Source organism: Rhamphochromis sp. 'chilingali' (assembly GCF_963969265.1).
Source record: "Rhamphochromis sp. 'chilingali' genome assembly, chromosome: 5".
NCBI classification, from domain to species: domain Eukaryota; kingdom Metazoa; phylum Chordata; class Actinopteri; order Cichliformes; family Cichlidae; genus Rhamphochromis; species Rhamphochromis sp. 'chilingali'.
Window position 1 is genome coordinate 27516776 of NC_137932.1, and position 72089 is coordinate 27588864.

General features: G+C 43.2%; 2 protein-coding genes across 2 annotated transcripts; both read left to right on the forward strand.

Moving 5' to 3' along the window:
- The first annotated feature begins 997 nt into the window (after positions 1–997).
- On the forward strand, positions 998–38018 carry LOC308397592 (uncharacterized protein). The gene is made up of 25 exons (XM_080883565.1): positions 998–1053; positions 8531–8708; positions 10399–10501; positions 12830–12943; positions 13111–13168; positions 13404–13632; positions 15422–17201; positions 17278–17451; positions 21925–22098; positions 24259–24305; positions 24525–25061; positions 28310–28367; positions 28441–28560; positions 28779–28892; positions 29160–29276; positions 29572–29682; positions 30990–31106; positions 31567–31615; positions 31713–31926; positions 33001–34795; positions 35173–35340; positions 35580–35753; positions 35883–36056; positions 36418–36464; positions 36570–38018. Exons 3-25 carry the CDS (start codon positions 10413–10415, stop codon positions 37130–37132), a joined length of 7023 nt encoding a protein of 2340 aa, XP_080739691.1. The 5' UTR covers positions 998–1053; positions 8531–8708; positions 10399–10412; the 3' UTR covers positions 37133–38018.
- Positions 38019–42400: 4382 nt separating this feature from the next.
- allc (allantoicase) lies at positions 42401–50913 on the forward strand. Its single transcript, XM_080883392.1, has 11 exons — positions 42401–42496; positions 43044–43094; positions 44904–44991; positions 45322–45441; positions 45543–45622; positions 47777–47909; positions 48024–48179; positions 48304–48377; positions 48970–49078; positions 49155–49273; positions 49346–50913. Exons 1-11 carry the CDS (start codon positions 42407–42409, stop codon positions 49523–49525), a joined length of 1200 nt encoding a protein of 399 aa, XP_080739518.1. The 5' UTR covers positions 42401–42406; the 3' UTR covers positions 49526–50913.
- The last annotated feature ends 21176 nt before the right edge of the window (positions 50914–72089 follow it).

Genomic DNA, 72089 nt, shown 5'->3' on the forward strand with positions numbered 1-72089 from the left:
TCAAGCACCTCCATAATTCCACCTTTATTCTGTCTGAGGTTGGAGAGCAGCCATATTTGGCACATGTGACGTCTACTTATATATTCATAAATAATATGATCATAAAGGGTGGTGCAGTGTGTCCTTTTCTAAAGAAGGCAATAAAGGAAGCATTGACGCTCTTTTCCTTAGGATTCAGAGAACTGGGACAGCTCAGGTTGCCTGGCAGATTTTTCCAGACCACTGGAATACAAGCATCACATCTCCGCCACAAATTAAACTCAAACCTTACAGTTCAGGTAAAACTGAATCCTGTTGCGATTATGTGATTTTACATATTTTTTCTCTAAGGCTGTTATATGCAGGCATGTCTGATGTACAGTGAATTTTTATCATCGTGATTTTACCTAAATGCGTGTGACTTTCTATGAAGTGTGATATATTTCTCTTTAAACTTGCTGTGAGGAGGGATCTATTCAAACCGTCAGGACTCACAGAAACGTTTGTATGTTTAAATGAGACGAGCGGTCTCTTTCAGCCTTTATTTGGGGCGATCGTGGCTCAAGAGTTGGGAGTTTGCCTTGTAATCGGAAGGTTGCCGGTTCGAGCCCCGGCTTGGACAGTCTCGGTTGTTGTGTCCTTGGGCAAGACACTTCACCCGTTGCCTACTGGTGGTGGTCAGAGGGCCCGGTGGCGCCAGTGTCCGGCAGCCTCGCCTCTGTCAGTGCTCCCCAGGGTGGCTGTGGCTACAATGTAGCTTGCCATCACCAGTGTGTGGATGACTGGATATGTAAAGCGCTTTGGGGTCCTTAGGGACTAGTAAAGCGCTATATAAATACAGGCCATTTACCATTTATTTTGATACATCGGTGAGGAGAATGACTCCATGTTTGATCTGTTAGGTTTCAGATTAAACCGAGTCACAGTGAATACTGTAGCAGACCGTGCTGTCTCCAGCTGTTTAAATGTGACGTTGTAGAAGGGAACCCTCCCTCTTCTCCCTCTACTTCCTGCTCGGTTTACTTTCACTTTGTCCGGCTGCTGTTCCGCGGAGCGTCTTTCCTATCTGTGTAGGTGAGTGAGGTCCGCGTGCCGGTGTTTGTCTCCGAGGTTCTGCTCGTGCTGTCAGATTACTGCTGTAACCGTGTTACCATAGAAACGTCAGAAATCGAGACCCTTTGAGTATCTGTTAAGATCAAACAGGTCGGTGTGTGTCCGCCGCGGCGTCAGTGACTGCAGTCATTTATGTGACGTCAGTGTGGACCCGAAGTCCACGCAGTGCCGAATAAATCCAGCATTTTATTTCTTAAACTAACATAACATTATTATGAACGTTTTTATGTTTAATATTTTATCGACAAATGTTTAAGTAGCTGCATCTCAGGGTCTGTTTGGTCACGTGAGATGTGCTGTGAGGCATTTTGTCCTCCAAACGTGGACAATAAAGTTGTTTTGATTGTTGAAGTAGAAGTAGGTCGAGGCCGGAGCATTTCTATGTTTTTCTTCATAATTCACAATGCTTGAAATCCAGCATTTACATTTAGATGTAAGACATATGTGCAGCTACCAGTCTGATATAGCCTATGCACTAACAACACAAAGTGTAACCCTGAAAAAATTTAGTCATATTACTGTTCATCTAATAAATCAGATTACTGCTGTACATGTGACTTTTGTTTAGCTTTTTTTGTATATGTTTAAAAATGTTTTGGATATCAGCTGTCATATCAGAGAGCTGTTCTACCTTTTAAGACACCAGGCTGCTGTAAATCAGCTCTGACAGAACACAGATAACAGATTTTATAGATGAGCTGCTTTTAGAACAACACGTTTAATAACCCCTTTGAAAATGTAATTGTGCTGATTTTCTGATTGTCAGCAAACTCAGAGTGCTTATGATCCTGCAGCCATGAATACATCTTGTATTCTATTGCAGCGGTCCCCAACCCACGGCCCTCGGACCGGTTCCCATCCGTGAGTTGTTTGGCACCGGGCCGCGAGAGTTTAGGCTTAGGTGTGAAATGTATAGTTTTCAGGGTTTTTATCGGTTTTCAGCGTTATTTTGTTATCGTTTTTATCGTTTACTCAGTTTTCCTTGGTCTTTTCACGTGTGTTATGAATAAATTTTCTTTTTTTCAGTACCGGTACTAGTTTTATTTTGTTGTATTTATCCGCGACACCTTAAAGGCCGGTCCATGAAAATATTGTCGGGCATAAACCAGCCCGTGGCGCAAAAAAGGTTGGGGACCGCTGTTCTATTGAGCAAAGGCAATATATGTGTACACACACACACACCTACCCATCTATAAATAATGAAAAAGTTTTTTAATTTAGTTTTTAAAAAAACTTCTGCTACGCTGAGATGATCCTGCTCTTTTTCCACACAGAGAGAATCCTACTGAGCATGTGCAGATCAAATTTCAGCCCTCTAGCTTGTTTATCTGAAACAGCCATTAAAAAAGTGTTTTTGAAGGGGCGTGGTTAGCAAGCAATGGCGTAGGACATTTTTTGGAAGAGCTCCGCACCAGCCTGTAATTTTCTGTTTATACCCATCTGTTTTTTTGACACCTTTCTGTTGATTTCTGACGTTTGGATATATCTTATAACAATGACGAAGCCTAAGGCTCCAAAAGTCCGTGAAAAGACTGAGAAAATTGGAGAAGATGGAGGTGAACCAGCTAGTGTAGCTAACGGGCACGCGCTAGCTGGGGAGCCGAGTGCAATTAGCCCCGTAACTTCCCAAGTGGCTAACCCGACGTCCGCCGACATAATGAGTGCAATCACTAGATTGGAGGCTTCGGTTGATAGCAAATTGACTGCTATCTCAACCACGATGAATGCTGTGGAGGCCGCTCTTTCCGCGGTAACTGGGAGGATACATGATGTTGAGGAAGCTGTAAATGGGCATGACGAGAGGATTGCCGTCTTAGAGGCGCTCTGCGACTCGCTCCAGAAAGGCTACGATTTACATCACAAAAAATTGGATGACCTCGAGTCCCGGTCCAGACGACAGAATATCAGGATCCTTGGAGTCGCGGAGGGAACAGAGAAAGGGAACCCGCTGGACTTTGTTTCTGAGCTTATTCCTAAGCTCCTGGGGAGTGAGAATTTTCCGGGCAGGGTCGTGGTGGATAGAGCACACCGTGCCCTGGGCCCCAAGCCAGCTGACGGGGACCGGCCTCGTCCTTTAATTGTAAGGCTGCACTACTACCAAACCCGCGAGCGTATCTTGAGGATGGCAGCACAAAAAGCTCCGCTGCAGTACAATGGGGCTAAAGTTTTTATCTTTCCGGATTTGACCGCGGAGGTGCTGACACGGCGCAAGAAGTTTGAAGAAATCCGCAAACGATGCAGGGCGGCCAATCTACGCTACGGCTTTATTCATCCGGCTCGGTTTCGGGTGACGATGGACGGGGTCACACAGACTTTCGATAAGCCGGAGGCAGCCAAAAAATTCCTGGACCAGAAACTGGCCGCGGGGTCGGATGAGTAGGGCTCTCCAACACAACGGTTTACGTCCTCGATTATATGTTTTCTCTGTATAAGCCTTATTATTGCTGTTCTTCTGGGCGTGTTGCTGTGGACTCATATAGCTTGGGTCAGTATTGTTGCTGATATTGCTCCCTACAATGTGGACAATATATGCCCTCAGGGTCCTTGTTTATTCTTTGATTTGCTGTATGGGAGCCTAGTAATGCTCGCACATATATGGTTTATATGGCTCTCGTATTTTAATTTATCTGAATTTTCGCCTTTTTTTTTTTTCTTTCTTATAAAGTGTCTTATAAATCTCTCTTTGCTGGTGTGGGGCTGCGGGATGGGTTACGGGAAGGATTGTAGCTACTACTATGTTCCTACTGGGTATGTTGGGTGGAGACGGGCTTCGATGGGGGGGCCCCCTCATTTTTGGTGGGACTGTTTTTTGTGTTTTATGTTTGGATGTTCTTGTTCTATGGTGGTACAAGCTTAAACGTGGTAATTTCAGAGTGTATGACTACTGGTTAGCTAGTCGAATTGGGATAAGTAGCATTTATGTTAAATACACTCAATAAGTCTACACTGAGGTTGATTAGTTGGAATGTGAAAGGCCTGGGTAATCCTGTAAAAAGGGCTAAAGTTCTTGCACACCTTAAACGATTGCAACCTGACATAATTTTTCTACAGGAGACGCATGCTAAACGCAAGGTTCAGTCAGTGCTCCGTGCCAATTGGTTGGGTCAGGCATACAATGCTAATTTTGGAGCTAAAGCAAGAGGGGTTGCAATTTTGTTCAGGAAGAATATTCCCTTCTGTCAAAGCACAGTTACTGCGGATCCAGGGGGAAGGTACCTCATTCTTACAGGTCTCTTGAACTCCTTACCTGTCACCTTTGTAAACGTATACGGTCCTAACTTTGATTGCCCTGAGTTTTTTCAAAGGACTTTTAAGCTGCTGCCAAATGTGGATAATTCTCATATTGTAATAGCTGGGGATATGAATCTGGTACTGGACACCCGCTTGGATAAAAGTGCATCGGCCCATACCCAACAGTCTAAATCCAGTCATGCAGATAGGGGGCAGGGTTTAATAAGAATATTTTCTTCTTCCTGCTCCTTTTCACACATGGTTGTTGTGTTTTGTTGATAGAAGATGTGGTTGTTTTGTTTGATTTGTAGTACCAAGTGTGAAATAAATAAAAATGAAATGAAATGAAATGAAATGCTGTGAAGAGTGCGTTGAAAAACATGAACATGGTGGATACTTGGAGATTACTCTACCCCACAGGCAGGGCTTACTCCTTTTTCTCTTCCGTTCATGGGTCGTACTCCCGTATTGATTATATCTTTCTGGACTCTAAACTTGTTCATATTATGAGGGATGTTACCTACCATCCCATTTTGATTTCTGACCATGGCCCTGTGTCCATTAATCTGGATTTTGCAGGTTTAGCTACCTTACAGAGACGGGATTGGCGCTTTGACCCAACTCTGCTTAAAGATGAGACCTTTCATAAGAAATTAGAGGAGCACATTTTGGATTTTCTTAATGATAATGATAAAGGCGATGTTGACGATGCAATTCTCTGGGAGAGTATGAAGGCAGTAATTCGAGGCCACATTATTTCGTTCTCTGCAGCTAAACGTAAATCCCAGGAAATGGCTTTGAAGGATCTTGAGTTAAATTTACTGCAGCTAGAACAAACTTATCAGTCCTCTCCCAATATAGAATTACTGGGCAAAATTACTAAATTGAAGTGCGAGTATAGTTCTCTGCTCAGCAAACAAGTTTGCCTTCAAATCACTAAGTGTAAGCAAACATTCTTTGAACTAGGCGATAAGCCTCATAGGTTGCTTGCAAGATTACTTAGAAAAACACAAGCATCGCAAACAATACTGTCAATCAATGACGAGCATGGGCAGACCACTAGAAACCCCCAAGAAATAAACAAGTGTTTTGAAGACTTCTATCGTGATCTCTATAGCTCTAAGAGTTCTGCGAGTCAGTCGTCAATTGAGGACTTTCTGGAAAAGTGTGATCTCCCGAAATTGGATGATGAGGCAGTTGCAGATTTGGAGGCGGACTTTACATTAGATGAGATTAAGACAGCTATTCAACAGATGTCAAATAATAAGGCCCCTGGACCGGATGGTTTTGGAGCAGAGTTCTATAAAGCTTACTCCTCATTGCTAGCTCCTCTGATTTTGCGTATGTTTAACTACTCAAAATTGTCTGGCTCTTTGCCAAGTTCATTATATCATGGGGTAATTTCGTTGATTCTTAAAAAAGATCGTGATCCTATGTCTGTCTCGTCCTATCGACCTATATCTCTCCTTTCTGTTGAGACCAAGATATTAACGAAAGTTTTATCAAACCGCCTTAAGGATCATATTGCTAAACTTATCCACCCGGATCAAACAGGGTTTATCCCTAACCGCTACATTTATTTTAACTTGCGTAGATTGTTTAATCTCATATATAGTTCTGCTAGGTGTTCGGATGATTCTGTGGTAATAGCTTTGGATGCTGAAAAGGCTTTTGATCAGGTCGAGTGGCCGTATATGTTTACTGTATTATCCAAATTTGGATTTGGTGATTCTTTTATTAATTGGATTAGAATTCTGTACAAAGGACCTATGGCCTCGGTGAGGACTAATAATGATGTATCGGTTCCTTTTCGATTGCACAGGGGCACGCGTCAGGGAGATCCCATCTCTCCTTTTATTTTTGCCCTGGCCCTAGAACCTTTAGCAGCCCGTATACGGCTCAGTTCTGATATACAACCGATTATGCATCAGGGTATTCCTCATAAGTTCTCCGCTTATGCTGATGACGTTGTCTTATTCGTGTCGAAACCCAAGACCTCGATCGGTCCACTATTGCAACTTATTAACGAATTTGGCTCTCTCTCGGGGTATAAGATAAACTGGACAAAGAGTGAACTCATGCCTCTGTCGGACGGGGTGGACATGACTTACTTACATAGTACTCCATTTAGAATAGCGCTGGATATGTTTGAATGTCTCGGTATCACAGTCACGCGTAAGGTGTCACAGCTTTTAAAGAAAAATTGGGATAGAAAAGTTAAACAATTGGAGAAGAATATTGAGTTTTGGGTCACATTGCCAATTTCCATGGTGGGGCGGATTAATGCCATCAAAATGGTAGTTTTGCCCAGATTTTTGTACATCTTTCAGTCAATTCCAGTGTGCGTTCCCCAGTCATATTTTAAGAAGTTGGAATCTATTGTATCCTCTTTTGTTTGGTCGGGTAAGGTTCCTAGAATTTCCAGAAAACATCTTGTTAAACATAAGACTTGTGGTGGCCTTGGACTCCCAAACTTTAGGTTATATTATATGGCTGCACACTTAAATGTTTTTTCTTTTTGGCGAAGGTGTGCTCCAGGTGCTAGTTTGGAAGGACAACCCGCATGGTTGATGATGGAACACCTATCTTGTAGACAAACTTGTCTCCCGGCCCTGCTTAATAGCCCGATAAAAGTGAAGAATACACTATATGGCAGAAATCCTGTGGTTCAAAATTCAATTAAGGTTTGGAACCAACTATTGGACACAGTAAAGGCTCCTAAAATGTATTTGGATGCTCCGCTATGTAACAACCATGCCTTCAGGCCTGGGCTGGAGGACAGCACGTTTGTGTCATGGCAGGGAAGAGGGATTTGTTCTCTCAAAGATATTTACATTAATGGATATTTTCCATCTTTTCAACAACTGAGGGTGAAATTTAATCTTCCTAATTCACATTTTTTCAGATTTTTACAGTTAAGACATTTCATCAAAGCATCTGTTCCACGATACGGTCTGATTCCTCGAAGCCCAGTGCTTGACAGCTTCATGTCGGTTGAGCCCTATACTAGAGGTGCTGTGTCCCGCTTTTACAGGGCCTTACTGGATATGTGCAGTCCTTCCTCTGATACTTTTAGGGAGCAGTGGCAGGAAGAACTGGGGGTGGATGTTCCTGATGATCTTTGGCAAGAGTGCATTAAGAATGTATATTGTAGTTCTGTAAATGCTAGACACTGTTTGATCCAATTTAAGGTTGTGCATAGGTTGCACTTCTCTCCCACTAAACTGGAAAAGATATATAAGAACGTCTCAGCCCTCTGTGTTAAGTGTTCAAGTGGTCGAGGAACTTTATCTCACCTTTTCTTTCAATGCCAAAGGCTGCGGCCTTTTTGGAATCATCTGTTTGATTTTTTGTCCAAAGCCATTGGCAGGGTGGTCCCATGTACCCCCTTTGCAGCGTTGTTCGGGGTGTGTGAACTGGGATGGGCAAGGGACAAGACGGAGATGCAGGTTGTGTCAATGACCACACTTGTGGCTAGAAAGCTGATACTTCTCTGCTGGAAGTCTGATAAACCCCCTACCTTCGAAATGTGGTTGAGAGCATTTGGAAATGTACTCCATCTGGAAAAAATCAGGTTTACCCTGTCTAACCGAGAGAGTGTGTTTGATAAGATTTGGCAACCGGTCGTTAGCCTGATGGACAACCTTAATTGAAGTATACTCTGTCTTGACATTTATGTATGATGTATCACCACATTGTTGACTTGCCGTTCACCTTCTATTGTGTTCCTTTTGAAGGTGATTGTTGTATGCTACTCAATTATAAAATCAATAAAAATATATATAAAAAAAAAAAAAGTGTTTTTGAGAGTAAAGGAGAGATGTCCTCGTATCTCCTTATGTTCCCTTCTGCTCCCCCTACGGTGTTGGTGTTTAGGACATGGAAATGGTTTTCCAATTTTCTATTGTGTGCTCTTCTGCTGCTGTAGCTCATCTGCTGTAAGGTAGTGTGTGTTCAGGCATGCTCTTCTGCATACCTTGGTTGTAGTGTGTGGTTATTTTACTTACTGTTGCCTACTGTTGCCTTCCTGTCAGCTCACAGCTGTCTGCCCATTCTCTTCTGACCTCTGACAGGCTTTGTGTTAGGGAGAACTGCTGCTTGCTGTATGTACTCAGTGCATTTAGGAATGTAGACATGGTCAAGATCATGTCTAAGTCCATAATCCCCTATGTGTTTTCTCTGACACTGACTGGGTTTCTTTCCACAGGTGAGGCTGGTCGGATGTCTTTGGGGTTGTTTTTTTTTATCTGTTGTTGTGAGCTTGTGACGGAGTCCTTAGATCGATTGCTCAGACACCAGGACTGACGAAGAGACTGAGCAGCTTCTTTTCTCAAAATATTTCTTCCACACATGAAGGTGGAAAGGGTGTGAAGTGAGCTCAGCAGGTGAGTCTTTCCAGAGAAGGCTGTTTCATGATGCTGATTGGCTGTTTGCTGTTTGTTGGTATAAAACATGAAGAGAAAAAAGAATTTCTCTCTGAGTTTAGGAACAATAACTTTACAGTGATTCATTTACTTTTAAGTGTTCAAACCATCAGGTAACACTGAAGACCAGTGTTGGGAAGGTTACTTTTAAAATGTATTCCACTACAGATTACAGAGTACATGCCCCAAAATGTATTTTGTAACATATTCCGTTACGTTACTCAAAGCGAGTAACGTATTCTGGATACATTGGATTACTTAATATATTATCATGCCTTTTTACAACTACATGAATGTACTATTGCTGTGTGATTTATTACTATTACTGAAGGCTACTCACCATACCAATACCAACTAGAGTCTTAAATCTTAATATAAAATGAGTAACAGTAGGGTGGACATTAGGTAAGGTTGTATAGAAAACTATTCCGCGTGTATATAAAACAGGTCCGCGGCTCCGAAGCGTAGTAAAGGGACCTCTGGCTAATACGTCTGGTTCCATGTAGGGCTCGTAACCGAAAACTTGCTTTACTTTGTTGTCTGTGTCAACTTTGGTAGCGAGAGACAGAGAGAGGGGTTGAAAGGCTGCTCCAACTGAACTCATTGTTTCTGAGGAAAACACGAAAAAAGTGTAGAGCCGAGTCTTAATAGCTTACTTACAACTGGGCTCGTCAGGCACTCTTTTTGGCTGCAGTGGTTATTATTATATTTACATGCTTCCAGCTCCCGTTTCTGCTCGGTGAGAACTCGTGCTTTTTGACTCTCCTTTTTCTCCCTCCCTCGCTCACAGACACACAGCGGGTATTGCAGTCCATTCTCCCTGCAGCACGGACTACACTGCCCATGAGGCTAGGGCAGGGGTGGGCAATCTCAGGCCACGAGGGCTGGTGTCCCTGCAGGTTTTAGATCTCACCTTGGGTCAACACACCTGAATCACATGATTAGTTCGTCACCAGGCCTCTGGAGAACTTCAGGACATGTTGAGGAGCTAATTTAGCCATTTAAATCAGCTGGGTTGGTTCGAGGACACATCTAAAACCTGCAGGGACACCGGCCCTCGTGGAGTGAGATTGCCCACCCCTGGGCTAGGGCAATGCCTGTAACACTCTGTCTATTGCCTTCATATTAAATAAATAAAAATATTTCTTCACGTCATTATGAGACGCTAGATTGAGACACAGCCATTTGAGCCTCTTAATGCGTGTTTTGTTTGGGTTTCCACCGGCGTGGAATTACCATAAATAGAGAGGGCATAGCCTAACATATGAAACAGGAAAAGATCTTTTCCTGTTCCTGACCGCCGTGTAATCCCTTTATTTCAACAAAGTAACTGTATTCTGAATACCACCTTTTTAAACTGTAATGTAACGGAATACAGTTACTCATATTTTGTATTTTAAATACGTAACGGCGGTACATGAATTCCGTTACTCCCCAATACTGCTGAAGACCGACTGAAGGCACACAGGAGAAGATGTTTGGATTCTGTTTTCAGACAAAATATTATAGATGTTTAAATCCTTGTGTGTGTGTGTGTGTGTGTGTGTGTGTGTGTGTGTGTGTGTGTGTGTGTGTGTGTGTGTGTGTGTGTGTGTGTGTGTGTGTGAACTAATATATGTTGTGATATTAATGTTGCTGTGTCTGTGTAAAGGTGTGGCTTCTGCTATGGATCAGTGTGAGCACAGAGAGGAGGGAGTCCCTCCCTCTAAATCCACTCTGTGTGGGGAACATGACAGCAAGACCAAAGCTCAGAGGTGAGAGGACTGTCTCTAGCTGTCAGGACCCTTCTCCAGGTCCTGGTCAGAGACACAGAAATCAAACGAACCAACTGTTTAACTCTCTGACATGTGAACTCTCTGCAGTCACTACATTGTGTGGTCATCACCTTTTCTTAATGCAACAACCTCAGTTAAAAAAACAAAAATAAGTCAGAGTTTTAAAACTTGAGAGAGACAAACATCAAATTGCTGCCAGTACACAAACTTATTTCTGCTGCTGTGTTCCTGTGTTTAGTCTCACAAAACAGCACAATCTGTTTTTTACCGTGTCATCTACTTACACACCAGGTAGAAAATACACAATGGATTGGTTGCTATAAATTTTGGTTCTACAGTTTTGGTTTTTTTTTTGTGTTTTTCAGTTGGTTACTGGAAATTGTTGCAGATGCTTTGAATCCAAACTCACTGTGCTACTGTGCTCACTATGTAGTCCCTGTTTTTTTTCTATCAGTTTCTATCAGAAAACACAAGCCCCTCCTTCATCCACCGGTGTGTCCTTCAAGAGTAATCGATCTATGATTCAACCCATTATATTCAAAGATGAAGACAAACACGCACATTCTTCACTTACAAAATTTTAATTGATTTTTGTTCTGTGATGACAATAAATAACACGTTAAAGAAAATCATTACAGTTATTCAGAGGCTCAATGAGGCTCCACGAATTTTAACAAGAGATTTAAACAGAGCGAGTGATTTAGTGAGTCTGCAAATCATTCTAGAGTTTAAACCCTGTGATAATAAGACAAGGTTGTCTTGATGTTACATGTGATTGATGCACAAACCCTTTTAGACCCTCTTCACTCTGTTAATGTTGGAAAGAAGCAGCTGTTCCATAACATATGACAGACGGTACCATCAACCAAACAGGAGACAGAAGCAGACACTTTTGCGGAATTTTGTTGTTGAGTATTGTTGGAAAGTTGTTTTTGTGCATTGCACCAGAAAAACTGCAAAAAACTGGCTGCCAGAGTTTATCCAGACTCCCAGTGCAGCTTCACACCAAAAAGATCAGCTGATATGATTTTCTCATTGTGACAACGTCAAGACAAATGCAGAGTAACAGTTTACTTATAGCATTTATTGACAGACCCTTGTCCAACCCCCTTGCCTTGGTGTCAAAGAAGGATGTGTGCATGTCCCAACATTTTTCAACATTTTTCTTTTCCTTACTTTTAAATCATGTGTTTAAAGACAGCACTGAAGGAATCTGCTTAGTTTGAAGGAAAGACCAAAGTTCTATGTTTGGCATACCATGGAAAGACAAGGTCACCAACACAGAGATACTTGCAACAACAGGACTACCAGCCATCTACACCATCCTCAAACAAAGACGAATGTGCTGAGTTGGCCATGCCATAAGAGCGGATTATGGACACATCCCAAAGACCTTTTGTACGGAGAACTGAAAATTGCTCTGTGTGTAAAAGAAACATGAAGAACACTGGCATGGAAGGCCAAAGGTGAACAAGTTATTTAACAAAATGAGGAGACATGTGACAAAGACCTAAAGGGGTGATTGGGAGGAATGGACTTCCTGATATGAAAAATAATTAAATGATCATTCCTGCAGCCACATAAGTTAAATACTCAGGTGAGGAGAGAAACAGCTGTCACCTGAGCTGGATTAGGTGGTGGGGTAGGATCCTGGACAGAGCTGGTATAGCCAAACATACAGAGTGCACAGGGATGTTCAGTTCCCACCTCTGGCAGAAATTCAGTACTATTCCAATTTTCTGACTGAGTGGACCATGTTCTGCACCTCCAATACAAAGGAGCTTTTCCAGTTCAATTCAGTGCCAAACACGCACAACAAGATATGAGGTAAAAATTCTACAACACAGAAAAAACACCAGTATTAAGGGAGCCCCAATGAGCAAGCACTTGGTGACAGTGGGATGGAAAAACTCCCTTTGAAAAGGAAGAAACCTCTAGCAGAATCAGGCTCAGGGAGGGATGGCCATCTGAGGAAGACGGGAGTAAAATCTATTTGAGCTTACAGTGGAAATCAGTTGGGGACCTATTCTTAGGTACTGAACCTTAATGTTCCCCCAAATATCAAACCCCACTCCGAATCATAGTTTGTAGCTATGAACAGCTTAATCGATAAAGTTTTAAAATCATTCTATAAAACAAATAGTCTCGGAGAACCAAAGATTTTGTGCTAACGAGAGTCGAGTGAATTATTTTTAATTCTTAACAGACCTGTACACATGCAATCTTATCTGTTTCATTAGAATACCAACGTTTGCTGTGAATACCTTAAATAACACACGTGTGATATTCTTTATTTTCTCATTTCAGAATCAATAAGGAGACACCGTTGTCTACTTCACTGAGCTGTGTGTCAATGAAGAGTGACCGATCTATGATTCAACCAATAACCTTTTCAAACAGAGAGCGGTCTTTTGATACAGGGTGAGAACTGAAACTGTTGATTGTGTTTCTTCTTTAAAAACGTCATGTCCAACAGCAAGACCAGCACTTGCATTAGTGATCACTTTGTGTTCATACCAAGACTCATCATTACAGAGAGCAACACCTTTAACAAACTGCACATATGCTAACGTTGAGCGTTTTTGCAGTGTTTTGCAGAGCTCAGAGACTCTCAGTGGTCAGTCTGATCTGGACTCCATATTTATGGTGAGAAGATTCAAGAGTCAACAGTTTAATATCACATCAATGAGGAAAAAGTAATTTAGTTTCCATCTCTCCTTAAACATGAGACTCAGTGAGAGAATTACTAGATTCATTTAGTTAAAAACATTATGAAGGTTATAATGTGGAATATATGGTCCTAATTCTGTCAAAACCTTAATAGATGAAACTGAAAATGACTGAAAATAAGTTTAAAGTTCTAAATGTATCCCTTTTCCAGACGCTGGAGGACAACATGTTCAGTTTTTTAAAGAATGAGCTGAAGAAGATGAGGAAGGTCGTGCTTTCAGACTATCCAGAATGGTTAGAGTGTCAGAGGGAGGATGAGGAGGTGCTGAAGGCTGAGGATGAAGAACAGAGGAGGAGCAGTAGAGAGTCATTTTTGAAGATCACGCTGCAATTCCTTAGGAAAATGAAGCAGGAGAAGCTGGCTGAGTGTCTGCAGAGCAGTAAGAGGATTTGAACACATGCACAGCATTTCCTCAAGTTTGTCTACAACCCCAGCTGTTCTATGCCCCACAGTCTGAGAAACACTCTGTTGGATCTATAAATTTTTCTTTATTGAAACATAAATGATGTGCACCATGATTAACACAACACCCTGGTGCATGACAGAGACATAAACATTTATGCATCTTTTGTTTTTATGTTTCTATTTGTTTATCTATAACTTTTGTGGTCAGACATACTACATTATAGATGGTTGATTACATCAGGAAAGCCCATAAATCAATGGCTAAAGTACACTGAACAAAAATATAAACGCAACACTTTTGTTTTTGCTCCCATTCCCCATGGGATGGACGTAGAGACCTAAAATTCATTCCAGATACACAATATAACCATCCCTCCCAAACAGTGGTCACAAATCAGTCCAAATGTGTGGTAGTGGGCACATCTGCTATATTGAGATAATCCATCCCACCTCACAGGTGTGCCACATCAGGATGCTGATCTGACATCATGAGTAGTGCACAGGTGTACCTCAGACTGCCCACAACAAAAGGCCACCCTGGAATGTGCAGTTTTTTGCGCTATTGGGGGTCTGGGGACCCAGAACCGGTCAGTATCTGGTGTGACCACCATTTGCCTCATGCAGTGCAACACATCGTCGCATGGAGTCTATCAGATTGTCAATTGTGGCCTGTGGAATGTTGGTCCACTCCACTTCAATGGCTGTGCGAGGTTGTTGGATATTCGTGGGAACTGGTACACGCTGTCGTATACGCTGGTCAAGCACATCCCGAACATGCTCAATGGGTGACATGTCCGGTGAGTATGCTGGCCATGCAAGAACTGGGACATTCTCAGCTGCCATCTGCCCTGAACAATGTGAACCATGATTCATCCGTGAAGCGCACACCTCTCCAACGTGCCAGACGCCATCGAATGTGAGCATTTGCCCACACAAGTCTGTTACGGCGACGAGCTGGAGTCAGGTCAAGACCCCGATGAGGACGACGGGCATGCAGTTGAGCGTCCCTGAGACGGTTTCTGACAGTTTGTGCAGAAATTGTTTGGTTGTGCAAACCAATTGTTCCAGCAGCTGTCTGGGTGGCTGGTCTCAGACGATCTTGGAGGTGAACCTGCTGGATGTGGAGGTCCTGGGCTGGTGTGGTTACACGAGGTCTGCGGTTGTGAGGCCGGTTGGATGTGCTGCCATATTCTCTGAAACGCCTGTGGAGACGGCTTATGGTTGAGAAATGAACATTCAATGCACGGGCGACAGATCTGGTTGACATTCCTGCTGTCAGCATGCCAATTGCACGCTCCCTCATTGCTTGTGGCATCTGTGGCATTTTGCTGTGAGACAAAACTGCACATTCCAGGGTGGCCTTTTGTTGTGGGCAGTCTGAGGTACACCTGTGCACTACTCATGATGTCAGATCAGCATCCTGATGTGGCACACCTGTGAGGTGGGATGGATTATCTCAATATAGCAGATGTGCCCACTACCACACATTTGGACTGATTTGTGACCACTGTTTGGGAGGGATGGTTATATTGTGTATCTGGAATGAATTTTAGGTCTCTACGTCCATCCCATGGGGAATGGGAGCAGTAACAAAGGTGTTGCGTTTATATTTTTGTTCAGTGTAGGTGATAGGCAGAGGGTAGGTGAATTACAGAGAGCTGAGGGAATCCAAGGTAATCCTGTCAGTTCTTAAATAAAGGAAACACCACGGCAAATATTCTAATCAATTCTAATGTTTGTTTGTTTTTTAATTATTAATTTAGGAACTCGTGCTGCAAAGTGCCAAAAAAACCTGAAGTCTAATCTGAAAAAGAAGTTCAAGTGTGTGTTTGAGGGGATTGCTAAAGCTGGAAGCTCAACCCTTCTGAATCAGATCTACACAGAGCTCTACATCACAGAGGGAGGGACTGCAGGGGTCAATGATGAACATGAGATCAGACAGATTGAAACCGTATCCAGGAAATTGAACAGACCAGAAACTGCAATCAGACAAGAAGACATCTTTAAAGCCTCACCTGTTAAAGACAAGCCAATCAGAACAGTGCTGACAAAGGGAGTGGCTGGCATTGGGAAAACAGTCCTAACACAGAAGTTCACTCTGGACTGGGCTGAAGACAAAGCCAACCAGGACATCCAGTTCATGTTTCCATTCACTTTCAGAGAGCTGAATGTGCTGAAAGAGAAAAAGTTCAGCTTGGTGGAACTTGTTCATTACTTCTTTACTGAAACCAAAGAAGCAGGAATCTGGAGCTTTGAAGACTTCCAGGTTGTGTTCATCTTTGATGGTCTGGATGAGTGTCGACTTCCTCTGGACTTCCACAAAACTAAAATCATCACTGACCCTAGAAAGTCCACCTCAGTGGATGTGCTACTGACAAATCTCATCAGGGGAAAGCTGCTTCCTTCTGCTCGCCTCTGGATAACCACAAGACCTGCAGCAGCCAATCAGATTCTTTCCCAGTGTGTTCACAGGGTGACAGAGGTAAGAGGGTTCACTGACCCACAGAAGGAGGAGTACTTCAGAAAGAGATTCAAAGAAAAGGAGCAGACCAACAGGATTATCTCCCACATCAAGAAATCACGAAGCCTCCACATCATGTGCCACATCCCAGTCTTCTGCTGGATCACTGCTACAGTTCTGGAAGATGTGCTGAAAACTAGAGAGGGGGGACAGCTGCCCAAGACCCTGACTGAGATGTACATTCACTTCCTGGTGGTTCAGGCCAAAATGAAGAAGGTCAAGTATGATGAGGGAACTGAAACCGATCAGCACTGGAGTCCAGAGAGCAGGAAGATGATCGAGTGTCTGGGAAAACTGGCTTTTGATCAGCTGCAGAAAGGAAACCTGATCTTCTATGAATCAGACCTGACAGATTTTGAAGTAATTATCAAGGATGCCTCAGTGTACTCAGGAGTGTTCACACAGATCTTTAAAGAGGAGAGAGGACTGTACCAGAACAAGGTGTTCTGCTTCATCCATCTGAGTATTCAGGAGTTTATGGCTGCTCTTCATGTCCATCTGACCTTCATCAACTCTGAAGTCAACCTGCTGGAGAAACGGCAAAAAAAAGATCAGTATTCTTTAAAACATCTCCACCAGAGTGCCGTGGACAAGGCCTTAGAGAGTTCAAATGGTCATCTGGACTTGTTCCTCCGCTTCCTCCTTGGGCTTTCACTGCAGTCTAATCAGACTCTCCTAAAAGGTCTACTGACACAGACAGGAAGTAGTTCAAATACTGATGTGGAAACAGTCCAGTACATCAAGAAGAAGATCAGTGATAATCAGTCTGCAGAGAAAAGCATCAATCTGTTTCACTGTCTGAATGAACTGAATGATCGTTCTCTAGTGGAGGAGATCCAACAGTCTCTGACTTCGGGAAGTCTCTCTACAGATAAACTGTCTCCTGCTCAGTGGTCAGCTCTGGTCTTCATCTTATTGTCATCAAAGGAAGATCTTGATTCATTTGAACTGAAGAAATACTCTGCTTCTGAGGATGCTCTTCTGAGGCTTCTGCCAGTGGTCAAAGCCTCCAAGAAAGCTCTGTAAGTCGATTTATGAACCATTATAAATGTTTTTACATTCTTGATTGTTATCTTCATTAATAATTCTTTCTCTCAGGCTGAGCTGTTGTAACTTGTCGTGGAGAAGCTGCAAAGCTCTTTCATCAGTTCTCAGCTCCGAGTCTTCTAGTTTGAGAGAGCTGGACCTGAGTAACAATGACCTGCAAGATTCTGGCGTGAAGCTGCTGTCTGGTGGACTAAAAAGTGTACACTGTAAACTTGAAACTCTAAGGTAGTATTTAGTATTTAGTATTTATTTATTTATTGTCATTGTCAAGAACAATGAAATTGCGTTTGGGGCTTCCATACAACCCAAAAAAAAAAAAAAGAAGAAAATAATAAATACCCCTTAAAACCCAAGTGTACATATTTAACCCAGTGTGACTCCAATGCAATAAGACAATCCTTAGCAATAATGTTCGTAGAAATTCAGACAAAGACCTGAGAAACATGACAAAATACAACAATGCAACCCATTCAATATTATTGTACTGTGAGATATGATATCAGATATGATAGTTATCTATTTAAGAAAGAGGGGGGGGGGGGGCAGGAGGGGGAAGAGAATAAAGATATGATGCACCAATGCAGACCAGTTCATTGCTATTAAGAAGTTGGATATGGTTATTGTCCGTGAGAGGGGGGCAGAGAGTTCAGGAGCCTCACAGCCTGTGGATACAGGCTGTTGGCCAGTCTGGATGTTCTGGCCTGTATAGACCTGTACCTTCTCCCTGAGGGCAGCAGATGGAAAAGGTGGCGCGCAGGGTGATGTTGGTCCCGCAGGATACTGTGCACCCTCCTCAGACAGCGAGTGGGGAAGATATTACTGATCTCTGGCAGACTTGTTCCAATAATTCTGCCAGCTTCTTTCACCACCCGCTGGAGTGCTTGCTGATCGGCCTTGGTGCAGCTGGGGAACCACACTAGAAATCCATACGTCAGAACGCTGCTGATGGCACAGTTGTAGAAGTTCAACATCAGAGATCTGGGAATGTGTGCGCTCCGCAGTCTCCTCAGGTAGTAGAGGCGCTGTTGGGCCTTCCGTACAACTGAGGTGATATGGTTACCCCAGGACAGGTCCTCGGTCACAGTTACCCCCAAGAATTTAAAACTGCTCACCCTCTCCACCGCCTCACTGCCAATGAAGAGAGGCAGATGGTTGTTATGACCCCTCTTCCAGAAATCTACAATGATCTCCTTGGTCTTTTTGGTGTTTAAGACCAAGTTATTGTCGTGGCACCATGACTCTAGTTGTTGCACCTCTGTCCTATAGTTTGTCTCATCATTGTTGGATATAAGTCCGAGCACTGTGGTGTCATCTGCAAACTTAACAATGAGATTGGACGCGCAGGAGGAAATACAGTCATGGGTGGAGAGAGTGTATAGCAGAGGGCTCAGAACACACCCCTGAGGGGCACCGGTGTTGACCACAAGGGTGGAAGAGGTGTTCTTACCCACTCTGACACTCTGTCTACGGTTAGTGAGGAAGTCCACAATCCAGTTGCACAGAGAGGAGTTAAGTCCCAGTTGGTGGAGTTTGGGACGGAGTTTGTATGGCCGGATGGTATTAAAAGCCGAGCTGTAGTCTACAAAGAGGAGCCGTGCATAGGTGTTCCTGTGTTCCAAGTGCTTCAGTAATGTGTGCAGCACTGTGGCGATCGCATCCTCGGTTGACCGGTTCTCCCTGTATGCAAACTGGTGCGAGTCCAGGGATGGTGGAAAAGCAGCTCTGATGTGTTTAATGACCAGTCTCTCCAGGCATTTGGCGGGAATGGGGGTGAGTGCCACAGGTCTGAAATCGTTCAGACATGTGACATTTGACTGTTTTGGGATGGGAACGATGGTTGCTGCTTTGAAACAGGATGGTACCAGTGAACAGGACAGCGAGGTGTTATGATTCAGTGTGTGTGTGTGTGTGTGTGTGTGTGTGTGTGTGTGTGTGTGTGTGTGTGTGTGTGTGTGTGTGTGTGTGTGTGTGTGTGTGTGTGTGTGTGAGAGAGAGAGAGAGAGAGGGAGAGAGAGAGAGAGAGATTTACGTGTTATTTTAAATTGCAGAATCAGAATCAGAATCAGAAAGGGGTTTATTGCCAAATGTTGAGCAGGTTTACAACATTAGGAAATTGCTGCGGTGCTTCAGTGCAAACATAGTGTCATAAATAGCACTTAAATAGACATGAAAAAATAAAAGTAGAATAAGAATTAAAGTGCTACGTAGAAAGATATGTGCATGAGATATACATGAGATATATACATGAGAATAAGAATTAAGAGTGCTACGTAGAAAGATATGCGTGCAGGTGGTGATCAGTGCCAAACATGGAATGATGCAGTGACACAGCGTAGGGTCATGTGTTAGTGGCGGGGACAGTCATATGGTTATTGTTCATGTGTCCAACAGCAGAGGGGAAGAAACTGTTCTTATGGCGAGAGGTTCTGGTGCGGATGGACCGGAGCCTCCTGCCTGAGGGGAGCAGGTCAAACAGACTGTGTCCAGGGTGAGAAGGGTCAGCTGAGATCCGAGTTGCACGCCGCAATGTCCTGGAGGTGTACAGGTCCTGCAGAGATGGGAGTCTGCAGCCAATCACCTTCTCAGCAGAGCGCACAACACGCTGCAGTCTCTGTTTGTCCCTGATAGTGGCTCCAGCGTACCACACGGTGATGGAGGAGGTGAGGATGGACTCGATGATTGCAGTGTAGAATTGCATCATCGTCCGTGTTGGCAGGTTGAATTTCTTCAGCTGCCTCAGGAAGTACATCCTCTGCTGGGCCTTCTTGATGACGGAGGTGATGGTGGGCTCCCACTTCAGGTCCTGGGTGATGGTGGTACCCAGGAAGCAGAATGAGTCCACAGAGGTGATGGGGGTGTCAGTCAGGATGATGGGGGGGAGTGGGGCTGTGTGCTTCCTGAAGTCCACAATAATCTCCACTGTCTTCTGGGCATTCAGCACCAGGTTGTTGTGGCTGCACCAGGACACCAGACGTTCAACCTCCCTCCTGTAGGCAGACTCATCCCCGTCCGAGATGAGCCCAATAACGGTGGTGTCATCTGCAAACTTGATTAGCTTGACAGACTGGTGGGTGGAGGTGCAGCAGTTGGTGTACAGGGAGAAGAGCAGAGGAGAAAGAACACAGCCCTGAGGGGAGCCGGTGCTGATGGTCCGGGAGTCCGAGACATTCTTTCTCAGCCTCACATGCTGCTTCCTGTCCGTCAGGAAGTCAGTGATCCACCGACAGATGGGATCAGGCACATTCATCTGGGAAAGCTTGCCTCGGAGATGGTCTGGAAGGATGGTGTTGAAGGCAGAGCTGAAGTCCACAAACAGGATCCTGGCGTAGGTTCCTGGGGAGTCCAGATGCTGCAGGATGAAGTGTAGGGCCATGTTGATGGCGTCGTCTACAGACCTGTTGGCTCTATATGCAAACTGCAGGGGGTCCAGGAGGGGGGCCGTGAGGGTCTTGAGATGGGAGAGAACTAGGCGCTCAAATGACTTCATGACCACAGATGTCAGAGCCACGGGTCTGTAGTCATTTAGTCCAGTGATCCTAGGTTTCTTGGGGACAGGGATTATGGTAGAGGACTTGAAGCAGGCAGGCACATGACATGCCTGCAGTGAGGAGTTGAAAATGCCAGAAAACACTGGGGCCAGCTTGTTTGCACAGTGTCTGAGGGTGGCAGGAGACACGCCGTCTGGGCCGGGAGCTTTCCGAGCATTCAGGTTCTTAAACTGCTTCCTCACATCTGCTTCATGAATATGAAGAGTTGTGGTGGGAGGAGGTGGTGTGAAATCCTCTTTTGTGTGGGGTGAGGAGGGGGGTGTTGTAGGTGAACAGTTTGAAGGTGGTGATGGCTCTATGGAGGGGGGAGAGGTGGGGGAATTTGTGTCCAAAGTGCCTCTATTGTTGGGGCCGTTGGAGGTGTGAAGGCTGCCCGATGGCTCGTCAAAACGGCAGTAAAAGTCGTTAAGGGTGTTGGCTAAGAGCAAGTCATCAGTGGAGTGGGGGGTTTTAGGCTTGTAGTTTGTGATATTCCTAAAACCTTTCCACACAGAGGCCGAATCATTCTCTGAGATCTGCTGCTGCATCTTCTCAGAGTGCTGATGTTTAGCAATGTCCACTTCTTTAGTGAACCTGTACTTGGCCTCTCTGTAGCAGTCCCTGTCTCCGCTTCTGAACGCCTTTCTCTTTTCCAGCCACAGCTTTTTGAGTTTAGGAGTAAACCAGGGTTTGTCATTGTTATAACTCACCCTGGTGCGTGATGGCACAATGCTGTCCTCACAGAAGTGGATATAGGAGGTGACAGTGTCCGTAAACTCGTCCAAGCTGTTAGAAGCAGCCTTCAATGTGTCCCAGTCTGTGGTCTCCAAACACGTGCGAAGCTCCTCCACAGCCTCGTTGCTCCACAGTTTTTTAGTCCTCACAACAGGTTTGGAGAGCTTCAGCCTCTGTCTGTACGCGGGGATTAGGTGGATCATGACGTGGTCAGAAAGTCCGAGTGAAGCGCGGGGCACCGCGCGATAGGCCCCGCTGATCGTGCTGTAGCAGTGGTCTAATGTCCTCTCCTCTCTGGTCGGGCATTTAATATACTGCTTATATTTCGGAAGCTCATGGCTCAGATTGGCTTTGTTAAAGTCCCCAAGAGCAAGTATTGCAGTATTATTATTTATGCATGCTCATCCTGGACTTTTTTCTTCTTTCAAAACTTTAGTCTCTCGGGTTGTCTGATCACAAAAGATGGAGGTGAATCTTTGGTCTTGGCTTTGAGGTCTAACCCCTCCCATCTGAGAAATCTTGATTTGAGCTACAATCATCCAGGAGACTCTCATGTGGAGGAGCTTTCTAAGGGAGTGAAGAATACTCAGTGGAGACTGGACAATCTAAGGTATGAACAAGAGTTCACATGGCGTTGGTTTATCTAACTTGGGTTTTTTTTTTAGCCTTTTTGCTTTTTCCTTTTTTCTGTTTATGGGAAAGATATAAAGTGATTCTATGTAAAGAAATGTGCAGACCCCAGAGGAGTCATGGAACAAGTCCTGACTGTTGTTTGTGCTTATATACCGAACAACAGTGTGGGTGCTAGAGGATGCCCTATCAGGGAACTCTATGGTCCTATTGGTGCACTGGTAATGTCTGAGGCCCTGGTCTGCAAAACCTTAAATTCTCACCTTTGACAGAGCTTTGAAAGCCTTCCGTAAGATAAACAGGGGATACTAAGTCCAAAAGGACGATGTCATAGAACTCCTTGGCTGAGGAGTCTGTATAAAGCTGTGGCCTCATGGTGGTTGGCATGTGTCATAATATTAATTTCAAAATCAGATGGTGGACACTAAAAGTGACCAGAGCCATCAAACTGAAAAAGTCCTTAGTTAGCCTGCTGGACTCCTGAGACAACTTACAGGTACTGCAGCCCAAGAAGACTGTATTCTTACAGTAGCTGTGCAAAAACTCACCTTTAGACTGAGATTCTTCTCAAGCATTTCTGGCAAACCTTCAGTCAACTTCTAGTTACTCGAAGTTACTAGTAACTTTGAGTAAGTAGAAGTTACCTAAAGCGGCAGTGCCCAGATTACTTACGTAGACAGCTACTTCGGTGCAACTGATATAAAGTGCGGTAAGCTGAAGGCAGCTTCAACCATCTGTTTGTTGAAAAATAGTAATGCGACCGCACTGCATTTTCTTGTTAGTAACGGTAACGGTCTTGTAACGATAAAAATAGTAATTAGTTAGATTTCTCATTACTGAAAAAAGTAACGCTGTTACTTATAATGCTGTTATTCTCATCATTGGTTGTTTCTGACTTCAGTTGAGGATATAGTCAGCCAGTGAATCCAATACCTTAGGCACCTCCTCAATTCTTCCAATATCCATCCTTAGAGAAAGCAGTGTCTAGGAATTAAAGGGGACAACTTAGGCATCACTAGGCTGAGTTCACTAATGGTCTTAAATAAGTCCTTGGTGGCAGGGAATTTTTGGTGGATGAGATTTCCCCTTAAGTTTCTTAAGGTTCTGGATGTGGTGGGGCTGTCATGGTTGACACGTCTCTGTAATGTTGTTTGTCTGGGGTAGATCATCGGGGTTGGCAGGGTCAGGTGATGGTTCCTGTCTTTAAGAAGGGGAACTGAAAGCAGTGTTCCAATTATAGAGGTATCCCACTACTCAGCCTCACTAAGAAGGTCTGTCCGAGAGTACTGGAGAGGAGACTCTGTTCTGCTCTGTTTTGAAGACACAGCAGGGCATGAAAGCAAAGGTATCAATTTACCGGCCAATCTGTGTTTGCATCCACCCCTATGGCTACCAGATCCAGGTCGCGACTGAAAGAATGAGACTGCAGATACTAACGGTGGACATGAGTTTCCTCCAAGGTGTGGCTGGGCTCTTCTTTAGCTTGTTAGCTTCTTTAGCTTTCAGTTCTGAATGGGACTGACAAACACACACAGGTTTTTAAGAATACACTTTTACCCTTTTTTAGCTTCATGAAAGCATGACCCATAGCAGTCTCATGACCCTGCAGCTTCACAAGTACTCTGTTTAATCTGCACTGGTCATTCCACTTTATTGTCATTGATATTTATATTTAAAAGTGCAATACTGTAATTTTCTGCTGCTCATTCCTGTGCAATATCCCATCTGCCCTCCCGTCATATTTCTTTTCAAGATTTTCTTATTTAATCACTAGTGTACATATATTTATATTTATAGATACATATATATTTAGTCATCTTTTCTCTTTTACCATGTGTCTCTAATATTTTGCTCCTTACTATTTTTCTATTTTCTTTATTATTTTATTTTATTTTATTTTCTCCTACTGTATCATGGTGCTGAGTGACTGCTGCTCGTCATACACATTTCATTGCAATGTTGACCCTGTGCTAACTTGCATATGACAAATAAAACTGAAACTGAAACTGCTGAGAAGAGAATATATTTAAAACTGGCTGTGTTTCAGCATGTTTCTATATCAATCAGGAATTGGTGCTTCATGTTGAATAGCAGTATGTACACATTATAGATAAAACTCATTATGTTTTTCTCCCTCCAGAGTGGACCATTGTGGAGAGCAGTGGCTAAAACCTGGACTACTGAAGTGTAAGTCTCAGAAATGATAACTAAATGTTTATGTCAAACCTTCAAAACTACAGCTTCACAGTGGCTACAGGCATCTTTTATATACAGTCCTGTATATATTCATTCAGAAAGTATCATCATTAAACTTTCTATGACTGAGCAACATATCAGCAAGTAAAGAAAGAATAAAGCATCAAATATGTCAGATTATCAACTGCAGCTCCATCTTTTTCTTACCAGATTCATGTGAACTCACAGTGGACACCAACACAGTGAACAGAAACCTCAGACTATCTGACAGCAACAGGAAGGTGACACGTGTGAAACAGGACCATCCATATCCTGATCATCCAGACAGATTTGACTGCTGGCCTCAGCTGCTGTGTAGAAATGGTCTGACTGGCCGCTGTTACTGGGAGTTGGAGTGGGAAGGAGAAGTTTATATAGCAGTGAGTTACAGAAGAATCCAAAGGAAAAAAAAGAGTGATGAGTGTTGGTTTGGAGGAAATGATCAGTCCTGGAGTCTGAGCTGCTCTGATGGTGGTTACTCTGTGTGGCACAATAACAGAGAAACATTCATCTCCTCCCACTCCTCTTCATCCTCGGTCTCTGACAGAGTAGCAGTGTATGTGGACTGTCCTGCTGGCACTCTGTCCTTCTACAGAGTCTCCTCTGACACTCTGATCCACCTCCACACCTTTAACATCACATTGACTGAATCTCTGTATGTTGGGTTTGGATTTGGGTTCTGGTCATCTGAATCTTTACTTTCTCTGTGTTCTTAGTGTACCTTTAATCTCATCACTGAGACAGGACACACACCACTTGTAGGTTTTTTACTGTCCATGTTTACAAGGGGACATCTTTTCAGAAATGTAACCAAGTGGATTTAGAGCCTAAAGCTGACCAGCGAGTGAAGTAAAAGTGGTGAAAAGTGAAACATGTTAGAAAGAGAAGATGGCCTTAACAGGGTGTGAACTTGTAAAGTAAAAACATGATGCATTTAAGGTTATCCTATTTGGTTTTTATTTAAGAAGAGAATTTGTTCCACTGTGCGATGGCCGAGTCTCTTTGTTTGCTTGGAGATAATTTCTCCTGCTTAGAGAAAATCCTCTCACATGAAACAGAAAAGGTTGCATTGCATAGAAACTGCAATGCAAGTTGGTGGGGATGCAGGTATATGATCTTCCTGGGTCCCACAAACTATCACCGAAAAAGAGTAAACAAAGTAAATTGCTGCACATTTTGTAGAATAACATTTTAAGATTATTTTAACAATGAAATTCTTTAATGATATGTATATTATGAAAAGCAGATGTTTTGTTAAGACATTTTAAGTTTTTCAAATTTCAGATAAAATAAATACACCCAAAACAAAGGCAAGCAACAAGAACAGAAAGCTGGCAAACCCACCTGATTGACCAAAATCAACTCAAATTACTCCCACATGACAAAACCTCCTCTCTTCCTCGCTGGCTCCATATCACTCATTAGAATGATCAGTGGTTTGCTATTTCTCACCATCAAAACACTCCACAAGTCCTGCGAATGACTAATCACTTTCCTATAAACCACTGACTCAGATACTGAAGCAGTTAAATGAAGCTTCAGACGTCATTGATCATGTGACTCTGGCCAAAAGAATCAAGTCTCGACACAGTGCTTCTGAAGCAGTGTGTTGGTTTCTTTTGACACACCTGCCAGAGTGTCGGCTTCAAGCGGGCCATCACTGCTGTGAACTGTAGCGCCCAGGCTGATAAACCAGAGATTAGGCAACAAAGGGACCTTTGTTTTGTTTTCTGGAGCAATTATGTGTTAATTACACCCACACAGGCTCAACCCATCTTCTGGAATGATGATTGCAGTCTTGAAGCTGATCATCGTGCACACCCACATGGATTCATCTTCTTTGATCCACTGAATCAAAGTGGAGGCTCTGCTCTTTATGATGAGTCACGGTATCTGACCTACTATAACTACTTTGGCTCTTTTCATTACCCACAAGGTCATTTAACTCAGGGTGAACATACTCAGAGCTCACAGAGCTAACTCTGATCAGAGGGGCGTACATCGATTTTGGTGATGTAGAAAATGCACTAATGTTTTTATTAGTGCTGTCAGCGTTAATCAACGCGCTAACGTGTTGACGCCGGTCAGCCCCATGAATGGGACGATCCGCGGTAACTTGTTAACAGAGATTTGCCACATTAATGCAGTTATGGCGTTAACGTCGTTAACAAGATTAATGCTGTTTTTATGCTTGATTACGCTAGTTTTTATGCTTGCCTCTAACACCACTAAGTCTGTTTTACACAGATGGATTCATTGGGAACTGAATAGATAAGAAAATTGATCATGGTCAATTTCCTGTGGGTATACAGTGACTAACCAATTTTAAATACATCAAGTTTATTATTTCAGAACTCTAATGTTGCTGTAATGTTAGAAATAAACAGCACCACCGATCTTGAGTACCGATTCCTCTGATCATGTATCTGGTCCTTTTTTTTTCATCCTGTCTGTCAGCTTTTGCATGGGAAAGGTGGAGAAAATATAATAAAATACAAATAGAAATGCACAATGTATTGACAACTGCTGCACCTGTAAGAAAAACAAAGAAACATACTCAGATTGTGTAAAACCTGCCTTCTGGACAAGGCCCAGAAGAATTCTAAGTTCCACTGTAAGCTTGTCTTACTGTCTGTTAATGTTCCACAAGAGCAGGTTCAAAGTTCAGTGGCATGTGGTTATTGTATGACCTTAAATAATAAAAACTGTGGAGAACTGAATGTGGAGATTAGATTGAATCTGCAGACCAGCAAGCTCCTGTTTAGCCTTGCTTTTAGTTGCTTTACATTAGAAGTGGTTGATTAAGATTAATTTCACACAGATTATTTCTTCCATCAAACAGTAACGCAAACTGCTTCCTGCCTCTTCACTGTCAGCAGGTATGTCCAAAAAGCTTCCAAGTCTTTGTAGGATTTTGTTGTATGTTGCTGCAGAAGTGTGTTCATGGGCATTTTTGTCTGTTCATGCATTTTCATTCATGTGACCATCTCAGGATGCTCTCTGTTAGAAAATCGTTATGCTAATGGAAGTTCAGGCTGGTCTGCAAGAACTGATATTCAGATGACTAAATTACCTTTTCACTGGTTTATGTTGGGCTATCACAACCCATCAGTCTATTTCATTTGTTTTAAAAAGCTTTCAGTTCAAACTGTCTTCTACAACACGTCCAAATGTCAACCCTTATGATTATTTTTGGAAAACGTTTTTTTCAGAGTGGGGACCTTCACATTACAACCACCTCTGTGATGGAGAGATATTTTGTTTCCAGCCATTAGTTTCATTAATTGGTCTTGAGTACTGGGGGGACTTATCAAAAGGGTTATTGGCAGTATTATGATCAACCTCACTCCAGATTTAAAAAAACATGAGACTTGTTACTTGGTTTTTTTTCTGTTTCTATCATTTACATAATCCTTAATAAGTCAAATTTGACCTTGACACAACAGGAAGCTTCAGTAACCAGATGGCATGTAGAAATTTGAAACAAACAAACAACACAACTTTTTACCTATAAATAAATGTCCTTTGATGTAATGACATTTACAGTTTTTACAACAAACAGAATGCTATCACACCAATCAGCAGCTGTAATTCATATCATACAAAATCAAAGTTCAAGGTTTTATTTTTCTGAGGTATAAAAATCACAAAAAGGTTCCTGATAACCTTATTGCTCAATGTGATTAAAACCCCACCGCCAAGATAAAACAACATGAAAGGAAATCAAATAAAACAGTTATTAGATGCACTAATTTTGATTTTACAAACACGATCAAACACGTGGTATTTTCTGTAAAGTGTTTCTTATCTTTGTTTGTTTTATGTTACGGTATCAAGATATACTGGTATTATGTTAACAAAGACCAGTTTACATTTTGAATATCAAAACGAATCCAAACTTTTTGTAATTGTTTGACAGCAGTCAGAACAAATGTGTCCTGTGATGTTGTGTGAAGGTTTGGGATCTGCTATGGATCAGTGCGGGGAACATGAGAGTCGAACCAAACTGCAGAGGTGAGATGACCAACCGCCCATGACACATCATCTTATCTCTAGTTAAGCACTCAAGTTAAATTATTATATATAATAGGAAGATCAAACACCACAAACGGGACTCGCCTGTACCCAGTTGTGTCTCCATGGAGAGCGATTGGTCCAAGGGCGAACATGTTAACTTCAAAGATGGACATCACCCTGCTGATCCAAGGTAAGAAGTCAAAGGAACTAAAACAGATTTGTTAGACAAAATGATTTCTTAACAATGTTGAAAGAAATATTGATTATTATTTATTTAATTATCTTAATATTTAGAAAAAAGTTTAGAAGAGCAAAAATTCAAAAGCGTTCAGAGTTTTCTTCATGTGATCACTGTTTCAGGTTATTAATGAGTTCTTATTCAGGATAAACGAGTCCTTGTGTTTGCAGGAGGAGCCTGCAGCAGAGACCACACTCGCCTGTATCCAGCAGCGTGTCCATGCAGAGTGAGTGGTCCAAGGGTCCACATGTCGACTTTAAACATGAACAGAGGTCTGACCTTGGGTAAGGACTGCAAACTGAAGGTGCAGCTTTTTACAGTTTCAGAGGGGCAGAAAATGGATGGATGGATGGCTGTTTTAGCACTGCATTTAGCAATACCATTTTCATCCACTTTATTTAACACGGTTTAAATTCTTTATAGCACGCTCCAACCATTTCATGGCTTTATGTTTTTTTAGCAGGAGGATTTACTTACTCATTCTAACTGTCATGTACTAAGACAAGTCACATAGGATGGTGTCTAACATAAATGCGTTCCTATATTTAAAGGAAGATCCTACAGCAGAGACCACACTCTTCTGTATTCAGCAGTGTGTCCATGAAGAGCGATCGGTCCAAGGGTCCACATGTCGACTTTAAACATGAACAGAGCCCTGATGATGCAAGGTAAGAGCGCAACAGGGTCGATTCAGGACTTATCTGAAACAGACATTACACATATTTTAGAATCAGGTTTTTATCAACATATAGATCAGGATGAATGTATTGATCAGTAAGAAGACTGAATAGGTTATGTTTTATTATTGCATTTGCAAATGCCAACTTGTTCCCACCACTTATAACATGTCCAGTCCCATTCGATTCTTTATACTTGCTGCAACTATCACAGCACTTTGTGTCTTTTGCCACTGGGTTCACCCAGTGTGCTTGCTAACTGAAATCTCTCCCCCTGTGATTGTAGGAAGGTCAGACAACAGCAGCGCTCTCCTGTATCTAGCAGTGTGTCCATGCAGAGCGAGCGGTCCAAGGGTCCACATGTTGACTTTAAACATGAACAGAAGTCTGACCAAGGGTAAGGACTCAAAGGTGCATGAGTTATCTGATACAGAGTACTGCACATATTTTAACTATCAATTTTATATCCTAATAAATCTATCAGACCATAAAGCGCCCCGGATTATAAGACGCACTGTCGATGAACAGGTCTGTTTTCATACATAATGCACACTGGATTATAAGACGCAATAAGGGAAACAAAACAGTCCAGTCAGAGTTGAGTAAGCCAGACTTTACTCAACTCATTCTTCTTGCTTTCTCCACTTCTGTACCCTTGATTCATTAATGTTGAATTCTCTCGCAGCTGCTCTATTCCCATGTTGTTGCAGTATATTAATGACTAACCTTGTATTGTGGATGGATTCTCTTAGTTGTTCTCCTCACTGAAGTTTGGTCCGTTTACACCGTCCTACGATGCGTTTGCATTTGCCCCTAACCATCGGGAATGCTCGCGTTAACTTTTATTGAGTAGAAAAAAGTTAGCATTCTTCCTTCAGCTTCACTGTTTAAGTTATGCTAACATAGCTGTGTCGCTAGCAATCACGTAGCACATCATTATATACTATACCGGCTAGTCCAACTTCAGTAACCCTACAAAAGTCACTGCTGTTTAGTTTTCTGTCTTCATTTCTGTCTGAAGTGATAGGAGAGCTGTGTGTTTAATTTTTTTTCAGAAATCTGTCAGTCAGAACATGCTATATCATGTTTAGGTGGAAACTAGCAAGCTAAGTTCCTGTTAACTTCTAACTCCGTTAAATTTAATAAATTCTGTTTTCATGGATGTCTGGATGTTAAACTTTATTGTTACACCTTTTAAAGCAGCAAATTTTGTTAAAGATGAAAGAATTTAGAGAGTTAGTTTTTAACTCTCAGTGATGGCGCAGTGTGCTTTTGACTTTGGAACCTGAAGCAGAGTTTGGACACAGATTACTGCGCAAGGCTCCTGACTACAGTAGCCGTAATGCTCCGATAATCGGAGCATCGACAAGCGGTGTGGCTTCGTAGCTTACCAAAGTTTCAAGGTCAGAAAGCACAACCAGAATTCATACATAAGGGGCACCAGATTATAAGGCACACTATTGATTTTTGAGAAAATTAAAGGATTTTAAGTGCGCCTTATAGTCCAAAAAATATGGAACAATACGGTATATTAAGTTTTAGCATTGCATTTTAAACATGCTGGTCTAATCAAGGATTTTAACATGGCTTATTATTTTTATTCATTTATGATTATCTCTAGCATGGTGCTTTGTATTATTCGTATTTTATCACTGTGGTTCACACCATGTGCTGGGTAACTGAAATATCCTCCTGTGATTGTAGGAAGATCAGACAATGGCAGCAGCACTCTTCTGTATCCAGCAGTGTGTCCATGCAGAGTGAGCGGTCCAAGGGTCCACATGTTGACTTTAAACATGAACAGAGGCCTGATGATCTGGGGTAGGAGCTGAAAGTGTGCAGATGTATCTGAGAAAGTACCTTAATTTTTTTTAAGATTGGTGCAGCCATTACAGCAGGAGGATTAATATACTTGTACTAACTAATACTAATCTAGTTCATAAAGCATGTTATCTAACTGAAATATCTTTCTGTTTGTATCAGCATTATTTTTCTATTAGTCTAAAATCGAACGCATCGCTAATAAAGAGCTATGATGTAGATTTTTATTCTCACAGCTCTTTAGCAAAAGTAAAACTGCTCTCAACAAAATACAGCCGGCTTTATGTGGGATACTTTTCACTATCTATCAGACAAACAGTGAGGGGGTGGAAGGTTGGAGGAGTTATTTACGTTTTTACTGGACTGCACAGTCCTGTAAAAGCTTTATTTTGAACCTGTTATCCTTAAGCAACTCACATGATAACTAAAATAAACATAAATATTTTATGTGTCTCTCTAGAGTTCAGCATGCCCAGCAGAATCAAAAAGACCTCGACTCCATCTTCACTGTGTGTAAATGTTCACCCACTGCACTTATCGTCATCAGTGATAGGTATTCTGGTTGGAACAACCTTCAGGCTACATGCATTAATATTTCTGTTCCAGAAACTCGAGAAGAGCATCATCAGTTTTGTGAAGGATGAGCTGAAAAAATTTCAGAGGATTCTGAGCCCAGATGACTCAGTCGGATTGGAGAGTGAGAGAGAGGATGTTGAAGATGTGGAGGAGAGGAGGAGCAGCAGAGAATCATTTCTGAAAATCACACTTTACTTCTTGAGAAGAATGAAAGAGAAGGAGCTGGCCGACCATCTCCAGAGCAGTACGAGTATTTCAGTAATGTCGATGTGATGTCACTTACCTACTGCCTCGTACAGGGCATAGGCTTTGAACCTGTGGTGGTGACAATTCTGACATTTATCTTGGTGGTAAAGTTATCTCATGATCCTCATCTGCTGGGAAGGTCACTTGTTTCTGCTGTTATGTCAGCATCTGTTATAACATGTCCGTCAATAATGTCGCTAAGGCAAGGAAAGCGCTCATTCTCCTTGAAATGTTTAACCATCCAACCTGGAGAGCAGCACTACCCTTTTCTTCTGTGGATGCCTTAGGAAGCCTTAGTTTCCCAAAATGGTAAATGATCTTTTCTGTTGCCAGTGGAAGAGCAAGGAAGGTGATTCTTGGTGACTCCATGGGTCCTGGGAGTCAACTGGGTGCCTTACAGGTCCAATATTCTACTACTTACCTCACTATATACATATTTTTCAAGTTTCTGCCCCAAAGTGACAGAGTGACAGCGCAAAGTCGCCAATACACGATCGACACTCTGGTTTTTTAGATGCCTCTTTTTGTATTAACTTCACTTTCAAATCCAGCCACATTCTCAGCACAGTATTGGTATTTAAGATGGGTGATGGTATGTTTTGTCAGGCATTTTTGCTGTAATAAACGCCTTCTCTAACACCTCCAGCTCGACTGTGTTAGTGATTTTTAGTTACAGGCCTTAAAGTCATTATGTCAGTCTCACCCCGTTGTTGGGGGAAACAGCCAGAACAGTTCCCTGAATTAAATGATGCTCACCACTCACTCAGAAACACAGCCTCACAGTTTAACTGTGGCCGTCCCTTTGGCTAGTTATGTATCTACGAAGTGAAGGTGGAATGAACTCCCATTTTGAGATCGTGTCTCAAAATGCAGGCTTGAATGGTGTTAAACACACTAGAACAATATGTGTGCTACAAGGACAAGCTGCCTTTCAACCTGGTGCACGTACTTGTTTAAACACATTGTGTTTACGGGATTTTCAGTAGCTGCATATTTCTTAAGCTACTTGGTGTTGAGCTTTTTGTGTTCGTGAGATTTAACAGGTTTTAATTTCTCTTTGTTTTTTATTCAGGAACTCATAATACTGTGTGTCAATATAAGCTGAAGTCTAGCCTAAAGACAAAATTCGAGTGTGTGTTTGAGGGGATCGCTAAAGCAGGAAACCCAACCCTTCTGAATCAGATCTACACAGAGCTCTACGTCACAGAGGGAGGGACTGCAGAGGCCAGTGATGAACATGAGATCAGACAGATTGAAACAGCATCCAGGAAACCAGACAGACCAGAAGCAACAATCAGACAAGAAGACATCTTTAAAGCCTCACCTGTTAAAGACAAGCCAATCAGAACAGTGCTGACAAAGGGAGTGGCTGGCATTGGGAAAACAGTCCTAACACAGAAGTTCACTCTGGACTGGGCTGAAGACAAAGCCAACCAGGACATCCAGTTCATGTTTCCATTCACTTTCAGAGAGCTGAATGTGCTGAAAGAGAAAAAGTTCACCTTGGTGGAACTTGTTCATCACTTCTTTACTGAAACCAAAGAAGCAGGAATCTGGAGCTTTGAAGACTTCCAGGTTGTGTTCATCTTTGATGGTCTGGATGAGTGTCGACTTCCTCTGGACTTCCACAAAACTAAAATCATCACTGACCCTAGAAAGTCCACCTCAGTGGATGTGCTACTGACAAATCTCATCAGGGGAAAGCTGCTTCCTTCTGCTCGCCTCTGGATAACCACAAGACCTGCAGCAGCCAATCAGATTCTTTCCCAGTGTGTTCACAGGGTGACAGAGGTAAGATGGTTCACTGACCCACAGAAGGAGGAGTACTTCAGAAAGAGATTCAAAGAAAAGGAGCAGGCCAACAGGATTATCTCCCACATCAAGAAATCACGAAGCCTCCACATCATGTGCCACATCCCAGTCTTCTGCTGGATCACTGCTACAGTTCTGGAAGATGTGCTGAAAACCAGAGAGGGAGGACAGCTGCCCAAGACCCTGACTGAGATGTACATTCACTTCCTGGTGGTTCAGGCCAAAATGAAGAAGGTCAAGTATGACGAGGGAACTGAAACAGATCAGCACTGGAGTCCAGAGAGCAGGAAGATGATCGAGTGTCTGGGAAAACTGGCTTTTGATCAGCTGCAGAAAGGAAACCTGATCTTCTATGAATCAGACCTGACAGAGTGTGGCATTGACATCAGGGCAGCCTCAGTGTACTCAGGAGTGTTCACACAGATCTTTAAAGAGGAGAGAGGACTGTACCAGAACAAGGTGTTCTGCTTTATCCATCTGAGTGTTCAGGAGTTTCTGGCTGCTCTTCATGTCCATCTTATATTTAGCAACTCTGGGGTCAACATGCTGGAAGATCAAATTGCTTCTAAGAAGCCTAAGGTCTTTAAAAACAAATGTAGTCTAAAACTCCTTCATCAGATTGCTGTGGACAAGGCCTTACAGAGTCCAAATGGACACCTGGACTTGTTCCTCCGCTTCCTCCTTGGGCTATCACTGCTGAACAGTCAGAATCTCTTAAGAGGACTCCAGAAAACAGTAGGTTCAGAGTGCAATCAGAAAACAGCCAAGTATATAAAGAAAAAGATCAGCGAAAATGAGGCTACTGAGCAAAACATCAATCTGTTCCACTGTCTGAATGAACTGAATGATTGTTCTCTAGTGGAGGAGATTCAACAGTTCCTGAGTTCAGGAAGTCTCTCTACAGATAAATTGTCTTCTGCTCAGTGGTCAGCTCTGGTCTTCATCTTACTGTCATCAGATGAAGATCTGGACATATTTGACTTGAAGAAATACTCTGCTTCAGAAGAAGCTCTTCTAAGGCTACTCCCAGTGGTCAAAGCCTCCAACAGAGCTCTGTAAGTGGATGAATCAGAATCAGAATACTTTATTGATCCCTGGGGGAAATTATTTTTTTGTTACAGTGCTCCATTATAAACCAACATAAACCAACATTAAGACAAGACAGACAATACGCTAACTAAGAACTAACTAAGAATAGCATAGTACTATATATATATATATATATATATATATATATATATATATATATATATATATATATATATATATACTCATTAATAAATTAATACTCATTAATAAATAGCTGGAAAAGAAACGTGTAGTTGTAGCAGTAACCAGTGTGTTAAGTTAAGTGGATGCATTGACATGATATATATAATATAATAATATAACTGAACACATTAAACATTTGTAATTACTATTTCCTGCTTAGGCTAGGTGGTTGTCACCTGTCAGGGGGAACCTGGAAAGATCTTTCCTCAATTCTCCAATTTTCTAGTCTGAAAGAGCTGGACCTGAGTAACAATGACCTGCAAGATTCAGGAATGCTGCAGCTATCTGTGGGACTGAAGAGTGCACACTGTAAACTGGAGATTCTCAGGTTAGGAATCCATTGCAAAGTATTACACTTCAAATTTGGCAACAGTAATGTTTAAATTGTCAAATTAATTTCTATTAAATAGAATTGGGACATAATTTCTTAATTAATTTAGGGTGGTGGCATTTTTGTGTTTTTGTATTAACATTTGCAGTGATCTAGATTTGTCCAACCAGAAAGCTAATTCAGTAACACCGAATATGAAGTGTGTTTAAAACACATCTCCAACCTTAACTCTAAAGGATGGCTGTGTGCACACTGTCGTGGAGAAGCAGTGAAGCCCTGTCCACAGTTCTCTGCTCTGAGTCCTGTAGCCTGAGAGAGCTGGATCTGAGTAACAATGACTTGCAGGATTCTGGCGTAAGAGGGTTGTTAGCTGGACTGGAGAGCCCACACTGTAAACTTGAAACTCTTAGGTAAGAAATCAGATGTTTACTTCTCTTTTTCTAAAGACTGTGTCCTGCAGATTCTTTTGTATATCCCGACCAATGTCTTAAACTTACCTATAACACTGTTTTAAATACAATTTCTTTTAATAATTTCAGCCTCTCAGGTTGTCTAATCAGATATGACGGCTGTGCTTCTCTGGCTGCAGCTCTGAGATCTAACCCCTCCCATCTTAGAAAGCTAGACCTAAGTTACAATCATCCAGGAGATTCAGGAGTGGGACTGCTGTCCACTGGACTGAAAAATCCACTCTGGAGACTGGACATTCTGAAGTATGATTCATGAAGACACCGATGATTTTTGTAAAAAACTATAATAATTAAAAAAAAATACTTGCCATGGAGGCTCTTTGCCTTAAATACAAGCATGCATTTAAGCCATTGTGAAACTTGACAACATGTATTAAGTCTAATTTACACTATTTAGCCCTTCTCTACAATACTGTTATAGATTTAACACTGTCAGTGAAGCTGGGAAAAAAGTTAGCATTTTCAGTTTCAGTTTTGAGAGCATGTGTGGTTGATTGGTTGGTGGCTGCTAATAGTCCTACATTAGCTTATATTTTAGAGCATGTCTTCCACTTTTCATAATGAAAGACAACATATCAGTTAACTGGGTTGTTTTTTTCCCCAGGGTGGAAAACTGTGGAGAGCAAAGGTTAAAACCCGGTCTGAGAAAATGTAAGCATGTACTTTGTTAATAGGAATTTATGATATTTTGAAACCTTGTATTTGAATATTCTTTATGTCCTTTATTTTAAAGCTGTGTCTTCTTTCTTCTGGCAGACGCCTGTGAACTTACACTGGACAGAAACACAGCACACAGAAAGCTGAAACTTTCTGAAAACGACAGAAAAGTAATGCTGGTAGGAGAGAAGGAGCAGACTTATCCCAATCACCCAGACAGATTTGACCGTAGGGAGCAGCTCTTGTGCAGTAATCGTCTGACTGGTCGCTGTTACTGGGAGGTGGAGTGGAGAGGAGAAGTTGACATAGCCGTAAGTTACAGAGGAATAAAACGGAAAGGAAACAGTGAAGACTGCAAGTTTGGAATGAATGATCAGTCGTGGTGTCTGCGATGCTCTGATGGTGGCTTCTCCGTCTGCCATGATAACAAAATCAGATCAGTCCCTCCCTCTTCGGTCTCTAACAGAGTAGCAGTGTATGTGGATTATCCTGCTGGCAGTCTGTCCTTCTACAGAGTCTCCTCTGACAAAATGATCCAAATCCACACCTTCGAAACCACATTCACTGAACCTCTGTATGCTGGGTTCGGTTTTGTGTTTGGGTTGGGCGTTGAGTCTTTGATGCTGTCAATTGACTCCTCTGTGTCTCTGTGTTCAGTATAGGACAAATAATTGCATACATCAGTCTGCATCTGAGTAACATCCACAATGAAAATATGATATGGCATTTCAGAACAAGTTCTAGCAAGATTTCTGGATAAGCAAACAACATATTACATTTCCTTTCTGCTTTAATATACAGTAAGAGATGTGATCTGAAAGTTTTTATATATTGCTAGTTTGGCTCTGAGGATTACTGCTCTTTTTGGCCAACTGCCTTCTAGAATGCAGTAAAACATACTACATGGATTATCAAACTTTAATGGCAGTTTTTCAACTCCTAACTTAAAGTATAGAATATGGCAACTGATTCTAAAGAACATAATAATCTGCTTCCATACATCCATTGTTTGTCCTACTAGGATTAGAATAAGATTGCATTTTTGCCATGTTTTCAGTACTAGAAAATATTATCTTTCAAATGAAGTCTCTTAAATGCATTTATAGTTCTTCCTTTAGCAGATCTTATTAGGGTGTAGGTCAAGATTACATAAAAAAGGGTAGATGTGAACCAAACCCTTCCCCTACCCTTAAATCCTAAAACCAGTCAATGGCAACTGCATACATGTAAAGACAATGCATTTCCTTACGTTCATCAAGTTCATTTTCTTAGTAGTCCTTACCCTTGAAAATATTTCTTCTTCTGTCAAAGGTTATTATCCATTTAAACTTGGCTAAAAGTTTTAAAATGAACACAGGTTGCATTTGAAAGTGCGTACCACTTCAGGACAAAAAAGAAAAAAGAAAGCTTCCCCATATTTTCACTGTTCTGTTCTTCAGTCACCAACATCATTTTCATTTTCTGCAATATTTTTACTCTGAATTTTTTTAAAAGAAAGTTTTTATTATTTCTGCTTTAATTTGCCAAGATGTGAAACACGGCAACATGTACAATAAATGACCGTATAACCTGACTTGTGAGATGTCATGTATTAATGTTTTTCACTGATCACCGATCAGCAGTGATCAGTGAGATGCTTGACTACAAGATAAACAGCCACAAGGAGCAGTACCTTCCATGGCGAAGGAGACTAGAGGCCAAGGTCAAAGTAGCATGGAAGGAAGTTAGCCAATGATCGGAGCTGCAGGAAGGGGCAATCAAAAAGGTGCCTAAGAAGTAGAGCAAGCTCTTATATATATTATATTCCTTCAGCTTGAAGGATAGACCACCAGCAGCGATGAGAGTTTTTTTTTTAAATTACATACACTATCAGTCAAAAGTTTTAGAATACCCCAATTTTTCCAGTTATTTATTGCAAGTCAAGTTGTTCACGTCCAATGAATAGTTCAAATGGTACAAAGGTAAGTGGTGAACTGCCAGAGGGTAGAAAAAGGTTACCCAAAAGTGAAAAATTATTTACATTTCAGAACTAAACAAAAAGGCCTTTTTCAGAGAACACAACATGGGTTAACAATTTAAAGCTGCTCTGCAGCAATGGAAGTTGATCAAGACTTGAAAGCTGGAGCTACTAAATCCTACAGGTGTTCCAACTTTTCTGGATTACATACCACCCCCTCTGTCTGCATAAAAGCAGTGCTGGAACACACTGTGGTGCCATACCCTTGTGAGCATCAGTTGAACAGTATTGTACTGCAGAAAGTAGTGTGTTGCTACAAAAATGGGGAGGAAAAAGCAATTAACAATGGAAGACAGACAGGCCATCATAGCACTTAAAAATAGCTCTATAAAATAGGTGTAGGTCTCTCCTACAGAGAAATTGCAAAGAAAGTCCAGGTGTCAGTGAGTACAGTTTCCTTCACCATCAAAAGGCACTCAGAAACTGGGGCAAACTCTGACAGGAAGAGGTCTGGCATACCCAAAACCACAACTGAATCACAGGACAAGTTACTGAAAGTTAACAGCTTGCGTGATAGGCGGCTCGCAGGACAACAGCTTCAAGCACAGTTTAATAGTGGTCATAGTAAGCAACTCTCAGTTTCAACTGTTAAGAGAAGACTTCGAGCTGCAGGTTTGACAGGAAAGCCATTGCTAAAACATCAGAATAAGACAAAGAGGCCTGCCTGGGCCGTGAAACACCACCACTGGACTACTGGAGACTGGAAGAAGGTATCATGGACTGATGAATCCAAATTTGAAATCTTTGGTTCATGCAGGATCTTTGCACGCCATCGAGTAGGTTTGTTGGATCAACAGTCAAACATAGAGAAGGATGTGTGATGGTCTGGGGCTGTTTTGCTGTATCCAGGGCCTGAACCAAAATAGCTACTCCAGCATTCTGTAGTGCCATGCAATACCCTCTTGTATGCATCTAGTTGGTCAGGGTTTCAAGATTATGACCCAAAACATAAGTCCAAGCTATGCCAGGATACCCCAGGAAAAAAAGAGCAAGATGGTAACCTTGAAAACATGGAGTGGCCAGCACAGTCTCCAGACTTAAACCCCATCAAGCTGGTTTGGGATGAACTGGACAGAAGAGTGAAAGCAAAGCAACCTACAAGTGCCACTGTCTGTCGACATTACAGGAATCCAGGCCTATACAATAAAGGGTGCCAACTGCGCGGAAAGCAGACACAGTTCAGGAGCCATTGGTGGCAACGAAGCAGTTCTGAAGGCCGACTGCGGAGGCAGCGGCAGTGATGAGACAGTCCAGGGTGCTGGCCGTGAGTAAAGCAGCGGCAGGTGAAGTCCAGATGCCCACCGCTTGGGAAACGGGGGTGGCAACATAGTTAAGGAGGCTGCGAATGACAGCAAAGATGCTCAGCCAATGGCCTGGAAAGTGGCCGTCAACAGTGTAGTGCTGGACGTGGACGAGCAGGCCGTGCAGGCCGTGGATGAGCAGGACCAGAAGGCACAAGACCAGATGGCGGCGTAGCAGCCATAGGCGGTTGGATGGCTGGCATCATGGCTGTTGCAGATGGTGGATCTGATGGTTGAGTAGTTGGTGGAGCTGATGGCTGGACAGACTCTCCAGAGTCCTCAGCAGAGGCAAACGACAGCTGGGCAGACTCCCCAGAGTCAGCTGGGTAGACACTGCAGAGAGTCGCCAGCAGATGGCGTCAAAACATTGGACAGCTGGATGAACTCTTCAGAGCCGCCAGCGGGCACAGATGGCTGGCGCAGCTCTCCAGAGGCCCCAGCTGGAACAGATGCAGGACCAGCAGGTGCAGACTTCTGGCTGACCAGACAGCTGAGCAGGTGTCTGAGCAGATGACTGGGCTAATAACTGACCTAGCGACTGAACTAGTGACAGAAGTAGAGGGTGTAATGGTGGATGAAGTGGTGGATTAGCAGGCGGCTTTACTTGTTCTCCTAAGAAAACAAAGGAAACGGCCGGAATGGGTGCAGGCACCTGCTGGACACCAGCTGCTCCCACCCGAGGAGCAGGTACTGGTGCAGAGGTGGGCTGTTTCCTGGTTGGCCTCACCCTGGGGACCTGTATGGGTGCCGGGGCAAACTGGGCACCAGTCACTGCCACCCGAGGGGTGGTTATGGGTGCAGGAGGTAACTGGTTAATGGCCACCCTCACCCTGGGAGCCGGAACAGGCACTGGCAATGGCTGCGCAGCTGCTGTCCCCAGCTGGTACAGGTGTAGAGACTAGCAGAGCCTCAGCTGGCCTGGAAACCGGAGCAGGAACCAACCGGGCCCTGGGCCCCCTCACTCGAGAAACTGATACAAGTGCAGGGGATGTCTGGACCGCAGTCACCCTGAGAACAGGGGGCACAGAGAGGCAGAGGAACAGTCTCTGAAAAAACAGTGTCAGCAAAAATAGATTTAAGCCCTTTGCCACCTTGACGAACAGTTTTTACAGTCTTTGTGGTTGGGTGGACAAAATATGACTTGACAGAACCTGAAGTTCTGAAGAGGAACAGTGCTGAAGAGGAACAACCCTAGGTTTCTGTTTAGCCCTGTTATATGTCTGTTATATGAAGCACTATGGTCTTGGAGGAATGTTGTCTTCACTGTGTATTGTACCACTACAGTACACAATCTATTTTTTCAACAGATTACAGATATAGGTTATCAAGTACTTCTGATTTGAGGGTCTCTTTTTCAGAGGAGCTATAGTATCTGGAGTCGTGCTGTGTGCAGATCAACAATGAATCACATATCGATTGTGGGAGAGAGTGCAGCGTGCAGCGTTTAAAGCGTGGAAGTACTGACCTTACTTTGAGTTTGATTCCATAAAAAGTGACAAAAACATTAGCGTCCATTGTGCGTGGGAAGAAAACTTCTTTTTACAGCGAAAAAAACCCCTAAACTTCCAAGCAAGCACCGAGTGCGCAACGACGTAATGGGAAACTCACAGAGAAAGTCGCGGATTCTTCAACTGACCGCGGCACACCTGCACCAGGGTAAACCTCCGCCTACCCCACTCCTGCTTTACAGGTGAAAATAGAGCAACAGGACCGCTGAGTCTTTGACTTTATTTATTTTCTGCTGTGTTTTACTTGCATCTATTTGAAAGAGTGAGTGTAAACACAAAAAATATTTTATTTTATGTGCTGGAATGTGTAGAAAATAGGTTTAAATGTTAAACTAATTTATTCAAGTCAGAGAATGTTGCATATAATTAAATTTTTGCTTGATGCATAAAGTTAAAAGATTAAAACTAATAAAACAAGTTAAAAAAATAGACTTTTCCATTTGATTACATTTTGTATGATAGATTATGTAGAAAAAGTAGAATTGGGCTGAAAGATCTATCGCTTTATCACCTCTTCAGGTTGTAAATCGTGTTTTTAAAAAGTAACTAAGTAACTAAGTAATTAATTACTTTTGAAAATAAGTAATCAGTAAAGTAACGGGATTACTTTTTTGGGGAAGTAATCAGTAATTAGTTACTGATTACTTTTTTCAAGTAACTTGACCAACACTGTTTGAGATTGATCACCGTTGTGGAAGTTCACCACCAGTCCTTTGGTTTCCCCAGCACCGATCTGGAGGCACTTCCACAAACTCCTGGGTCAGCTCTCTTTACTTTATCAGCTCCAGTGTGATTGGAGAACTGCTGCAGTGTGTTTTGCTCATGATTTTGTAGGTAGGAATTTGTCTTTATAGGTTTCTGTTCACCTGTAGTTGTGTGTTTGTGTCGGCCAAACTGACTGCACTGGTCAAACTGTGTCTGTTTCAGGTGAGTTAACAAAGCTGTAGATATGCAGGTAAATGAGTGACAGTGTGAGCAAACAGCTGCTGTCTGGCCGAGCAAACGCTGAACTTTGTGCTGCAGGGCAGCGGCTGCGCAAGTAGGTTGGCAGACAGCGGCTGCATCAAGTTTTGTGTTCTTGTCTTAGTGGAAAGTCAAGGAAAGGTCAGTATGGCGGAGAGGAGGATGGCAAGAAAGGCGTGTGCAGAGCCCGACTTCCTGCAGTTCAACGATCTGGGCTGTGAGACGGTCGGAGGGAAGGTGAGTCACCACGAGTATGTTCACGCTGCTGCTGTGGGCAGGTTCACTCACTCCACTCATTACAACTGTTTGAAACCACAGCCTGATATGAAAACAATGTAAAGTCAGTAATATAATATACGAAAGCGAAAGACACAATGAAAACACATGAATTATATTGCAGTTTGTAATCTTTCATTATAGTATGTAATTTATAGTAAATTAATAAATTGTGAATAAAATCAGGGCTCCTAACATTTGTTCAGTATAATATGACAACAGACATAGAAGAAGACACAAAAAGAGTTTTAATGGCCTTAAAACACAAAAATACATAAAATGATCACAAACAGGTCTAATGCATTTTTTTAAATAATTTTTACGTACATTGACTTTAACTCAGTTAACCGTCTAAATATTTTCTCTCCTGCTGCTCAGGAAAGAGGCCAGCTAGCTGTTCACTCAGTTTCTGTTAGCGTAATGCTTAATCACCGCTTTAACTCTGTTCAGTTCTCTGTGTTATCACATTGAAGCTGTTTGTGTTAGCAAAACAATTTTTTTCTTTCAGGTAATTTTTGCCACAGACGAATGGTTTGCCCCAGCGAAAAACCTGCTGAAGGTAAAATAACTCCACTCATCAGCATCAGTGACATTCACGTTAAAGGAGCAGTCCACTGTTTCTTCCCCTGCCTGAAGCTCTGAGCCCAGTGATTCATATTTCACATCATTAAAAACACCTCACACCCAGCTTTATTTAAAAGAGTTGAATATTTGTTTAACAGCTTATGCCTGTTCTTTCCAGTCTAAAATGTTTAGAAAACAGTTTCTAAGGCACTATTTTTAGCAGTGGAAGAATCCACATTAGGATGGAGGACAGCATATTCACACAGTGATGAACTGGACATAGCAGCAGGTGTATGGCACGATTCTTTCTAATGATAAAGTTCTTTATGCAGGTGACTCAAAATGAGCTGGATAATTATAAGACATTAACAGAGTTATCTTTAAATATTTTTTAAAGCTTTTAAAGGCATTCAGAGGTGGCAAAAGTACACACATTCTGTACTAAAGTAGAAGTACAGATACTATTGTTAAAAATACTGCAGTAAAAGTACTGATTCAGCCTCTTTACCCAAGTAAAATTAAAAAGTACTGGCTCTGAAATACACTCAAAGTAAGAAAGTAAAAGCAGCTCTTTGAAGGACGTTTCTATTTTTGTGCAAAGCTAACTGAACTGTGCTATATTAATATAATAATAAAATAATATCAGTAGATGGAAAAACAGACTTTACTCTAACCTTTAATCCTAATTGAATTAAATCATGAATCAGAAGGAAAAGAAAAATATATTTCTATTTTCTGTTTCCTTCATTGTAGAGGGTGACTTTACCTCTACCTCTAAACAGGAAAATTTGTACAGTCAGGGGTTAAAGTGGAGGTGGCGTGGAAGTGGCCAGGGGAGGAGCGGTGGGGGGATCTCAGTGTGGGGAAAATCATCATATCTCTCAATAATTTCTATTGAAAGCTTCACCAGATTTTCTTAGTGTACGGGCTGTGATCAGCTGGCCTGCTGCTCTTTGTGGATGTATACATGTGGATTCAACCTGATGTGAGCAAATGTTTCCTGAGTTGTCCTGCCTGATTTAATCTCTACACTGACAGTACACTGTTTATGCTGTCTTTATATTATACACTATACAACCATCATCAGCTAAAATACACACAAAATAACATGTTAACATGTAAGCAGTTAATATAGTTGTTTGCAATAGCCTGAGATAAACAGGCACACTAAATTTCATCCCTTGTAATATTATATTTCATCTTAAGCCCAGGTTTGCTCTGTGAGGGGGATACTTCATCTGTTACCATGTAAACCTATACACACCACCTGCCCAGTGGTCTCACGGTTCCGTGTTACAATAACAAGGCTTGGCAGGATGAAAGCAGACATATCTAACTTATCCAGGACCCAGTAAAACTGGGGCACGCAAACTATATAACATCTCTTGTAAGACAAACGCAAAATATAACCACGCTCAACATGTAGATACTACACAACATAGTCAAAGAAAAACGTGGTCTTACATCTCAAAAAAGAAACAGCAGCTTGCCGCCAAAAACAATGTTTTTAAGTTAAATTTGAAGTCTTGCCGTGAAACCTTGTTGTTCTTCGCGGTTTTATTACAACTGTTTTTGCATTACTGCCACCTTGTGAATATACGAAGTATATTGATCCTAATTAACTTAAATGTTATGCCATCAAGTAACACGTTAGTATTCTGTACAGACAATAATAGACAAAATTACGTAGACTTGATTAAAAAAACATATTTTAACTTAACAAAAACATATATTTTAAGTAAAATGAAAATAAATAATTAATATACACTGAACAATCCACCTCATTCATTTTTTGAGTGTACAGAGAGAGCCGCCACAGTTCATCACATCTGCCTTCACCGAGTTTGGAAAGTGGATGGACGGATGGGAGACGAGGAGGAAGAGAACACCTGGTTAGTACCCTGAATTTTCACAAGCAGACCCGTTTTCTGACGCGGTGCTTTCTTTTACTCTCTTCTGGGTTTTCTGAGCCTAAGCTCCAACATTTCTTACACTTGGGTTTTGTTTTTGTTTTTTTTACTTTTAACATTTTGTTTATTTTAGTTTTCTTAGTTTGATCTGTGATTGTGTTAGAGTTTAACTGTTCCCTCTGTATTTCCCGTCTCATCTTCCTCAATCATTTCCCCCTGTTATTTGTGTCTGTGTTTCATCCATCCATTCTTTTCCTTTTTTACTGAGAAGTGAACCAATCATCATTGTGTTTGCTTGTTGCTTGGTTGAAGGTCACGACTGGTGCATTATCCAGCTGGGAGTCCCAGGTTTGATCCATGGCTTTGATGTCGACACGTCCTTCTTCACAGGAAACCACTCACCCTACATCTCCATCCAGGCCGGCTGTCTGGGTATGTCATCATCGTCATCATCATCGCATTGGCCAATAACGTACTTTAAACTTTTCCATATCTAATTAGCTTCAATGAAACACTTCCTGTTGTTCTCCCAGACCAGGAGTTTCCTTTCACCCTGGAAGGAGACCGAACTGGCATGGCTGCCTCCGATAGTCAGATGGCAGCTGTTGCCAAGGTAACAGTGACCTTCATGTGATTCAATTCAATTTTATTTATATAGCGCCAAATCACAACAAAAGTCGCCTCAAGGCGCTTCATGTGATCACCGACACTGTAGTCAGCCCCAGCTAAACAAATATTTAAAACAAGAGTGATGTGCTGAATTGACAGCTATGGTCGGTTTATCTGCAGCCATGTGAAAAGCGGAGAGCTCCTAATCGTCAATCAGTCATTAATTCATCGTCAGGATACCATAAAGACCTGAGTAGAATGTCTTTTTCACATGACTATATGTATGGCTCAGGGGCGATTCTAGGATCAGAGCTTTGGGGGTGCTGAGCACCTAGAGAGCTGCCCAGCCAGGCAAGATAGACTTTACTCGTCACGATGAGACGTCTTCCCCGTGTCTGTCAGTCCCTGCATCCTTAAATGTCTCCAGTTGTCCCAAGTTCTCTATGACTGTTTCCTTGGTGCATTTAAACCCCTGTTCCTCCCTGTCCTCATCATCTGTTGTCTTCGTCTCCGTTATCAGTCATCATAATTTTACCATCTCTGAGTAAGTCTGCAAATTTCTTTATTAAATCATAAGATTCTTAAATTCATCAAGTCTCCCTGTGCCTGGGTCCTCGTCACAAAACATGACATCACTGTTTTGTACATTTTAACACAATTGAATCCCCATTTTTGAGAAAGAAAAGCAAAACACTATTTTAAAAGTCAGTAACAAAATCATCAAATCAGATAAAGGTTATTTAAATGCTGCAAACGAAGAATAGATTGGAATAAAAAAAAAACATATCCTAACCTTAATTACTGGGGGAAAATGATGAATGATGATCATAGTGAGTAAGATGTAAACAGAGTGCATTTTTTGGACAGAGATTCACTTTTAATGTGTATGTATAATATAATACAGATACATAAAAATACACTCCAAAAATAGAGTCCTTGAAATGTACAAATGTACAAAATATTGATAAATAAAATTATAAAAATGGAGGCAACTTTGCCTATGGTACAATGTATTCAATGTATGAAAAGATCTTTACTGCAGGCTCTGCAGATTTTTTGTTTTATTTTAACCTATGTCGCCTCACCTTGAGGTTGGCAAATCTGTCTATCACTTTTTGTCATTAACTCTCTCAAGCAGTTTAACAGTTTCTGTTTTGCCTGTCACTGTTCCCTGTCTGTTTTCTTATCTGGTTCTTCCTGACCTTGTACTTTCTTCTCACGTTCCCCTCTTTCTTCTCTCCCTCTTTGGACTGACAATCATACACAAATAGATTGTATTAATTAGATGTAAAAAATTACATTAATATTAAAAAACAAATACTATTAAGACCACTAATAAAAAAAAAGTCCTCTCTCAGTGTACTTTCAACCAAAAGGCAAATAACCAAACCACATGAACATCTAATAAAAGATATAAATATTGAAACACTGATCCAACATTATTCTTGATTGACGGATCTTTTGATCTTACACTTTTACCTGAATGTTGCTCCTGGGTTTAATCTTGGCACATGCACATATGACAAAATAACCAACTTCTCCATTTCAAACAGGACAGTGGCAACAACAGTAGACTACAGATAATTTTAAGTTTTAGATTTTAAATAGGCTATATAAATTTCAATGGGAGCAACAGGACAGTCAAATGCCGCTGATTTTACTACAGAGCAGGACGGATTGTAGGGTAGCAAACATCGTTGGAAAACACATTTCCAACACTGCAGGCTACCTGGTGTAATGTTTTTCAGCTAAAAAGAAACATGGTCTGACTCCTACCTAACTATATAAAGAGTAACTGAAGGTTAAATGCAGCTAATATGTCCTGTTTTAAGCCAGGCACTTACACCTCCGCTCCGCTGTGTCTCAGCCACCATCAGGGCGCTAGAGGGGAGAGCTGGAACAAACCATTTGGGGGGTGTTATCTATACTTTTGTTGTTAAAATGTTATGTCTCAAACAAGTACTGAATGCTTTTTATATTTTTAGTAGTGTGTCACACAAACAGTAAATAATCTTTGGGGGTGCTTTGATTCATTGATTCAAAAATGGGCTAAAATCGCCCCTGGTGTGGCTGCTGATTAGGTGAACACCTGTGCCATGTGGGCGTGTCTGACCTGGACGTTCACTGAATGATGTCATTTACTATGTTTGATTGACAGCTGGGATCAGAGGTGTGGCCAGAGCTGGTTAGTGTGTCGCAGCTGCAGCCTGGATACTCGGACTGCTGCCATAACTACTTCAAAGTCAGCTTCAGCAGGAGAGTGACACACCTGCGCCTCAACATGTACCCAGGTACACACACACACACACACACACACACACACACACACACACACACACACACACACACACACACACATATGCTCTGTGCAACTTTATATGCATCTACAATATACTGTGTTTCAGATGGAGGCATAGCCAGACTGCGGGTGTACGGTGTTGGGCTGAGGGACTGGTCATCTGTCTCCACTAATCAGGATGTTGACCTAGTGGCTCTGACCAATGGAGGAGTCTGCCTCGGCTACAGTGACGCCCACTTTGGGCATCCACGCAATATGATTGGTTAACATCAGATAGTACAATAATCTGTATTTCAATATAATATATATATTGATAATATTGGGTTGAATGTCTCTGTTGTGAGTGAGCTGGGAGCTCTGGTCAAACTGGTGTGCTGTGTTTGCAGGACTTGGTCGAGCTGCCAACATGGCCGATGGATGGGAAACGGCCCGCAGACTGGACCGACCCAAAAAACTGCAGGTGTGCACGCTGACAACACTAATGTCACATCTCCGGCTCTATACGTTAAAGCAGCTGTACATGATTCACAGCCAGCTTTATTCTGATTGGCTGGCCCAAAGGATTTTTGACAGCACGTTTCTCCGACATCATAAAGATCCAAGAGCAGAAAAAACTGTGAAACCACTGAACTGGAGGAACATGAGAGGAAATAAGGAAAAGTCTTTAAAGTTTCTAACCTTTACACATTTATAAAGGTTAAATCCCACAGAAGTAAAAGTGGTGCACTCTCCTGACACCTTTATAAAAACTCTTCACATAGCAAAAAAGACAAAATGTCCTCCAGCAGTGTCTACACAGTGAAAAACATCAATTTCTGATTGACTTCATTTACTACCAACAGTTTCCTTGCTTGTCAGAGAGTCCTCTCTCTCTCTAAAATGTTTCATTTCATTAGAAAGGTTTCCACTTTCTTTTCAAGCTGTCCTCAGTGTCACAATTCATTGTACTATAATGATATAATATTATTAACTTCTTGTTTCTCCAACCGTGAACATAAATATTATTACATTATAGATGTGGGTTAAATGCTTCCCTGCTGCAAATCTTGCAGGCAGACCAGCGTGGGATCCTGCAGGTTCCCGGCTGGGAGTGGGCGGTGTTTCGTCTCGGTCATCCCGGACTGATCAGCAGCGTTGAGGTCGACACCAACCACTTCAAAGGTGGAGACACGTCAGTGCTGCTTTTCTTTCCTTTAAAAACAAACTTAGCTCTTCAGCCTGACACTTTCCTCTCCAGGAAACTTCCCAGACTCATGCAGGATCGAGGCATGCACTTTGACCCCTGAGGAGAAGGCTCAGTGTATCGGCAGTAGGTGGAATTCTGGGAAATGGAGGGTCCTTCTCCCTCCTCAGAAGGTAACCTTTGTCACCTGTTAAATCATTTTCACCCTCTCATCCTCTTCCTCACCGCCTCCTACCTCTCTGCAGCTCCGCCCTCATCACATTCATCACTACGGCAAGATGGAGCTGAAACTGAGCCATCCTGTCACCCACGTCCGACTTATCATCGCTCCGGACGGAGGAATCAGCCGCCTCCGTCTGTGGGGTCGACCCATACCATTCACTGCAACTCTGGCCAGTAAGAAGTGGACAGTGTACAAACTGTGACACCCAGATGACCTCAGACCTTCAGGGCTTTTAAAAAATTAAGCTGCTATTGATCTGCTGGTTATTGATTTCCTTTTGTCTGGTCCTCTGTCATTAGTTCTCATCCATCCATCTTAGTTTTCTCTCCCTCAGGCTCAAGGTCAACTTTAATCATCTTCCACCTTCCAGCCAACACCCTGACCCCCACCTCCAATGATTCTCCAGGACATTTGTCCTTTGAATGAGTCTGAAATGTCCAATTATGATTGCGCCTCCTTCTTTCCTCGTCTGTTTGAGATTTAAAGACATTAACTGGAAACATCTGGGCCTGACACACAGCTCCAGCTGTGGTATGCTCCTACACACAGTGCTCACGAGCGGCAGCAGAACGGCACCGTCAGGAAGGGTCAGGGGTTGGGAGTTAGCTGCCTCATCAATAGCTGTGCTCAGTTGTTCTTACTCCCGCAGTTAATTATAGTAGCCCCTCCTCCACCTTCGTGTTGGCTCACGAAGCTGCTGTGAATGGTGGAGGTGGTGTAGCTCAGACACATGTGTTCACACTGGATTCACGTCACATGTAGAACCCTCACTCTGATATTTCTGGATTTTCAGTCTCTGGTTTCGGTTTCTTTTCCATGTTTTAGTTAGATCATCTCCGCTGGCTTCAGTGATTCCACGATCATTTAAAGCACATACATTTAAAAACACCTGACACGCTTCGGATGTGAAAGAATGAATGGGTTTGTTTACTTCTGTAAAATAAAGCTGTGACAGCCAAAGTTTGATTTCACTCTAAACATGAAAACAACATAAAGTCACTAATAAATGAACAGGTTTAAATTTATTTACAACCTGCCCTCTAATCAAAAACACCGCCTCCTCCACCTCTCTGTAAAACCTCTGACTGTTTTTCATTATTAGGGGCGTGGCCTCTGTGACTGACACGTGGATGGTGACACAGGCAGCTGTAGCTACTATCTGTCTGCTAGCTTCAGCTGAACTGGACCTCTGGACCCTGTCTGTGCTATTGGCCTTTGGAGCATTTTAATGACATCATGTGACCAATAACGGGGCTGCTGTGATGTTACTGTAGTAACAGAAGGCTGATCTCCAGTTTTCACTTCTCTACTGAGTACTTCCATGTTATACCCAGGGACCATGAACCTGACTAATGGATATACAGTACTATGCAAAAGTGTTGAGCGGGAAATAGGTGCAGTGGTTTATTGAAACATGCTAACATCATGTAAATACAGCACATGAGGCAAAAACAAAGTTTGTACAAATCTTCATTCTTCAACACAGTCTGGTGTTCAGATTTTCAGTGAGCAGGATGCTCTGAGCACTTGCAGAAGAGCATCCTGCTCTGGAGTGAACGGCTGGGAGAAGAAGAATTTAATTTTATTGATATAATGCCTAGACGGTTTAAATTGTAAGGTGAAGACCCACAACAATAAAAAGAAGAAGTTTTGAGGAGTTGTTTTTTTTTTATTTTTTATGAGCACATATATTTTTTTTTACAAAAACAAGGAACATGATTCAACAGAGGCAGTGACCCCTGACCCTAACAGACTACTGCAGTAAAAATCACATCCATCCCAAAATGTCCATTTTCCTATTTTATTTCATTCTCTGTGCACACACACACACACACACACACACACACACACACACACACACACACACACACACACACACACACACACACACACACACACACACACACACACACACTCTGCTGGTCACTGCTTCTTCGAAGCGCACAAATAAAGAAAGTGATAAAATTATGTAACCACAGAAAAGCACATTAAGTGATAAAATGACCATTAAAATATGAAGAGAGTAGTTAAAACACACTGGCTTTGAAAGTCAACAACCTTTCAATATTTTCTCATTCTTAATAATCTAATAAATCACCTCTATAATTAAATATCTCACCAGACAGACTTCCAGGGTGCAGACTGGTAGAGTACAAAATTCTCCACTTCTGAAGAGACTCAAATGAGAGAATAAATATTTACATTGAAAAGGGGGAGGAGCAAACTGTACAGCACTTCCTTTTCAAACCAAAGCTTTTCTTTCAGAAAGATTTCATTAAGATGTCCAAACCAGATGAGGAGCATCGTGCAGTAAAACTCCTAATATTCCGATCCAGTTAAACTCTTGCACATTTACACTGAGTGTGGCTCTGAGGAGTGTTTGTATTTTCTTCACCTGCGTCGTGGTTCTGATTACTGTTGATGTGAACGTCTTTAAAACCATGCTGTTTTCTCTGAGCCAGCCACGCACAATTTCTGATTCATCTCTCAACAATTCCTGTAAATCCTGGTGCTTTTTTTCTGAGTGATACATCATCAGCTTACTGTTACTCACAACAACATGAGCACTTTTTAAAGCAACTTTCAGATCGTTTGTATAAACAGAGAACAGGAAGTGAGTCATGCAGCTTCCTCGTGGCATCTCACAGTGAGTGTCTGTCCAGCGACATGAGCAGCTGTTTCCATCAGAGAGAAAACTTCTCATTATAGAAATGGCCGAATCTGAGAAATGGTAAGACTTCAGTTTGGGAAGCAGCAGATTAGGACTGATGACATCAGAGGACGAACTGAAATCTATGAATACAACTCCAACTTTTCTTTTTTTTTTCAGTTCTGTGAGCCAGTGATCAGTTATGTCACCAAGAGTTTGATGATGAGTGAAAAGTTCATTGTTATAAAAGTATCCCTGCATCTGCTGGAGGAGTACTTTCTCCAGGATCGGATCAGGACGGAATACGCAGCTCTCAAGATTCTCTGATGGGAACTTGCCGCGGTGGATGCACGAGTTCAGGATGTGACATATGGGAGCAGAGATGGATGGAGCTGCAGCTTGTAGAACATAAGCATCAACGTCGGACATCAACCTCTCAACTTCCTTATCCTCAACTTTCCTAAACTCAAGAGAACAGTGTTTGTTTTCCATGATCTTCTTTTTAATAAGAAACTCTGATGGAGACACTTCAGAAAGAACAGGAGGAGACTTTAAGGGTTCACTGAGGGGATCTGTTTCTGAGTTTCTGTTTCTGGGGACTCTTCTTCGTACAGTGGCAGTGATGAGCTTATGATTACTGATTGATTTAACTTGGTGACCGTCTGGTTCTGAGCAGAGCGCTGGAATATTTGTGTAGATGTGATCAATATATTTTGATGTGGATCGTGAATTTGTCACGTGCGCCCTGGCAGGCTTTTTTACGATCTGGGTCAGTCCACACACAGAGGAGACAAAATCAATCCTTGTCTTTTTTGTAGACTCTTTCGACCAGTCAAAGTTAAAGTCTCCCAGAAGGAAAATGTCTTTGTCTTCATTTGACACCATTTCTATTTTTCTGCAGATTTTAATTAAATAATCTATTTTGCTGCCTGATGGTCTGTAACAACATCCCACTAACACTGGTCTGGTATCTGGAAGGTAAATCTCAACCCAGATCATCTCGAGATCTTTGTGATCCAAGTCATACCGCTGAATAACTGTCATGTGATCGTGAATATAGAAACAGACACCACCTCCATTACTGTTTCTATCCTTCCTGTAAAACCTGAATTTCTCTATATGTAGTTCAGAGTTTTTAACACTGTTGTCTAAATGAGTTTCAGTTAACGCCAGCACATGAATGTTAGAATCTGTTAATATTTTCTCAACGTCAGGATGCTTATTCCTAAGACCACATATGTTCAGATGAGCTAAACATAAATACTCGAGTTCAGAGTCAGCTGAGGGATCTGCAGCGGCCATAGTTTCAAAGAGAGATGAGTGTCACGGGTTCTCTGATCCTGGTTTGTCCTGATGGAAAGTGTCCTCTCTGCATCCTTCAGCTGAGAAGCTGTTGGCCTGATTCTTAGTCTCTTGGTCCAGGTTCAGTCTGCGGCACAAACACCTCACAGTTACCATGCAAAGAGTATAAATGGAACTCACATACACTAGATGGTCTCAATAAATCTGTAACAGTAAACTTTCCTGTGAAGTAAAACATTTCAGTAATATTTTATTATACTTTGTTGGAATATTTCATAAATCAGTCAAAAGAAGATTTGCAAAATCGATTCAGTTTTATTCATATAGCTCTGAATCACAACAACAGCCACCTCAAGGTGCTTTACACTGGAAGGTAAAAATGACATTTATTACATTTAAAATTACACATTACATACAGCACCACTCCGCAAATCACTACCACTACCTCCATTTTGGAGGGGTTTGTGTGTCCCAGGGATCAGGGACAGTGGGGAGGCTGCCCGAGGGTGAGCTTTTGGTGGCCAGGGCTTAGTCCATGGGGCCCGGCCAGGCACAGCCCAGAAAAGGGACATAGGCCCATCCTCCTGCTGGCCCACCACCTGCAGGAGGCGCCGTAGGGGTTGGGTGCATTGTGTGCCGCGCAGCGGGCAGGCACTGAGGCCCTGATAGAAGGAATACGTCGAGGACCTCCTTAATCCCCTGTGGACGGCTAGAGGACAGCTCACCTATCTCTGGGTTCAATTCAATTCAATTCAATTTTATTTATATAGCACCAAATCACAACAACAGTCGCCTCAAGGTGCTTTATACTGTACAGTAGATCGTACAATAATAGATACAGAGAAAAACCCAACAATCATATGACCCCCCTATGAGCAAGCACTTTGGCGACAGTGGGAAGGAAAAACTCCCTTTTAACAGGAAGAAACCTCCGGCAGAGCCAGGCTCAGGGAGGGGCGGCCATCTGCTGTGACCGGTTGGGGTGAGAGAAGGAAAACAAGATAAAGACATGCTGTGGGTTGAGGTGACTGAGGCAGTTAAATAACTCCTTGGTGGCAGAGGCTCTGGGGTGGATGAGGTCCGCCCTGAGGGCTGTCTTGGTTGACACTTCTCTGCAGTGTTGCGGAGAGATCACGGGCAGTACCTCTGGATTGGCAGACAGGGGTGGTGATTCCCATCTTTAAGAAGGGGGACCAGAGGGTGTGTTTCAACTATACGGGGATCACACCCCTCCCTGGAAAAGTCTATGCCAGGATGCTGGAAAGGAGAGTCCATCCGTTAGTCGAACCTCGGGTAAAAGAGGAACAATGCTGTTTTTGTCCTGGTCGTGAAACACTGAACACTGGATACTTGAGGGTGCATGGGAGTTTGCCGAACTAGTCTACATGTGTTTTGTGGACTTGGAGAAGGCATTTAATACTGTCCTTTGGAGTGTGGGAGGTGCTTCGGGAATATGGGGTTTTTGGCCCATTGCTAGAGGCCATTCAATCCTATTTAACACTCACACGCATTCGTATTCTGATGAATGCATCGGAGAGCAACATGGGGTTAGTATCTTGCCCAAGGATATTTGGCATGCAGACAGGAGCAGAATGGGATTAAACTCCCAACCTTCCGTTTAGTAAGTGACCTGCTCTGACACCTGAGCTGCAGCCACCCTACTAATACAATCGTTGTACGGGTAAGTTGTTCTGGGAAAGTCCCACTGGGGGGAGGCCCCGGGGCAGACCCAGGACACACTGGAGAGATTATATCTCTCAGCTGGCCTGGAAACACCTTGGTGTTCCCTTCAGACAAGCTGGAGGAGGTGGTTGGGGAGAGGGAGGTCTGGGCTTCTCTGCTTAGGCTGCTGCCACAGTGACCTGGCACAGGATAAGCGGAAGAAAATGGATAGAATAACACAGAATAAGAAAACTGTCTCGGTTGCTGGCATTTAGTGCAGGATATTCACTTTTTGTGTTTTGATTGGTCTGTTTTGGTTTCATTGTGAAGGCTCAACCTGAGTAATGTTGGGCTAAGTTTGGACATCAGAGATAGGGATAGAGCTCTCCTGGGTCCTCACATGCAGAGCCATTAAATTATGAGTTAACTGTGCTTAACCGCAACTTTTTGAAAGCTGACTTTCACTGTCACACCCAGGCCTGACTACTTCCAGACATGTAACTTTCAGGCTGTGTAACAAAGTGGAGCAGATCTCAAACAGCAGCACATCACACAACCAACTAAAGAAAGAGCTGAGGAACAAAGTCACTGACATCTATCGGTCTGAAAGACTTACAGAGAGATTTGTAGTCTGGGTTGCAGATGAACACAGAACAACACTGTGACGGAGGTGTAGTCCGTGGCGCCGCTGCCGAGGAGGGGGGTGGAATGGACTGTAAAAACACACAATTATCAAAGAAACAAATTTCACTACCAACACTGAGAGTCTTGAGTCCTTACTGGGGTTAAAAGCATCCAAAGAACCAGCTGAGAGACAAACTCTGTAACTCTGTCAGTCTACAGGACTCACTGGAACACAATAACTGTAGTTACGGTAGCTATTGTCAAGGTCAATGTCAAGTTTATTTGTATTGCAAATTTCAAACATCTCATGCTGCAAAAAGTGCATCGACGTGTGCTAAAAGCCAGTCAAAAGTATTTGTCTTCAGTAAAGACTGAAAATGTTCCAGCATTTGTGCAGACCTAATATTTAGAGGCCGACTACTCCAGAGTCTGGGACTTGCCACAGAAAGGCTCTGTCCCTACCAAATTTAGACCGTGGAACAGATAAGATTAGTTCTGAATAGTGATGTGTCATGTGCAAAAGCATCGACTCTAAGAGCCAACTTCCATCAAGTGAGAGCCGGCTCCCCAATTTTTTTAAACAAGGTTTATTGTGTTGCCACTGTCCTCCCACATACATCACACACAGCATGATTGGTTGGAATTGGTTGCACCTCTTTATTCAGCCATGGACCAAACATTTCTGCATATGGAGTTCAACACTACCCTCTCAGAAACTGCATTACTGGATCGCAGGTTTAAAAAGCCTTAATTAAGTGACAACAGAGCTGTTGATGAAGCACTTCAGAGAATAACTGCCTCAGCAGCAAAATGCACCCCCAGCAGCCACCCAGCTCCATCATTAGAGGGCCAATTGGAGGAGGAGCCACAAACTTCTGCTGTGTGGAGACTCTTTAACGAAAGAGCTACAGGAGATGCTGCAAAGAGCTGATGCTCTACTGGAGATGCAATGCTATCTTGAGAGATGAAATGTTATCTTTTCAACATGGAGAAGACCCCCTGAGCTGGTGGCAGGCCAAGGTCACAGTTTTCCACACCTGGTGAAGGTGATGGAGGGGAGACTATGCATTACAGCTGCACCTTCGGAAAGAGTCTTCTCAAAAACAGAAAAGATAATAACTCAGAGGAGAAACTGCTCTCCAGACATACTGTTTGGTTACTGAGTTTGGTTCTGTTCCTGCTCTGCGGATTTGTTTACAGAGTTTTGTTCATTTGTTTTTGTGTCAAATTAAAATTAAACATTTGATTAAAATATTAAAATTAAGTAAGAATGCCTGCTTTTGAAACAGAAGAAATACACAAAATTAGGCAGTTATAAGGCTGCTCATAAAAACACTAAATACAAAATGGTTTATCAACACACGAAGCATTCATATTTGCCAAGTAAGGCTAAAATATTATGCTGTTGAAGATAATAAATTAGAAGCCATTTGGGAGCCAAAAGAGCCAGCTCTTCCTTGGGAGTCGTGCCACAAGAGTTGTCTCTCTGAAAAGAGCCGAACTTCCCATCACTAGTTCTGATCTTGATCTCTTGGTTCACAACTACAATTGTAGTTATTGTGTGTGCACCTTGAAAGATAACTGTTCAAGGTGTACAGGTGACACATGTCTTGCATGTTTGAACATTACCTTGTGAGCGCATTACTGCTCAAAAAGGTTTTTATCGTTCAACTGACTTACATTTTTAATCTGCAAGATTTAAATTCTCAAAAAAAACATTGAGTATAATTTAACTTTCATAACATGAATATTATTAGTTACAGAACATGATTTATTAGAAGAGAGCTGGAGGGCAAAATGCGATTAGTACTTCAAGTCAAGGCAGTATAGCAGAGACACAGCTAGGATGTGTTTCCTTTTTTTTTTTTTTTTTTTTTTTTGCCTGTCCCGTTTGGCTCTTTTGCCATCAGAATTGTTGTCTAAAGGCAAAGAAAGATGCCCAACGGATTTGCTTTACCAAATTGACCATCCCAGCCTTGCCGTAATGGTCCATTTGATTCACCTTTTATTGTTTATTTTATTTTCATTTACTGAATACGGGACAGACTTGACTGGGGGAAAGAAGGGGAGAAAGAAAGAGGGAAAGAGAAACAGCTGAGAAGAGGGACGGGGGAGAAGGGCAAAAAACAAAAACCAACAGAATGAGCAGAAAAAAAAAAAGAAATAAAAAATGCATATATCAATCACCTGGATCACCTGCTGAGAAAGAAAAAAGAAAACAAGCAGAAGAGAACAAGAGTAATAGAATAAACAACATCACAATGATATATGGGAATATGACAGTAAATACTAAATGTTAAACATTATTGTGCAGCACATAAGATCAACAGAACACAGTGTGCTTTGAGGTAGAAGCCAAAAAGGGTGTAGTTTGTGGGTGTGATCACCTGTATGTGTTTCCTGAACTTTACTGTTACGTACTCAGTATGTCAATCATGAATTGTTAATGCCTTGCATATTTAAAGTACAGTGTAGTACCACAAATCCTAACGGATCTGTTAAGAAATATAGCTGGTATTGTGTTGTGTCATAATGTAAAATGTAGTCCAATGGATGCATGCTCTAACAGGAAGTACAACGAAGGAGTTTTCAGCACTTTGGCAGATGTGTCTGTATGTACCTGTGGACACCTTTTGTCAGCATCTTAATGCCACAAACACTTAACAGGGAATGTAGTTTAGATCAAGACAGAGTTGGTAGAAAAACATGATCTGACACATTAGTACAGTATATTAGTAGAGTGCCCTTGTAATAGCATAGAAATGCCTGCTCATGGATCATATGGTCAAAATAATATCTAGTTTAACTCTTGATATACACACCACATAGTTTTAATGTAACAATAATAACAACTTGTAACTGAAGTCAGTGTTTCAAACAACTCCCCCTGTTTCCCTAACAAAGTCAAAATTCTTGATCATGTACTCGCTCAGTATAATTTCCCATCACATAATTTATAATGCAAATATACAGTGGAACCCCGACTTACAAATACCCCGTTAAACGGAAAATTCAAGTTATGAAGGCACTGAACGGCAATATTTCTGCCCGTGTTACGGCAAAATGCCTGTGTTCCGAAATCAGCAGGCTCTGATTGGCCGAGCCCAGAATGCCCAGAATGCCTAGAATGCCTTCCGAATTATGTGCCAACCACCTTGGCTTTCGTATTGTGTTGATGTTGCAGTTAGCAATTAGCCAATAGCCTATTGTTCATTCACAATGAGGCCTGCAAGCGATTCGAGTGAAAAGAAGAAGCGTAAAGTGCTCTCGATGACAACAAAGAGAGAAATTATTCATAAATATGAGTGAGGTGTGAAACTTAGTGCTATTGCACGTGAGAATGGCCGAAATCCTTTGACCATAGGAATAATTCTAAAACAAAAAGAAGTCATCAAAGCAGGTAAACCTTCAACGGGCACCACCATCATGTCCAAAAGGAGGAGCCACATACACGATGAGATGGAAAGGTTTCTCCTTGTTTGGATTAAAGACAAGGGAAAGGCTGGCGATACACTCACCGAGACGATCATTTGCGAGAAGGCGTCCTCAATTTATAATGATTTAGTAAGCAAGGCACCTTCCAATGAGCAGCCAACGGCATCGACGTCCTTGCAGGAGGCACCCCCATCCTCCCCAGAGTTTAGGGCGTCGCATGGGTGGTTTGATCGGTTCAAGAAGAGGACTGGCATCCACTCTGTTGTGCGTCACGGCGAGGCAGCAAGTTCCGATCACAAGGCTGCCGAAGAATTTGTTAGAAAATTTGAGGAACTCATAAACCAAGAAGGCTACACCCCCCCAGCAGGTACTAACTGTGATGAGACCGGCCTCTTCTGGAATAAAATGCCGCAGCGTATGCACATCACCGCGGAGGAACAAAAGATGCCAGGCCACAAGCCCATGACAGACCGTCTTACCCTCGCCCTGTGTGCTAATGCCAGTGGGGACTGTAAGGTCAAGCCACTCCTAGTGTACCACTCAGAAAACCCGCGTGCCTTCAAGAAACACAAAATTTTAAAGGAGAGGCTTGAGGTTATGTGGAGGTCCAACCCCAAGGCCTGGGTGACCCGACAGTTCTTTGTCGAATGGGTCAACTTGGTCTTTGGCCCTGCTGTCAAGAAGTTCCTTGAGGAGAACGATCTCCCCATGAAGTGCCTGCTGAGCATCGATAACGCCCCCGCCCACCCCTCTGGCCTCGAGGACGACATCCTGGAGGAGTTCTCGTTCATTAAGGTTCTCTTCCTCCCTCCCTACACAACCCCTCTCCCCCAGCCCATGGATCAGCAAGTCATCTCTAATTTTAAGAAACTGTACACGAAACACATGTTCGAACGGTGTTCCGACATAACAGAGAGTACGCAGCTCACCCTCAGGGAGTTTTGGAAAAATAATTTCGACATCGTTGCATGACTCAAGTTGATTTCATTGGCATGGCGGGAGGTGAGTCGTTGAACGCTAAATTCTGCTTGGAGGAAGCTGTGGCCTGATGCTGTTGCCCCTTGAGATTTTGAAGGCTTTGAGGGGAAGGAGGGGGAACCTCAACCTGAAGTCAAAGTTGAGGAGATCATAAATCTTGGCACCGCCCTGGGACTTGAGGTCAAGGAGGAGAATATAAACGACCTTGTGCTTGAACATCAAGAGGAGTTGTCAACGACAGAGCTGCAAGAGTTGGAAGCGATGCAGCACTCATCAGTACACCAACAATTCGGCGAGGAGGAGGAGGCCATCATACCATCGGGCGATATCAAGGACATTCTCCGCGATTTTCAGAAGGTGGCCGATTTTGTCGAAAAAAATCACCCTGAAAAGAACTTTACCACTCGTGCTATAGAGCATTTTAGTGACATCTGCCTCTCCCACTTGATATCCATTTTGAAAAGTAGACAGAGACAGACGTTGTTAGATAAACTTTTCACAAAGAGGCTAGCAGCAAGTCAACCAGGTGAAAGTGTGCCTTAGAAGGTGAAAAAAGCGATGAAAGTAGCAGTAGTGATTAGTTAAAAAACATAAAAATGCACAAAAATATAAAATAAAAAAAAATTATAAAATAGAAAATTAAAAAAATTATACAATACAAGTTTTAAAAATATGAAAGTTTTAGTTTTAATGTTTTAGAATGTTTAGAATGTTTAGAATGTTATATACATGCAGCATATGTATGCATGCATGCATACAAGTGACACATATGTACACTTATTCCTCTAATTTTGAGTTAGTGGTAATATTTTTACCCAGATGTGATACTTCTTAAAATACAAGCAGACATTACAAAGAAAATTGAAGTGTTAATAATTGTGTAAAAATGTCTGAATGAATAGTACATTGTTTTTTGTTGCCATTCTTTTTCACTTGTAGTGTTTTTAGATGCCAGGGCTGTTGGTGGATTAAAAATGTTTGTTAATAAAAATAATGTTTTCTTTCGTCTTTAACATGCACTTCAGTGTCTGTTGCACTACCTCCTTATGTTTAAAGCCTGATTAATCTTTGAATGAAAAAAATCAAGAACTTTACACCGTAATGTTATGCCAGTTTTCCCCGTGGTGGTGCTGTATGCATGCATACGTATGCTTTCTTCAGCCTCCGCCACTGAGAACTTCGTCTCCAGCCAGCATCGCCTCACTCAAAAGGCGTGATGGGTGCTTCGACTTACCTCGGGAACGGATTACTTTCGTAAGTCGGGGTTCCACTGTAGTTCATTTAGTAAATGTGTTTATTAGTGTTGTTATCAATATGACTGTTCTTTTGACCAGTTGCTGTTACGCCAGCTTAATGTCACAACTCTTACTCTGGAAGAATTTCAGCTGTCACAACAGGAAATGTACAGGTAGAATTAATACCATGACAATGACTCATCTCTATGTTCCAGTAAATTATTAACATGCACGAACAATAATAGAAAATTGCTTAAATGGAATGCAGTCTTTGTCTAAGCTGTTGTTGGTCCCTCTGCTAAGCCTGAAACCACAGCTCACTGCATTCACTCAGTGATGGTGAGGCTACAGACTTCGAATCCCAGAGCTCTGTTTCATTGCTCCTGCCATAGTCTGTTCCACTGAAAAGATTAATAAAGCTTTCTGAGGCTGATCGACTCATCCACACACAAAGGAAATTAATGAAACATGAAAAAGGCTTAATGATGTAGCTTCAGCCACTGGTTGACAGATCGCATGACTGAAAGTGTTTCTTCATTTACTTTCCATAATGATGATAGCTGGATAAAAACTTGTCTGACCTCTGAACCACTCATATGTCCAGTTAAAAAGGACAAACATGTTAAGGGAGGAAAGTGAATTGTATTTGTTGAAAATCAACAGCACGTACCTGAAGTAAAAAGACACAGTTGCAGTATTCCTACTTTTAACGTGCTCTTCAGAATGAGAACACCTTACTCTGACACTAACAAGATTCTGAATTTAGCACTTTTAATTACATAAACATTTGTACCCTGCAATTTTAATTTTGTCAGAAATGAGAAAAACAAATACCCAGGAATAAAACCTGCTGAGTTTGTTCTCACTCACCTGTCACTGTTGTTTCACCTTAAAATGATGGAAAGAAAGTGTGAAAAAGAGATTGGACATCCTCGCTCAGGTGTGTCTGTGTTGTATCTGACTCAAAAACAAGGAACCTGTACATCTCACCTGACTGCAAGCTGATGATGCCAATGCTGTTACCTTGGCAGAATGCAGTTTATCAGGTTTACAGACAGATGAACAAACACCTCCCAAAACCATAAGAGTCAAGTTACAGGAGGCATTTACTGTATATAATTGTGTTTCAACAGTACTTTATATGGTATTAATGTCATACCTGAAACTAACTTTGTGGTTGTAAATGTTACAGTAGAAAAGGTGTCATCACCGGTCTAGTCCAATCACCTTCTCCCGCCCTTCTCCAGGCCAATCAACATTCATGCCTCGTACTTTAAATTTCATCTGCATTTGTCTTTCTCCTTCGCAGACTCCTTTGTGCAATCCACCTGCTCCCCATCTCCGAATCTCAGCACTCAAGCTTCATTCAAGCCACCCTCAACTCCACCAGCAGTGTCTAGTCTCCCTTTCTCAGCTGGGGTCTGCTCTGCCCAGAGTCAATTGGCGTCTAACCACTAAACACCTACAGTGGGTTTTCCATTCATCAATAAGTCAAGTTCCTTCTTTCTAATCAGAGTCAGAGTCAGAGAGACTTTATTTATCCCCAAAGTGCAATTAAGCAATTAAGATTGTTAAGGGTTCAAATATTGAGGAGGGATACAGGAGGTAATCCAAATAACAACACTGATCCAGCCGGGTGGAGTCAAACGAGGATTTTAATGAACACACGTGTGGGAGATGAACACTGTATGCAGAAAGCATCGATCTCACTCGAACAATACACAATCAGTTGTTTTATATCATCAGGGAAATTTATAACGCCCCTCATGCGTCATCACATGCATAAGTTTCAAAACCACAAATGTTCTGTTGACAACTTGTGACACAGTTAAAAAAGAACATTGTCTCCGTCTCCATGGCAGGTGCTTCCTGTCGCTGCCGGACGCCCGCTTATTGTCTGGAACATCAGGCACACATTTTGCAACAAACTGTTCTTTTGCAGGCACAATTTTGCAGTAACAAGAAAAATATAATTAAACTTTCACCTATAAATGAGCCTATCTACTGTGTGTGGGTGTGTGTGTGTATGTGTCAACCTGAAATGCACTCAGTTTCACCTCTCACCTCACCAACTAAACCTTGTAACCTTTCCACCAGACCGAAGGCCAGCACGTACACAACTGAAACTATATGTGTAATATATTGAATAAATGTTTTAATCAAATGATACTACTTAAAACTTAATAAAAGAATATAAAAGAATAAAAGATAACAATGAATAACCTGGTTATTCAAATAGCCTCATCCAGACAGCTCCTCAAAATAACCACCAAAAAATGCACACTTTACAGAGGAAACAAAGACATTTCAGAAGTACACTTCCTGACTTATTCTGAGTCATCTGTTACCAAGCAAACTCAAACGCAGCAGGTTGCTGAATACACTCAGGTCTTTATTCAGGCCTGTTTCTAGATTATATGTGATACATGTATTATAAGCGTATATGCAATCTTTCCATAGCTCTTAGCCACTTTGCTCAATAGATAGGCCGGACATCGCACCGGACGAAGCTTCTGACCATCAATTAACTGACCCCCATCACACTGAACACTGGTGCTCCACAGGGGTGTGTACTGAGCCCTCTCCTGTACTCACTCTACACCTACGACTGCATGGCCACTAGCAACTCCAACATCATTGTGAAGTTTGCGGACGACACTACAGTGGTGGGTCTTATCACCAACGGTGATGAGACGGCTTACAGGGAGGAGGTCAGCGCCCTGACCCACTGGTGTCAAGACAACCATCTCACCCTCAACGTCGCAAAGACAAAGGAGTTGATAGTGGACTTCCGGAGGTGCAGAGAAGTACACACCCCCATCACCATCAACGGCGCTGCTGTGGAGAGAGTGAGCAGCTTCCGGTTCCTTGGTGTACATCTGGCTGAGGATCTTACGTGGTCAGTACACACAAACAAAACAGTGAAGAAGGCGCAGCAGCGCCTCTTCTTTCTCAGGAGACTGAAAAGACTTGGCATGAGCCCCCGCATCCTCAGGACCTTCTATCACTGTGCCATTGAGAGCATCCTCACTGGATGCATCACCACCTGGTACGGCAACAGCACCGCCTGCAACTGCAAAGCTCTCCAGCGAGTAGTGCGGTGCTCTGAACGGATAATTGGAGGTGAGCTTCCCTCCCTCCAAGACATCTACAGGAAGCGCTGCCTGAGGAAAGCGGGGAGGATCATCAAGGACTCCAGTCACCCCAGCCATAAACTGTTCAGACTGCTTCCATCAGGAAGGAGGTTCTGCAGCATCCGGTCCCGTACCAGCAGACTGAGAGACAGCTTCTTCCACCAGGCCATCAGACTGCTGAACACGTCATAGACACCTCACCTCCACTACTGGAACTTCAACATTATGCACTCCATACTGTACAGTAATGCCACCGTTTTGCACATGTCTCAACTCTGTATATTTTTATATATTTTATTTATTGACTCTATTTAATTTGTAAAATATGTGTATACACACACACACACGTAGAAAAACATTTAGTATACACATCCAGAAAATTTTTTTTTTTGCATATACTATTATATATTGTACATATATTTATTAGTTTCAGATTTAGCCATTCGTATATTTTGCCTGTTTATGTTATTGTATTTTGCACAACTCTGTTGCTTGTGAAGCTCGCACACAAGAATTTCACTCGCATGTGCTGTACCAATGTACCTGCACATGTGATGTGACAATAAAAGTGATTTGATTTGATTTGATTTGATACTGACAACGAAGACAGTTAAAAATGATAAGACAGAAGCACCCGATGGTGAACAGAGTATTAGTGAGGAAGAAAACATCACTTTTGACAGAGAAACTAACACTACAGAAAACATGTCTGTCACACAAACTGCAAATGAGCCCTCTACATACACTGATCCTGTCTCCTCTACAGATGTAAAGTTAAGGGCAGGACAGCTGATCACTTTTACTTGTAGAGACAACAGTGTTCAACACACAGCCAGAGTATTAGGCAGAGCGGGGAAAGCAAAAGAGCAGTACAAAAACTGGTACAATGTGCAATATCTTCAGCCTGATGGTAGTGAAGGTGAAAAGAAAGCTGTAGACATGTCACTTGTTGATGGTCTTTGCACTGAAGCTGAAAACAGAGATGCAGATGTACTCATAATGTAATGGAGCGAAGGTGATTTTATTTCCACAGTGTTTTTTAAAGGAGGGAAACCTTCCTCCAAACGGACAGAGCAGTGGAGCCGCCAAGGGAAAGCACACGAATAAAAACTGTATAGTTAAAATATAATTTATTATATTTAAATAGTTAAAAATATAAAATGAATTAAAACAACCCTGGCCAGGGGACAACACAGTAAAAATCAATAAAACACAACATTAAAAGTCCAGTGGCGTCCGCCACGGTATAAGAGTCACTAAGAATTAAAAATCCAGTGAAGCGGTGCAGGAGGGAAACCTGGCGGCGTCCTCGCCTTCCTCTCCGCGTTCTGGGCCCCGGTGCGCTAAAGAAAGGGAGGCAGCGGCAGTCAGTACTCTTTTAGGCAGCTTTCATTCATTAAAAGGGGACAAGTCAAAAGACTTACCCCAGGTGGGCAGAGCTCTTAACTCCTCCGTTGTCACGGTTTGCCGGGGCAAGCCGTGTGAATAATAATGGATCCAAACTGCAGGCTGCGGAATACGAACGTGACATGCAGGGAGAATGACCAGAGAATCAACACAGAAGGGTGGAAGGGAAATAACACAGACGAACCAGCAACTACCATGACAGAAGACACAACTTAAATACACCCAGAGAACACAGGGAGATTACACGCAGGTGGGGAACACAGCTGGGAGTGATTATCGTGACGAGACTAGGGAGGCAAACTGAAAACACTCACATAAGACGCAGACCTTCACAATAAAACAGGAAACACATACACGCAATGACATAACACACCAACTAAACACAGACTGGGGGACACAGAACATAGGAACATGAACAGAAGAATACAAACACCCAAGGTAACCAAAACCACAGAATACTAATAGACTAAACATAAACACAGAGTCGCAGACTCTGGACCATGACAGGACCCCCCCCCCCTCAAAGGCTGGCTCCAGACAGCCCAACAAAAAACAGCCAGAAAAAACAGAAAACAACCCGACCAGGGCGGGCGGCGGGGTCCAGGACGGAGGGCTCGGGGCAAAACAAAACAGGAGCACCAGAAGGTCAAAAGACAAAAACAAAAACAAAAACACGAGTCCAAAACCAAAAGAAAAGCACACCAGAGCACAGGAAAACAGAGTCCAAAACAGAAGAGGTCAGGGGGCCGGCCAGCACAGGAGTCCAAAACAGAAGAGTTCAGGGGGCCGGCCAGGAGGCCGACAGCACAGGAGTCCAAGACAAAAAGAGTTCAGGGGGCCGACCGTGCGGACGGCAACGGCGGCGACGACAGCGCTGGTCCGGGGGCCGGCCGCGCGGAAGGCAACGGCGGCCACTCAGGCGATGACGGTCCGGGTGCCGGCCGTGCGGAAGGCAACGGCGGCCACTCAGGCGAAGAGGGTCCGGGGGCCGGCTGTGCGGAAGGCAACGGCGGCCACTCAGGCGATGGTGATCCTGACCAGGCGAGGCTGCAGAGGCTGGACCAGGCGAGGATGAAGACTCGGATGAAGCTGGACCAGGTGAGGATGAAGACTCGGATGAAGCTGGACCAGGCGAGGACGAAGACTCGGATGAAGCTGGACCAGACGAGGCTGAAGGCTCTGAGGCTGGACCAGACGAGGCTGAAGGCTCTGAGGCTGGACCAGATGAGGCTGAAGGCTCCAAGGCTGGACCAGACGAGGCTGATGATAATGCTGCAGCCGGTGAGGATGATGATGATGCTGCAGCAGGCGAGGATGATGATGATGATGCTGCAGCCGGTGAGGATGATGATGATGATGCTGCAGCCGGTGAGGATGATGATGATGCTGCAGCAGGCGAGGATGATGATGAAGCTGCAGCAGGTGGCTGAACGGGCCCCTCGGGCCCTCCAGCCGACGAGGAAGGCTGCTGGACGGGCTCCTCGGGCCCTCCAGCGGACGAGGCATGAGGCTGGACGGGCTCCTCGGGCCCTCCAGCTGACGTGGCATGAGGCTGGACGGGCTCCTCGGGCCCTCCAGCTGAGACAGGTGGCTGAACGGGCTCCTCGGGCCCCCCAGCGGAGACTGGAGACAAAGGCCGGAGCGGTCCCTCGGACCCTCCAGCGGAAACAGGAAACAAAGGCCGGAGCGGTCCCTCGGACCCTCCAGCGGAGACAGGAAACAAAGGCCGGAGCGGTCCCTCGGACCCTCCAGCGGAGACAGGAAACAAAGGCCGGAGCGGTCCCTCGGACCCTCCAGCGGAGACAGGGGACGAAGGCCGGACGGGCCCCTCGGACCCTCCAGCGGAGACACGAGACGAAGGCCGGAGCGGTCCCTCGGACCCTCCAGCGGAGACACGAGATGAAGGCTGGACGGGCCCCTTGGACCCTCCAGCAGAAGCCATCACAAAGCCAGCAGGCATGGAGTCCTCTGGCAGACACGAAGGCAATGGGTGCTGTGCTGAACACTGGCCCTGCTCAGACAGCACTGACACGGAGTTGTTCTCTGAGGGCTGCTTAATCTTCAGGGGTCCAGAATCAGCTGGGGACTGAGACCTAGCCTCTGGGGAAGCCCTGGAGTGCAGAACGGTGCCTGAAGCAGCTAAAGCGCGAGAAACTCCCTGACTGGACCTTAAATTTTCTCCCTGCATGGAGTGAATGAGTGGAACCGGTAATGCTGGAGCCAGAGCTACGGGTAGCGGGGGCACTGGAGCTACTGGGGCCTGCGCTACAGGCGGCACCGGAGACTGAACTGAAGGTGGCACCGGAGACTGAACTGAAGGTGGCACCGGAGACTGAACTGAAGGAGGCACCGGAGACTGAACTGAAAGTGACACTGGAGACTGAGCTGAAAGTGACACTGGAGACTGAGCTGAAAGTGGCTGCCGGGGAGCTAACTGAGCTGAGAATGGCTGCGGGGGAGCTAACTGAGCTGAGAATGGCTGCGGGGGAGCTAACTGAGCTGAGAGAGGCTGGACAGGCGATAAGCAGCTCATGTTGACATCCGCCACACAAAACACAGCCCCTGAATGAACAGTCACAAAGTCTGGAACAGACACAGAGTCCTCACTCACCACAGCCGGCGAATTAGAAGTCCGAACGTCCGGCTGTGGGGTGACGCGCCCGCGGCGCGATCGGCGTTTCCTCCCCGCAGAGGGCTCCGACGGGCCTGGAAAAACCGCATCCAATAGGTGAGGCAGACGCGGCTGCTCCGGGGTGGCTGTAGTTTGTTGCTGCAGGACCCAGTTCGACAGTTCCCGAGCTTGCGCCGCCTCCCGGGCTTCATACAAGTTGGCCAATAAGTCCAAACATCCTCTGACCTGGCGGAGATAGGGATTTCTGTTGAGGATCGCCTCGATACCATTTATCCCAACGATCCTTGCTCTCGTATTCGAGGTGTGGGTTATCCAGTCGACCAGGCGTTGGACTTGCATCAGATCCCTCTCCCCGGGCAAGTCTGCTGGATCCATGTTGTGGCTGGTTCGTACTGTCACGGTTTGCCGGGGCAAGCCGTGTGAATAATAATGGATCCAAACTGCAGGCTGCGGAATACGAACGTGACATGCAGGGAGAATGACCAGAGAATCAACACAGAAGGGTGGAAGGGAAATAACACAGACGAACCAGCAACTACCATGACAGAAGACACAACTTAAATACACCCAGAGAACACAGGGAGATTACACGCAGGTGGGGAACACAGCTGGGAGTGATTATCGTGACGAGACTAGGGAGGCAAACTGAAAACACTCACATAAGACGCAGACCTTCACAATAAAACAGGAAACACATACACGCAATGACATAACACACCAACTAAACACAGACTGGGGGACACAGAACATAGGAACATGAACAGAAGAATACAAACACCCAAGGTAACCAAAACCACAGAATACTAATAGACTAAACATAAACACGGAGTCGCAGACTCCGGACCATGACATCCGTAGAAGGGGTAAAGTCTGTTTGAGGAGCAATGCACACTTTTAAGGCATTCCTATGTAAAGTTTGTATGTTACCCCCCTTTTCTGGTTTGACCTTATACACTAAGCCCGTATCTCCCACCTGTTCCAACACCACATACGGCTCAGGAGACCACCAGGAACACAGTTTTCCTTTGCCCTGTCTGTTTCGGTCACGTACCCAGACTCTCTCCCTGGGCAACAATGGGAGGGTACAACCTCTTTTCTCATACTGGCTTTTGTGTTGGGAGGCCGCACTATACATCCTCTGCCCAGCCAAACGGTAAGCTAGGGAGAGTTTCTGTTGATGAGAATATACCCACTCACTTACATCCTGCCTCGCCTGCTGGGGGGGCACGCCTAATGCCACATCCACAGGAAGTCTCAAGTGTCGACCAAACATCAAATAGGCAGGCGCATAACCTGTGGAACTATGGATAGTATTGTTATAAGCATGGATGAGTTCTGGCAGATTTCCTACCCACTGACTCTGTCTAACTGATTCTAGTGAGCGAAGCATGTTCAATAGGGTCTGATTGAAACGTTCTACACTACCATTCCCTGCAGGGTGGTAAGGTGTCGTGCGGCTTTTAGTTATACCATAGGTATCACAGAGTTGTTTCATTAATGCAGATTTGAAATTAGACCCACAGTTGGAGTGGAGTCGGCCTGGGCAACTGCACGGCTGTATCACATACTTCCACAAAGCCTTTACTGTAGTCTCTGCTGTTTGGTTTATATTTATTTTGGTTTACATTATTGTATTTTGCACAACTCTGTTGCTTGTGAAGCTCGCACACAAGAATTTCACTCACATGTGCTGTACCAATGTACCTGCACATGTGATGTGACAATAAAAGTGATTTGATTTGATTTGATTTGATATTGTAGGGATAGCCCAAGTGAACCGTGTAAACAGATCAGTAACCACAAGTATGTTTTGATAAGTGTCAGTTGGCCGGCCTAAGGACAGAAAATCCATGCCTACAACCTCCAAATGGTATGAGACTGAAATAGGGTGCAGTGGAGCCCTAGGTTCTACCCTCTCTTTTTGTAGACTACAGGGGACACAACCCAGATGAAACTGACGTACCTGCGCTTCCATGTTAACCCAGTAGAACCGCTGCCGTATCCGAGAGGGTTCGATCTACCCCCGCATGAGCAGCAGCCTTCCGCCACACCTCATGGCACCTGGAACTAGGACACACAACTTGATAACGAGTCTCCTGGGTATATTCATCCAACACTTTACGGCACAGTATTCCGTCTTTAATAAAAAGTCTTTTTTGTTGCTGCAGGAGTCGTCGCACACCATGTGACAATGTCTGATGTTCTAACTTTGTGGGTGCGACCTGGGCTTCCAGAAGTTGCTTTACTACTTGAATATCCGGATCACGAGCTTGTGCTTCTGCCCAGTCACTCCCCTCTACCTCACAGGTCAATTCAATGGCTGCTGAAGTGACTCCACGCTCTGATCCAGCCCCCTCCAGGTGCTCTGCTGGGACAGTGGGGAATCGAGAAAGGGCATCAGCATTAATATTACTCTTACCCGAACGATACTTCATCTCGCAGTCGAAAGAGGCCAGCTGGGCAACCCAACGTTGTTCTACTGCGCCCAAGCGAGCAGTCTGTAAATGGGCCACAGGGTTATTATCAGTATACACAACGAATCGTGCACCAGTCAGATAGTCTTTAAATTTTTCGGTAACTGCCCACTTAAGGGCTAACAGCTCCAACTTGAAGGAACTATAGTTGGCGTCATTCCGTTCCGTGTGGTGTAAGCTTCTGCTGGTGTACGCTATTACCCTTTCTTGGCCCTCTTGAACCTGGGCCAAAATGGCTCCCAGCCCGCAACCACTGCCGTCAGTATACACAATAAAGGGAAGAGAGTAATCTGCGTATGCTAAAACAGGTGCTTGCGTTAAAGCTGCTTTGAGTGCCTCAAATGCTGTTTGACATTCTGGGGACCACTGCACTTTGCGACGGTCTGTTTTCTTGTTCACAGGGACCCCTGTCAATATTGCATTTAAAGGGCGTGCGATTTTAGCAAAGCCGGACACAAAACGTCTGTAGTAGCCAGCCAGGCCCAAAAAGGATCTGACTTGTCTGATGGTATCAGGGACCGGCCAATCCATCACTGCAGAAATCTTATCAGGGTCTGGTCTTACACCACACTTATCCACTACATGCCCCAGAAATTTCACCTCCTGTTGCAGGAACTTGCACTTTTTCGGCTGTAACTTCAACCCATGACGCCACAGCCTCTGAAACACTTCATCTAAATGCTGTAAATGAGACGAAAAGTCAGGTGAATAAATGATAATGTCATCCAAGTACACCAATAAAGACTCTGCAATCTGTCCACTCAAACAGTGCTGCATCAGCCGTTGAAATGTAGCGGGTGCATTGCACAGACCAAACGGCATCCGCTCGAACTCAAACAACCCGACTGGGGTAGTAAAAGCAGTCTTGTATAAAACCCCTGCGATTTGTGCATATAGACTGTTCCACGGACCCCCTCTAACCACTGCTAAGGTGGTACATTCCTCCCATCCTTTGTTTGTGTTTGCGCTGGTTCACCGTGATAGCGCTGGTGGAGCTGGGCTGTTGTACTGAATATGTGTCGTGCGTGTGCGTGAATGATAAGTAAGTGCCTTGTATTTGTTTGTTCTATGGTTGTAACTTATCATATACTTGCCTATGTACATTGTGTCATGCTTTTATAGAGTTTTCCAGCGGTTTGTGTAGCCACGAGACACTGTATATTCACGCTGATTTGACCAAAATGGTGCTACCCTTGTGAACTGAGCTGCCCAAAGTAAAGATGGAGTCTATCC

Bases quoted from the DNA above. Each gene is read 5' to 3' on its own strand.
- LOC308397592 (XM_080883565.1), top strand. From the start codon at position 10,413: ATGGATCAGTGTGAGCACAGAGAGGAGGGAGTCCCTCCCTCTAAATCC. The intron at 25,062-28,309 runs GTTCTTAGTGTA...TGTTGTGTGAAG, and splicing joins TGAATCTTTACTTTCTCTGT to GTTTGGGATCTGCTATGGAT. The intron at 35,754-35,882 runs GTAAGAAATCAG...TAATAATTTCAG, and splicing joins TGTAAACTTGAAACTCTTAG to CCTCTCAGGTTGTCTAATCA.
- allc (XM_080883392.1), top strand. From the start codon at position 42,407: ATGGCGGAGAGGAGGATGGCAAGAAAGGCGTGTGCAGAGCCCGACTTC. The intron at 47,910-48,023 runs GTACACACACAC...ACTGTGTTTCAG, and splicing joins GCGCCTCAACATGTACCCAG to ATGGAGGCATAGCCAGACTG. The intron at 49,274-49,345 runs GTAACCTTTGTC...ACCTCTCTGCAG, and splicing joins TCCTTCTCCCTCCTCAGAAG to CTCCGCCCTCATCACATTCA.